General features: G+C 52.9%; 2 protein-coding genes across 4 annotated transcripts; both read right to left on the bottom strand.

Moving 5' to 3' along the window:
• Window positions 1–12,901: 12,901 nt before the first annotated feature.
• On the bottom strand, window positions 12,902–16,931 carry HSPB8 (heat shock protein family B (small) member 8). Its single transcript, XM_009566591.2, has 3 exons — window positions 16,061–16,931; window positions 14,846–14,909; window positions 12,902–13,632 (listed from the first exon to the last, which is right to left on the bottom strand). Exons 1-3 carry the CDS (start codon window positions 16,437–16,439, stop codon window positions 13,473–13,475), a joined length of 603 nt encoding a protein of 200 aa, XP_009564886.1. The 5' UTR covers window positions 16,440–16,931; the 3' UTR covers window positions 12,902–13,472.
• Window positions 16,932–25,102: 8,171 nt separating this feature from the next.
• SRRM4 (serine/arginine repetitive matrix 4) lies at window positions 25,103–68,371 on the bottom strand. Of its 3 annotated transcripts, none has more exons than XM_054082647.1 (13): window positions 68,200–68,371; window positions 48,954–49,097; window positions 46,511–46,594; window positions 45,543–45,614; window positions 43,894–43,920; window positions 43,125–43,175; window positions 40,562–40,660; window positions 39,427–39,589; window positions 30,414–30,751; window positions 28,601–28,822; window positions 28,227–28,337; window positions 26,467–26,610; window positions 25,103–25,870 (listed from the first exon to the last, which is right to left on the bottom strand). In XM_054082647.1, exons 1-13 carry the CDS (start codon window positions 68,328–68,330, stop codon window positions 25,606–25,608), a joined length of 1,851 nt encoding a protein of 616 aa, XP_053938622.1. In that variant the 5' UTR covers window positions 68,331–68,371; the 3' UTR covers window positions 25,103–25,605. The 3 variants fall into 3 exon arrangements, with proteins under 3 accessions (XP_053938622.1, XP_053938624.1, XP_053938623.1); XM_054082649.1 differs by having other exon boundaries at window positions 28,601–28,798; XM_054082648.1 differs by having other exon boundaries at window positions 39,427–39,583.
• Between the last annotated feature and the right edge of the window lie 1,601 nt (window positions 68,372–69,972).

Here is a 69,972-nt window from a genome sequence, read left to right as displayed (position 1 = left end):
TATCAGCAGTAGCCAGGAGATGCTCTACAGGGGGAAGATGGCCAGCAACGCAACTTACAGGCACAGAGGCCTTGAACTTTCTTCAGTTCAGCTTCCAGCGTGTTACTGGGACAGTGAGGATTAGCTGCCAAGTGGAGGCATTTGGAAATCCTCCCAGCTCATTCTCAAAGTGGAGAGGTGGCAGCTTTGCCCACGCCAGGCCCAGTTACTCCAGCCCGTGTAAGGCTCCCTGAGGGACTGGCTGGGAGGGGGAACCTGGGTGCCCCACAGAACCTCACCGCAGCTGGTCATGATGGGGACAGTGACTTTGCACAACACTGTGTGACAGTGACTCGTGACACCACTCCACCCCAGGCAGCTGCCAGAGGCTCACTAGGAGCAGATCACAGCCTGGGTATTATTAGAAGCGATGGGTTTATTTCTGAGGGCAGCACTTTGGCTGAAGTTCAGCTGGGGCAGTTTGAGCTCTGACACTGTGGTGGGTGCTGGATGAGTCTTGTCCCACCAGAAATACTCTGACTGTTCGGTGCCAAGGGTCAGAGTTGCTCAGCCTGGACAAACGTTACCACGTCCTGTGCATGCCACCATCACACCACACACCTTCCCGTAGCCATGCATTTCATAATCCTCCTTTTGTTATCACTAAAGAAAAGAGAAGCAATGACAATGAATGAACCTAAGCCAGGGCACACAGGGTTCTGGGTTGCGTAGCACCAGCTTTGCCAGATCACATAACCCTCCTTGTTTTGCATTCCCCAAGGAAACTTCCTCCCTGTTTGCAGTGCTTGAGCTCTCAGAAATCTCTCCTTGCTATTACCCTACTTAGAGGGGGGAGGAAAACAAATATGAAATAAGAGCCTGTAGAACATCTGAATCAAGCTGCATCACGTTCCTCTTCTCTGGTGTCACATAGCATCTCCCCCAGCAATGGCTTGCAGAGCAGGAGGGTTGAGGAGAGAAGCAGGGCCAGGGCTTGGCATGGGACAGTAGCTGTCCTCCGCAGTTGGAGGGGGCAAAACAGGCACTACTGTCAGCCTAGGGAGCAGGGGGAATCCCTCCATGCCATCCCAGCATCTGTGGGATGACGGTTGCTTTTCCAAATCCCTGAGCAGTGATTCCGAGCACACACACAGCCAGCTCCTCAGAGCTTGTCAAAACTTCAAGTGCAGCACTGAGCCTGCGCTCCTGGCTGCAGCTTGTTAGAATAAATTGAAACACAGGGGGAAAGTCATTAAGATCTTTCATTAACACCATTTCTCAGAGGCCCAGAAAAGCTGAGGTTTAGTGAGATCACGTTATCAACACGGCTTCACCGTTTCCGAACCCTGAAGGGATTCTTCCAAAAAATCACAGCCACCCCCTCGCCTGCTCCCCTTTCAATCTCCAGCTATTTTTATTTCACTCCTTTATCTAAAAGTATGTGTACGTGGGAGGTATTTACACACAAGAAAATATAGATGCACATAAAAATAACTTGATGATTTGACAGTAACCTTTTGCTTCTGCAGAGCCTTCCATTTCCTACTCCTTTATACAAAGGATACGCTCATGTTGTCATTGCGCAGGGGGATTTTGCAATGGCTCTTGCAGATGCAGTGAGCGCCCTTCTGCTCACAGCAGGCTCTGCTTATGCATAGGTTCTGAAGTCCCCAGTGGACAGGGTGTCAGCTGGGGCAAGCACCGAGTTAGTGCTGAAATTCCTCAAGAGAGGAAATCAGAGATTTTTGTATACCTGGAAAATTTATGGCTCACTGTGGGACAAATACAGTGGAGATAAATTCCTACAGAAACCTCCTACCCCTGTTATGTTAATGATACATATCCAGACTCATGACTACCAATCTTTGTGTTGCTTTTAATTTGAAATATCTTCTTTTAGCGAAAAGAGGGAGAAAGAGGAGTGCCCAGTACCACCAGCCACAAGCTGATGTTGCGTAGGAGCTTGGCTGTGCTCAGGCACCAGGAGGATGCAGCATCTGCCCATCCCACAGATGAACACCGAGGGCCTCACACGTTCACTACTGCTCCTGCACATCCTATGGGATGGATTTAGCATCCACCAACTCCAACAGAAGTTTGGGGTCCGTTGGGTAAGAACAGCCTCTAAGTATCATATGGATTTGGGAGGGCACAGGCTTATGCAGCAAAGCAAGGGCACAATCAGCCCCAAACCAAGACAACTCATGAACATGAGACCCAAGTCAGCATTGTCAATGTCCCTGCAAGCCAGAGCACATGGGGACATTGCCACTGCTCTGCCAGGGAGCCCCTGCACCAGCCAACCCGGCATAGCTCTGCAGTACAGAACATCCTCACTGGCTCTGGCGTGGGGGGAAACACAACCGTGCTCGCAGAGCCCCAGCCGTGACAGCAATGTACGAGCGCTGGCTGCTGCCAGCCTTGTTTTGACTCTCTTTTTAACAGGCTGCCACACACAGCATTCTTGGTGACAAGTGACAGCCTTGTTGCATTAACAGCATTCCACCAAATGGTATTACTATTATTATCTGTTTTCACAAGTATAATAGATAATATGACTACCCCCCTCCAGAATAACCTGGTGTTTGAAGGAAAGAGCCAGATTATTTCCTGAGCATCTCAAGCTGTGATAAAATGAGACGGTACCATCTCGTACCAGAAAGTGTTGCTGTACGTTACACACACACCATACCTGCAGGAAGATCCTAACCTTAAACCACAGGATAGCTGTCGCTGAATCATTCTGTAATTGCAGGAAGAGATAACAAGAAAAGTCAGCACCCTGTCAAAGCCTTCTTGGCCAACATTGTTTAAAAATACCTCGCCCCAGCCCTCGTGGCTTTCTGCAGCGCTGCTGGGTATCGGGAAGCCCAGCTGCTGGTGAGCAGGTGCTCTCTGCGGGCTCAGTCTATCAAAATAAACATTGGAATCTCAGCCAGGATCTCTTCTTCCAAAACTGATACCATTCAGAGAGTGCCCTGCTACACTGGAAAAAAACCACAGCAACGAGACCCACCAGTGATCTCCATTCTGTGCTAAGCACAAAGCCACCTCACCACCCATCAGGGGCATCACCCTGCCCGCTGGGCGGACCCATCTGCTCTCATGAATCTGACAACACTGGAAATAATTTTAAGATGTGTATGCAAAAAAAGCCTGCCCGGAGGTGGGCTGAAGGGCAGCTGACCCCATGGTCCAGGCTTGGAAGCAACAGTTTACAACTCAGCAGAACCTAGGTGCACAGCCCTGCCCAGGCTTTGAGGCTGCTCACCCCATCCGTGTTCACCAACATGAGTGGGGAGAGAGGTAGAGATGGTGGAAAGGCTTCCTGAGAGCACCGGTGCTGCTCTCCTGTCCTCCCCAGCACGTTCTCCTGGGAAGCAATACAACCAAGGGTTGCGTATTTGCTGCCATTGCTCACAGTCTCCCCTGACCACCTCAGCCCACCCCAGGGAAGCGAGACCCGTCAGGGGAGACAAACCTGCCTGCACAGGTTTCTTCTGCCATGACTAACAGCTTAAGTAAACAACAGGGTAAACACGCTAATTTTACTTTCAAAACAAAACCGAAAAGCCGCAAAGCCCAGCTCTTCCTTGAGTAAAGATGAATGCATAACTATTGGCATTTGTCCTCTCAGTACTTTTGCAAGTTGCCAGTGTTTTAAAACCTGGCAGCCACTACAAGACAAAGTGACATATTTAGCTCAAGAGCAAAAATGCTCCTCACTTAAGAATGCCAAAGAGGGAGAAACAGAAAAAAAACCATGCAAGGGAAGTCTTTGCTGCCCCTCACAGTGATGCTGGGGAGGGTCCACAGCATTGTCTTGAAGCCAAGGGCATGTCCCCAAAGCAGCCCAGCTCTGGAGACGGCTGGCACTAGGGTGATTTATAGTCAAATGCTCCATTCTTGCATTTGAGGGTCTGTGTATCTTCTGGCAGGTGGCTTTCCAAGGAGAAATGCAGCTCCAGCCACTGCATCTTGCTTTTGCTGCAAACCTCGAGGCTGAGCCCTGATACCTGGGATTTGCCTGCAGCTCCTTCTCTTTGCTTAGTAATAGCTTTGGGCAAACCCCTCTTCAGAAGTCCTAGCCCTGAGAGCCACCTTCCTGGGGAGAGAGCGGGGAGATTTGTAGCATGAGAGTTGCCTGCATTCACCTGGGCTCTGGTTTTATGGCATGGCTTATGCTGGTGCTGGCTCTGAGGAGCCAGATCTCACCCACAGCCCCAGAACTGTTTTTCCATGGGGTCCAATGGCCTCTCCCCATTGCTCCAGACTCATACAATGGTCATGCAAAGGCCCCAAGGAACCCAAATTCTGCAACCCAACCTCCATGGAGGAGCAGGAGAGGAGCCCAGACCTGACCCTGCCAGGTTCAGGATGTCTTGATCTTCATTGACCTCAGATGCAGGACTGAGACGTGGCCGTTTCCTAAGCAGTGCACCCCAAGGACCTCACTTGCTCTGCTTGAGGACTCTTGTGTCATTTTGGTAGCAGGTGGTAGAAGGAGGGGGACAACCTATAAAGTGTTTAGCATCCCTTTAGCTTCAATTTATCTGAGGAAAATTCAAACAGCACAATTTCCCCCTGCCATCTGGGTGCTACTTTAAAAGACATTTTCTCATATCATTGCAATTTCAGAAAATCTTGTTGTATAGCTATGGAAATGCAAGATGCTTCCCCTAAATTGTGTGTCAGCGTGAAGCTTTTTAAACCTCAACTATAATTTATAGTATATCTTGACATCTCACAGACAGCTCTCAAGAGACTCTCCTAGTTCCAACATCACCAGCTTGGGTGCCATGGTCCCACAAGGCAAAGCCTTCTGCTTGATTTTGCCTTGTTTTGCTTTGGTGATGAGAAGAAGAATTTCCTTGCAGGGCTTTGAAGCCGCTTGCCTAAACATGGAAACCCACAGCTATTGCATACGGGTGCACACAGGTGTGCGCGTCCATGACCTATGCTTCTGGTGCACCCCAAAGCAGCTTTAAAACACATTGAGCTACTCCAAAAGCTTAGAGAAATCTCAAAGGTTCTTATAAAGTCCTGCAAGTGGGCAGCCTAGAAGAGAAGGGCTCTAGTGACATTCCTACTATAATCAGCCAATCAGCCCAGATATTAATGATTTTTCTCCCGTGCTCCTGCGTGGCAGAAGGGAGCTGCCACAGCTCCACTGGCAAAGCTGGAAACAACGCTGAGCCAAGCTCCTGGCGTAGAAGGGAGAAGCTTTTGTCAAACACTCCCAGACCGCGAGGGGTTTGGCACCTAAACTCAGAGGCTGAACTATGGTTCAGTAAACCCAGGACTACACCTGGAAAATCAGGTCTGGATATGGCCAACCCATGACCCTACCGCCCTGTGTGGTCCTAGAGCAAGAAGCCCAATCTCAAGAAATCCCCACTGTGCACTATTCAGAGAATTCAGGGACATTTCCAGGGGACAAGCCGGTGTCCCCAAGGGACCAAGTATCCGTTTAAGGGCTGAGGCTCAGCCTTGCTGCTCCACAATGTTGCTTCATGGCAGCCTCGGTTTCCCCAAGGTACAGAGCAGCATATTTTCAGTCCTTGAAATGCAGGATATATCTTCCAGGTTTGCACTGATACCATCAGAAACCAGCCCTGGGAACTTGGGTGGTTGCTGGTTCCCTAGTGTTCTTCCCAAAGCTGGTTCCTGCCGGATGGAGCATCTCACAGCTCGCTGGGGAGGAGTTGAAATGCCAAGCACGCTTTCCCAGTGTTCACCCTGATTTTCTGAAATTGCAGTAAATCAGTATTGCTGCAAATTGCCCTCTTTTTTTGGCTCTAGCTTGATGTAAAAAGGAAAACAAATGGGGTTTAAAAATGCAGCTAATCAAGGAGTTAAAGAGAGGTTAATCCTAATGGATTAATCAACTTGCAGAGGAATGGGAAGGAGGCACGGACAGGGAGGAGCAGAGAAGCAGCCAAGCCTGGTTGCTTCTCCCAGGGGTGATGGCAAGTTTCAGAGAGAGTTTGAAGACAGTGGCAATTCTTCCTCTTCCACCCGTTCACATCCAGTGTGGGGATCACACGGGTTAGATCAAGCAGTAACAGGTAAGTTCCAGGCATAAGTAGACCTTAGAGGAAACACCTAATCCTCAATACAGCCTTTATCACCCCCGAGGAAGACTAGTGAGCAATGTGTGACTTCATCTCCCTCACCTACTGTTCATCATCTCCCTTTGGGCAACAATAAAACAAAACTGGTGATAATACACAAGATGTAGAGTGGCCCTGGCTTGTGTTAAACTCACTGCAAAACTCAGGAGATGACTGGGAAAGGGACTACGAATAGAGTGGAGCTGCCTTGAGGCTTTCCAATGCCTACAGAAGGCAGCACCTGCTGCTCTGACCACCTCGTGGGATCCAGCCTGTGTCTCCTTCAGCCAAATCCAAGCATCCTCCTGCCCAGTAACTGAAGACATCCACATCTGCCTCTCCTGGCACAGCCACACATTCTTCTTGGGGTAAAGCCTCTTTATTGGCAGCTAATTAGGCTTAGGCATAAGAAGGGTTTGAACATAATTAGCGATAGTGAAAGCAAGGAGGTTTAAAGAAGGTTATTAATGATATACACCGCTGTATACAACAGCATAATCACCAAAAAAATATTAGATCCATTAAGAACCATTATCAAGGCCTGGAGCTAATCATTTAAGCTTAATAAAATGAATAAATTTCTCCAGTACTGGTAGTAGTGTTCATCTCTTGGAGGAAAGCAGCAGACAGGAAGATTCAAGCAATGGTGTCTCAGCAGCTTTGCCCTGGCTGTGGCACCAGCACCAGTGCTGGCTCTGGGCTCCACATCCCCAAAAGCTGAGCCAAATTCCAGGTGTTTTCAGGAACAACTGCTCATTTCAGCAGGAAAGGTTTTGCTTTGGCATTTCAAAGACCTTATGATCAATGATGTCTTACGTGAGCATTTCACACTTTGCAAAGGCTTTCCCCAGCACCTCGCTGGCAGTGAGCCCCATTGTCCTCACCATTCAGGCTGGTGTGGCTGATATTTGCACCCTGGGACCTTTGGTTCAAGCGTTAGTGTCATTGAGGAGGGCAGCAGGATCTCCCAAAGCTCTCTGAGCTGATGCAGGTAAGGGGTCCAAGGCGTTTCCGAGGTGTGCCCCTCCAGCACCCATCTTCAGGGCTGCCTGGGCACAGGTAGGGCACCCATCCCACTACCTCCCCATCCCCACCTCCCTCCTCCCCCTTGTTTTGAGCAGCTCTTTGGAGACCAGAGGACAAATAAGACTCCGAGCCAAGACGGCCCCGATGATCTCATTGCTAATTATGCAGAGAGCTCATTTAGCTGTGGCTGTGTCTGATGAAATGATATGATGGAGAGGAATAAAACACCACAACCACTTTTGTGCATCGCGTCTTAAAGAGAAAGAACCCCAAATGAGCAAACCCAACCACCCTGGCCTGTGCCTGCCCCTGCGAGCCACTGCAGGTGCTGCACTACCCCAAAACCCACTGTAATTAGGAACCTGTAGCTTAGTTTGGGGAACAACTAAAAATCCCAGTAGCTGTTTTCCTCACACCTTTGTCCGAATCCATTTTCTGCCTTAGTCCCAGCGGCGGGATCATCACTGCAGTAGGACTCACCATCACTTTAAAAAGGAGCCTGGGATTAGCACTGGCCTTATTAAAAACACTCACTCACACCTCATTTTACCTTCATGCTGGAGATGATTTAGCTTGATTTATTCTAATTAGTTGTAATTTATTGTTTTAATGAGCTCTTCTGCAGGCTTTTTGTGCTTCATAACCACCCTCCTCAGCTGCTAGAATACATTTCAAGGAGATCTTTTAATATGGAGAGGTTTCCAAGGCTGCCTCGGATAAGCAGCTTTTTGTTGCTATATGAAAGAAGAAAATTAAGGTGAAATTTGCCTCTCCAGGATAGGTTTGCTGTGGAGCATCTGGCTGGGAGCAGGGGGCTGCCCTTCAGCATATCACCCTAATGGTAAGGCAGCCCTTAATTACCAGCAGTGTTTGCAATTGGGTTTAAAGACTGACAAAAGAAAACAAGTCAGAGAAAAATCTCTTTTCCCCCCCTGCTACGGCTCATTATTGGATGGAGGAATTTGTGGCTGTGAGGTGTTGTAGTGCACAGAGAGAGCTGTGGCTCCAGGAAGGGGTTAGTGATAGTCAACACTGTGGTCACAGGCGCAGCCCGGGCGGGAGGGTCTGTGCTGCTGCGAGGCGTCACTGGGCTTGAGCCTCAAAGCACACCCAGTCCCTCCCAAGGTGGATATGGGCAGAAGCATCCAAAACAATGCCATAATTCCACACTGGCATTGCTTTATCTATAGAGATTTCTCCTGCCTTTCTCTCTGCTGGGAATGACAAAGCTTCAGGAATTCTTGGGCTGCTCTTAGGGGCAGCCGTGCCGATTCACAGCCAGGAGATCCTGCTGAATTTCCTGGTCTTTGATTTAAAAGAAACAGAAAGGCCATCTGGTCAGCCAGGGCAGGTTATTTCTGTGATAACGGGGTCTTTCATTAGAGAAAAAGAAAGTTCCCCCCCCCTTTTCTCTGTCCTCACAGCCATCATGTGGCAAAGTCTTCTCTTTGGAGACATCCAAACTAAAGATTTGCTTTGCTAGTAGAGACCAAAACCACAACAAAGCAATATATTCAATAGCAGAGAAACATGAAAACTCCCCAAAGGCCTCAGCTTTAGCAGAGAAATACCTGCTTGGTTATAGGATATTCTTGTGGGGGAAGCAGATTGCATAGTCCTCAAGGGGCTCAGGTTTATGTGAGAAACCTGTGGGGAGCAGGGGATGCTCTAGAGGGCTCCGAGGAGGCAAAAAACCACACAGAAGTATTGTATCAGCTCCCCTGTGCAAATCCAGATAGATAATCTGCAGGAATAAGAACCAGCAGCCAAACTAGTGCCTGGAGAACTGCGCATTGCCTGGAGGGGCCAAGGGGAGGACTGCAGCGCAGGGGGCGGATGGAGAAGATGCTGGAGGAAAACAGCCTGAGGTCCTGTACACCCACAGCACACATGGGGCGCAGAGCTGTGCAGAAAGGCTCCCAGAGCGGCCGGAAAGCACAAACATCGCCATCGGCCAACAAAAGAGTCTCGGTAGCCAACAGAGGACCCCACAGCACAATCTATCTGTGCGCTGGGAACAAGCAAGGGACATTAAGCACATCTCACATGAGCCAGCAAGCATGTCCTAAGCCATGGGCATGATGGATGCAAGAGCAATGCTTGCCCAGAGCAGAGCCAGACACAGTTTTTTGACCTGCCGTGCTTGGCTCTTGGCCGTGGCTGTGCCCAGGCACGAGCTGTTTCATGCCACGGGACCTGCGGATGCAGAAAATGAAACCAACCCAATCCTTCTAGGAGAAGAAACTGAGCCTCCGAAGATGCCTGGTGGATCTGGACAGCTCTGGAGCTTCTTGTGGATTATTTACCCTGCTCTGCACACTGCCAACCAAAATAAATCAATTCAGCTTTTACTTCCTTTTTAGGGAAATAAATCCTCTGGGATAGACTGGGAGCTGGTGACCTCAGGGAGGAACACACTCGCCCACCCTGGTGAGGTGTAAACCAGTGCTCAGAAATTGCTCGGCCATGCCAGCCCATGTCCTTGCCTTGCCAAGGGCTGGCAGACATCCTGTGACTTCCAAGAGGTTTATTCAGCCTCCCACAAACCAAGCCTCCTGCCGCTGAGCTCTCCCAGGGCTTTGGTGACCTTATCCTTATCTTTTCCCACCCCTCCCGAGGACAGTTTCCCATGATGCAGCCCCCTTATCTCCACTGCGTTCCCAGCCCTGAGCCCTCCCATCAGCCCCATCCCAGCTCTGTGTCCTCAGCACCGGGAATCGCCAGCTTCTCCCGCAGGAGCGATTGCCACTACAAAGAAGCTAGAAGAGCCTTTCCTGAAACAAGAAAGCCACATGAACCATCTGCATTTCCCTCCAGCTGCCCAGGAGGGCTTTGCCAGGGCTTAGAGCCAAACTCGCAGGCTCGTGCTCCTGAGGTGCACTGAGGTGCTGCTGGATTTCCGAGCTCAGCCCCGACCCCAGCATCTCCTCTCCCTGGAGCAGATGTGCTCCTTGTGCTCTTTGCTCCGGCTGCTGAAGCCACACCAGTGGCAACAAAGAGCCTAATGCAAATCGCCCAGCATCCGGCTGCTTAATCACACAGCCCCTCTGGGGTGCGACTCTATTTTATCAGAACAGATTTCTTAGAAAGCCAAAAATAAAGCCTTCCAAACATCTGCTTCTCTCCCCTCCCTGCCAGGGGCACTGCCCCGTGACAGCAGCGTCAGAATCACTCAGAGCACCATTTGAAGGGTCCAATTCAAGCGGCTCCTTCAGTGGGAACAACGCGGGTACCAATAAATCTAACACGGGTCCAGAAGGAGAAATAAGGGAGCACCAGCTTCCTGGGGCACTGGGAGCAGGGCAGGGGAGAGGTGCTCTGTGCAAGATGGATTGCTGCTAAACGCAATCCTGGCCCTTCTCCTGGGCGTGAGAAGGACCCCAACACACACAGGGTCTCGGTCGCTGTGGACCCCCCTGGCCAGCCCCAGGGAGGGGCTCGGACGAAGCTCCCTCCTCCCTGCCTGAAGGATGCTTGCCTGCAGCCGCGTCCTGCACACGGTGTCGCCCTGTTAGAGCCGATATTAAGCTATAAACTGTAATGTGTTATGATACCACCCGATGCGGTGTAATTGCTATAAACCCATGAAATGTAATGCAATCTGCAGAGCAGCCATTACAGCGTTGTGTTACGGGTCTAACGGTCTCGCGTCATTATCTCACACACAGGCTGAGAACAAGCCAAAGGCTCCCACCCGCTACTGGCCCTGCGCCCCCCACTACCCCAGCAACGCACATTCCCAGCCCCGTCCTCCCCAGGCACAGAGGATGATGATGCAGTTTCCAAACTTATTTTTCCCTTTGCTGAGACACCAGCAGAGATCACTTTTTCTGAAGCCTCCTTCACTTCAATAGTCAGATCATACTTAAAAAAAAAATAACAGCTCTCCACTTACAATTATTTCATTAATATGTGATAACCCAGACGATGGAATGGCTCGAGAAGCCGCTGCCGCGCAGGCCCAAGCTCACTGCCTCTGGAAGAGGTGCTCAGTGCTAATTGCCAATACCAGCCTCAGCCATTAGGAGATTATCGCTAATGCATCCTACAACAGCCTTTATAGAACGTTATTAAGGGATTCATCAGAAAGCAGAACCAAATAAACCAGAAAGTGATTAAAGAAAAAAATATCTTTCCTCAAAACTGCAGGATCAGCAGGAGAGAAAGCTGTGAACCATCATCCAACTGCAGCAGCACCAAAATGACCCTGAGACGCTGCAACCTGGGCCCCTCCCCATATACCCTGGGGTGGGAGAGCAGCTCAGCTGTGGCCAATTCCCCCACAGCTCATCCCCTGCACCTGCTGCCCTCACCCCCCACTCGGGAGGAGTCACCAGCTCTGGAAGTGTTCAGAAACACTGTAGAGGTGACACTCCGGGACATGGTTTAGGAGGTACAGTGGTGGTGTGTTGAGGGTTGGACTTGATGACCTTAGAAGTCTCTCCCAACCTTAACGGTTCTTTGATTGTGGGTTCATAGTCAGGGTTCCTGCGGGAGGGGTTCCTGCGGGGCCACATCCACCTTCTCACACTGGAGAGCTGGAGCCTGAAGTTGCCACAAGGACACACGGGCTTCCTCCGGCATCCTGCTCGTGACGAGTGCATCGAGGGATGGGGCACTGCGGGCAAATGCGGTGTTGGTCGTGGGGAGCCTGTGGGGCTGGGGACATTGTTTGCAAAAGACCAAAGAGAATAATTCTTTTGAGGGGTGAGAAGGAGGAGGGACACCTTGTGCTGGAGAGGTGTCACCCACAGGCCGTGATGGTTCCAAGTGGCACAAGGACACAGGGTTGAAGCTGTGACTTGTGGCTTCTTTTCCTTCCCACCCTGGTGTCAGCATTACTTTTCAAGCATTATAGTTTATGAATAAAAGTTGCTGTGCCCACAGCCGCCCCGGGCAGAGCTGCCGGGGCTGAGCTGGGGGCTCCCGCTGCTGGGGTGGGGGGGCTGTGCACTGCCGGTGGGTTCAGTGCCTTTAGCAACCATTCAAGATTAAATACAATACCTAAAAGCAGGGTGAGAGCGCATGGTTTCCCCTCCATGACCTGGAGCGTTTGTATCGTGCCGGCGCTGAGCACGGGCCAGGGTTTACAGCACATGATGGGCTGTTGTTGGTAACCACATCCTGAAAGAGCCGGAACGGAGCACGTGAGGTTGTATTTTTAACTCCGAGGTCCCGGTGACATGGAAAACCGAGTGCTTGGTCCAGGTGAGGCACAGATTGATGGAAAAAGTCCTGCTGCCCCTTGGCAGCTTTGCTTTGCCAGCCCCAGGCACTGCAGTGTGGTAACAAACCTAACCCGGTGGAATGGTTCTAAGGCTCTGCCCGGAGCTCAGCAGAAGCCGTTTGCTGGTACCTCTGCTGGGGAATTAGCTGGGAAGTGTGTCCTGGCAGAGCTGCCAGGCAGGGGGAGATGGAAATGAGGATGGTGCAAACCCAGCTTTCCCTGCTCAAAGGCTGATTTTGAATCCCCAAGCAAGAAAAAACTTTTGCGATCCCTCAAGAGGATAAGGAAAGGATGAGCCCATGCTTCTGGCCAGGCTTGGTGCCTCCCCAGCTCCGTGTTAGCTGGGACTTGGCATCCACAGACTGCAGAAAAGGTTCGAGCAAGTGCTTCAGCTGCCCATCAGTGCAAACATCCCTTTAAATCTCTCTTCTCCTTCTCCCTGTGGGGAGGATGCCATGCTGGGTGAGGAGATGGCACACGGTGACATCCCCCCTCTTCCCACTGTCCTCCCGCAGCCCCACACCCACCCGGCCGGGTTCAGCCAAGACAAGTGGAGGCTAAGAACATCGACTAGGTTTTATTCCTCAGATTTAACAAGTAAAAGCACAAGTTCTCTTTGGAAAAAAAGGAAGAAAAAATCCAAAAACCAATGTTCAAAACATGCGGACGGTTTGTGTTTCTCAGGACGGAGGCAGTGCCATCAAGCTCCACCGCCGGATGTGTGTCCTTTGCAGAGAGGTGGTTAAAACCCCAACCCACTAACGGGATTCCACAACATTTTTAGAGAAAAAAAAGGGCCCTTTTTTGCTATTATAAATATCTCATCCGAGCGACTCTGAGCAAAAAATAACTGTAACGAGGGCATCCGTTCTGCTCGGCTCCATGGCCACAAAATCTCTACCGTCACCTCAGACCACTACAAGCCCACAGGAACGGTGGCCTGGCACCCGGCACGCGTGCTCCGGCTCTCAGCTGGTCCCCCCGTGGGGTGACGGGTGCTGCTGTCCCTGCGAGCGGCACCCGTCACCCTTGCCAGAGGCTGTCAGGATGCTGCATCACAGGGGACCGGGGGTCCAGGGGAGGAGGGAGAGGGGAGGAGGGATGCCGGGGCGCAGGAGGGGTGCGGGTCAGGCGCAGGTGGCCTCCTGGCTCTCAACAGGGATCTCACTGCTGCAGCTGCCCTCGCCGTATGGCTGGTAGGGAGGAATCTGGGGAGCCTCGATGATCAGCAGCCCCTCCGGTGACAAGGAAGCGAAGACCGTGATGGGGTCCACCTCGTAGGGCAGCCTGCAGGAGGGAAGGAAAGATGGGATGGTTTAGGAGCTGGGGGGCTGGGGCGGCTGCCAGCTCATAGCAATGCCACCTCTCTGGTGGATGTAAACCCCTGGAAAAGCCACAGAGGACCCGCACCCATGGGAACCATCGATGCTGAGCCAGCAGCCCCAGCCCAGGACTCAGCAGAGCCCCTGTCATTAATGTAGCATCTGGGAATGTGCTGGGGATATTTGAAGTGGCCTCTCAGCCAGTCTGGCCCCTATGGGCGCTCTGTTTAATCTCCCCGGCAGATGTGTTTGACAGGATGTCACCCGCCACTCGCGCCGCCCTGGCTTCTGCCAAGCAGGAGTGGATCATGGCCGTGCGCAGCCCGCGTCAGCCGCAAGCCTTGCCCGTAAAAGGAGCCGCCGCGGCTGCCGAGTGCTGAGCAGGAGGGAGTGTGGTGCTCACCCCAGCTTTCCCGTGGGAGTTTGGGATGCACGGGGCTCCTTTGGGGTGGAAAAGCAAAGCTGAGCAGCCGCCAGCAGAGGAAACCCTTGCCATGCCCCAGGCTTTGCTGATTCTCCCTGTTAACCCCGCGAGCCCTCGGGCCAGGGGTCTGTCCTGGCACGGGCCAAGCGCCACAGTCGGGGCTTGCCTGCCTCCGGATTCGCCTCTCCTCCCTGCCCTTTGCTGTTGTTGTTGTTGCCAAAGTGAGCCGTCGCGGTGAGTCAACGCGATAGCGATCTAACTGACATCATCCAGATAGAGAGATACACAGATACACATTCGCACAGAGGGATGTATTTTGGGGATGATGATGGTGTGGGCCCATCACGCTCTGCTGAACCCCACAGCTCCTTCCGCCCCTTCTCCTCCTGGCGCCCATGCCGGCTCCAAACACAGCCCTGGGCCTGGAGGGGACTGACAAAGCACCCAGAAAGAGACCGCCTCCTCTTTTTTGTCCCTCCAGAAATCACCGTGTGGCCCGAGGCAATCAGGCACATGCCGCAAAAGGGAAGATTCTGGGGGGAAACGAGGCGCAGGACTCCCGGCGTACGTGAGGTGGGGTCAGGGACTGGCAAAGCTCAGCTCTTTGCTGCCGGTGGCATCCCCGTGCTGCCTGCGCGCCGCCTGTGCCGCAGGGACGCGGTTCTACAGCGATATTTGGGTGGTGGTCGAGGGGACGTGGCAGCGCCCCAAGCTCCTTTGGTGAGGGGACACCCCGGGACCAGCTGGTACCTACTGGATTTTCTTGGTGAAGTTCTTGGAGACGATCCCTCCTTCCACCTGCTGCTCCTCGTGTTTGCCTGCAGGGAAGGGCAACACCCACATCACCACCTCACCGGGAGATTATTTTTTCCCAACAAACAACAACAAAACCCAACAGGAAATTCTTCAAAGGAACTGTTTCTCTTCTCCAGTGCAAACCTTCCCCTCTGGGGAGGGCTCAGGGAGCCTCTCCGGTGTGGAGAAGGAGATGATGGACCCAGCACAATCATTTTTCCAGTAAGAGCCTGGGGTCTTGCAGGCTGTCAAGAGCTGGGGCTTAAGATAAACCCCCCATATGTGATAAAAGCTTCAGAGATGACAGCATCCTCCTCTTTTCCTCTCCCCAGACCAGGCTCCCCTACGCTGCTGTCAGGTTGGGGGTTCCCATGCCTGGAGCACCTCTGAAGTTAAAACCATACCAGTGGCAGCCTGGACCCCCCTGACCTCTGGTTTTCCTGCTGTGATGCTGTGAGTCCCAAATAAACACCCAGAGCCGCGCTGCACAACAGCCTCCAGCCCCTCCCTGGAGACCTTGGCCAGGGGCGCTCGAGGGCAATGCAGGATGCTGGCGCGGGGCTGAAGGGATGCTCGGGACGGGGTACCCATGGGCACCCCCGGTGTGCACTCTGCACTCAATGTCCCCACCATTAATTGCATTTTTAGGGACGTGCTTCTGTCTGGCTCGTCCCAAATCTGGGGTGTCTTGGGACTGGGTTGAGTGGGCGCTGCAGGAGGGCTGCCCTCCACTTCCCAGCACTGGAGCTGCCTCTCCCTCGGCCCCTTTAAAGGGAATCTCCCTCCGCGCCAGCCTCACCCTGGCTATAATTAACCCAGCCAAGCTGGGGCCCCTCTTGGCAGCCTGCTGGAGGGTGCTACTGACCGCGGCGGTGCCTCGCTGGCTGCCGGGCTGGAAAGCAGGGACACTGACCCCAAAGGAGGCTCATCCTTTTCTCCTTTGCAGCAAATCATCATAGCTTGTGAGTCAGGTCCCCCTGTGCACCCCCAAACTGCCCATGGGGCTGCCCCAAAGCCCTTTTGCAGCCTTGGCCCTGCTCCCAAGCATGGAGCTGCCACTGCTAGAATAAAATAAAGGCAATTTTGCATGTCACGGCAGTTTCTTGAGCTGGCATGGGCAGGACAAGACCGACTGCTTCTCATGCCCCATCCTCCTCTTCCCCAGTGCTCTCACCTGACACCTCAACGTAGCCATCCTTGGTTTTGACCGTCAGCTCCTCAGGTTTGAAGCTGTGCACGTTGACGCACACCTTCCAGGGCTCGCGGGGGAAGGGCACGGGGCTGCGGTTCTCGGGGTACCCCGCGAAGCGGGTGCCGTAGCCGGGGGCCATGGTGGAGGCACGGGCCATGCCGGTGCGCAGCGGACCCGGCCAGGTGGTGGTGAGCCGGGGCCGAGCCCAGTCGGGCCAGTCCGCTGTCAGGTCCCCAGGGAAGGGCGACATGCCGAAATCATCGTCCAGCAGACGCGAGGTCAAGCCGGGCTCCCGGAAAGGGTCGCGGATGCTGCGCCTGCCGGGGTAATGGCAGGAGAAGGGCATCTGGCTGTCGGCCATGGCTTCCTCACGAAGGGTCTGAGCGTGTTCCTGGGGCTCTTCCGCAGAGCCTCAGCCTCTGCACGGCCGCTCCTGGCTGCAAACTTCCCCAGAGAGCCCGTCCCGGAGGAGACGCATCCACCCCGGGTGGGACGCAGGCGTGCGGCTGAGGATGGGTGCTGCGGGGATGGTCCCCTCCTTCCCCAGCACCAGGTGATGGATGACGGAGAAAATCAATTCAGGGCTGAATCACTGGAGGAGCGCAGGAAGGACGGAGAGAGCTCTGTGGCCAAGAGAAAATGCTTCCTGTCTGGCTGTGATCCCAGGGAGAGGAAAATAAAACTTCTCGTTGGGAGAGGGGAAAAAAAATTAATAAAACCAAATATCCTGAGATTAAAAAGCTTATCTCTGCCCTCTCGCTCTCCAGCACTTTATGTGCGACTTTCCCTTCCGCCCCTGGGAGAGAGCGGCAATAAGTGCCTGAACTCGCAGCCGAGAAACTTCTCTAACCTTCCAGCTGCCGGGCGAGTGCTATTTATACGGATTTGGGAGGAGGGGGTGTGTGTTTTGCAATTCCTGCCCTGTCAGCCGAGTATTTTGGAGAGGATGAAACAGCCGTGGAGAATCTGGGCTGCGGCATCTGACCTCTCCTGCTGGCCGGAGGATCCCGGCTGCCGCGGGCCGTGGCGTTTCAGCAGCTGCCCTGGCCCCCGCCGCCCCTCCTGCCGCCCAAAATAGCCCCCGAGCTCAGGACCGGCTGCTTTCACCCCAGTGTCACCCGTTAAAAATACCCCGTCGGTGGGTCCGGGTGAGGCTGCTCCCCTCACTGTAAAGCCACGTGTCCCTGTCCCCAGCAGCCCACTGTATGGGAAATGGGTCACGGATGGCACCGGCCACGGGGCACCGCGAGGGAGGGGGACCCCAGCCGTGAGCGTCCGGGGATGGAGGGGCGCAGGACAGACCCCTTCTGCGGCAAACACCGCGCAGCAGCGTGGGCACCCGGGGCTGCCCTGGGTGTGAGCGGGACTGCGGGTCGCAGGAGGAAAGAAGTGCTCCAATGGACGTCCATCTCCGGCCTTGCTTTCTGGGACACGTTCCTTGGTCAGGCCTGGAGGAACGTCCACTAACCGCGGGAGGGAGAGGGACCCCAGGCAGCAGGTGGGCACCTTGTGGTGCTGCTCAGCACCTTCATAGACATCACAGAGTGGTTTGGGCTGTAAGGAACCTCAAAGCCCATCCAGTTCCACCCCCTGCCATGGGCAGGGACACCTCCCACTGGATCAGGGGCTCCAAGCCCCATCCAACCTGGCCTGGAACCCCTCCAGGGATGGGGCAGCCACAGCTTCCCTGGACAACCTGGGCCAGGGCCTCACCACACACACAGTAAAAAATTTCTTCCTAATATGTAATCTGAATGTTCCCTCTTCCCGTTCAAACCCGTTCCCCATCATCCCATCCCTGCACTCCCTGATCAAGAGCCCCTCCACAGCTTTCTCAGAGCCCCTTTCGGTACTGGAGGCTGCTCTAAGGTTTCCCTGGAGCGTTCTCTTCTCCAGACTGAACAAACCCAACTCTCTCAGCTATTCCTTGTATGGGAGACGAGACCTTCCTCCTCCTCCTCCTCGCCCCACTGCGTGCCGCGGGCGGGCAGGGCGAGGCGGTAATCACAGCCGCGCGGCGGTGGGGTAATTACAGGGCAGCAGTGGGGAGCGGGCAGCGCGCCGTGGGAAGAGGCGCGGCGCTGGTGGCGAGTGAGCTCCCGGCGAGCATCCACCTGAGTGACACGGCCCCACCGTGCAAGCAGGGAGTACCTGTTGGGAGCAAGGGGCTCCCCGGGGAGGTGGTTCCGGCACAGCCTGGGCAGGCAGCGGGATGCGCTGAAGGATGAGACCCCATCAATGAGGCTCAGACTGGGTATGGAATCACTTCCTCATGCTGCATCCTCCCTCCTGGCTCTGCCTCATACTCTTTCTCTCCAGCATCTGCAATTTTTCTAATAGACTTGATGGAAATAATTACAGCAGGAAGACGTTAATGCAGCAGAGGCCGCACAGCCATTCAGCCACGGGTCACTCCAGCAGCATTAATCACGCTGCACGGACACAGCCTCGCTGGGGGAGGGAGCTGCGTCCCCCTGGTGCGGGGCAGGGTGCTCATCCGTGCTCAGTCCCTTCACCCCTCTGTGCGTGGGGACAGCCAGGCATTGTTGGGGTCTCCCGTGGACCAAGGAGAATGCCCGGGGAGGACCCCAGGGTGCAGGAAGGCACCCCCCTCTGTCCCCTTATCCCACCTGGCTTCCCTTGCCTGGCGCGGGGCTCCTGCTGCCGGGGGGGACAGCAGAGTATCCTGGGGGACATCACCAAACACTCAGCCTGAGCTCGGGAGGGCATCTCTCATCCTGGCTGAGGACGGATCACCGCAGCGCCCGGCTCTGCACCTGCTCGAGCAAACCCACGAGCAGAGCGGGGTGAGCCATGAGGGAGGTTTCAGGCAGCCCCACGATCCTGCCATGTTTCCAGGTGCCTCCCAACATCTCCAACCCCGTGTTTCCCAGTGTAGCTCTGGGCCATCCTCCCACCCGGGCCAGGAATCCTCCCTGTCGCCTTGTTTATCCTGATTAGTCACACGTCCCCTCTTGAGGGTTCTTGTCCTCTCTGGGCCGTCTCAATTTAGCTCCTGTTGTCACTCCAAATCTCCCGGCTGCCTCTTGCTGCCAAGCTGGTCCCACAACATCAGTTCTGAGGAGCGTGGAGTGGCCTCACAGCCTCCCTTCTCTTCCAAGTGACCTGGGAATGCTGCAGCCAGACCCCTCCTGGGTGCCCATTCTGGTCTCATTTGGAACAGCACAGGGACAGCCCAGTGCTTCGCTCCCCTGCGGGGCTTCCAGCGAGTCCAGGGGAGCACCGCAGGCTGAGAGGCACCGCCTGAGCGCGGGAGAGCCCCCACTGCCCCGCTGCTCACGGAGGAGCACCCGCTGAGGTGCGGATTGCAGCGGGACCCTGTGGCGTGGGAGCACCGTGCAGGGCTCGGAGCGAGGGCTGCGCAGGCAGGGAAGGGCACGGCCCAAAGAGACCACCCCTGAGCCCAAAAAGTGCCCTCCACGGGGAGCTGGCGTGTTTCTGCCATGGGCAACCAGTGCCCGAGCAGGGTGGGGAGATCCAAAGCGCCTGGCAAAGGGCAGAGAAAGCCTGGCCCGGCAGGGAAGGGACAGCTGCCAGAAATACTAGCCCACAACTTTTTTTGCTCCAGCCGGTGCCCCGAGGAGCCGGTGCTCGGCAGCTGGGAGCGCAGGGACATGCCCTTCCCTGCAGAGCAGCTGAAACAGCCTAAAATATCCCACCGCGCACAGTCAGTCCAAAAGGATCATGACAAACAGGGCTGCAATGAGATGGAAATACTGTCCAAACCTTTATTGGAACCCTTTTTCTAACCAGGCTAACAACTCAAATACCCCAAGAAGACTAAAGAATACAGTTATGCTTTTCAATGGAGAGCAAAGGGAGTTTTACAATGGAGTCAAACGAACGGAAGCGCCGGTGTCATTTGGTGAGGAATTGACCAACAGGAGAGAAAACAGAGACAACGTTTCCCTTGCAGCTTTTCTCACATCTTGGCTTTTGTTCTAAATCTCATTCCCTGGGTTTTGAAGGCAAAGAGCTGCCCCCGGCCAGTGAGGCTCCGGCAATAGCCCCAAAGCTGGGATGCTCGACCACGAAGCTGTTGCTACAACAGCAGATGTGCAGTGCCTCAGAGACCCCCCCGGTCATGTGCAAACTTCCAGGTAGCAGCAAACTCATGAGAATTATTTGTTCTTTTGTAAAGAGGTAATAAAACCCCACTGGACACTAATGGGAAAAGTCTACACTCAGGCACCTGTATCCAGTCTTTTTCTCAAACAAATATCTGCTAGCCCCAAGGCTGAGCCCCTGCAGCTCTTGGCTAACTCGGTGGGAACAGCCCAGCGCGGGCACGTGCCTGCTGACACCAGAGCCACATCCACCCTCCAGCAGCCCCGGCAGCTCTGCCCATGGACCACAAACACCTCCCACTCGGGTGATGAGAACAACAGCCGTGATGTCGGCACAGCAACACTGGGGCAGGTCCTGATGTTTTAACACATCCCAAGATGTTTTCAGAGCAAGGGTAGATGCCTGCAGCAAATTCCAGCTTGTGTCGGAGATGACAGGAAAGACCTCCCCAGTCCTGTCCTGGCCACATTTCCCGAGCTCGCGTCTGGGCAAAGCTACTGGTTCTGGCACAGAGCTCAGGGAAGGGGGCAGAGTAACACATGACATGGAGATGAGGGTCTCAGGATGGGACAGGGTGGACATCCTTGCTTCCTGGTAGAGAACACGGCATGTCACTTCAGCCCTACCCCTTTCCTATCATCAATGAAAGGGCAACAAGACCCCTCTCCCCTCAATAACCACTGAGGGCCAAGAGAGAGTCCGTGGTGGGAGATCAGAGATCTCTGGTGGTCTCTGGTGATCCAAGCAGCCCCGTGCAGCTCGGCAGAGGAAGAGCAGGGTTATTCCTCCCTCACAAGCTGTTGCCTCCAAACTTCCAGCACCTTTCCAGGGAGTTGTGATTTGTCGATAGAAGCTGGTCCAAGGAGATGAAGGATTTTCCCCTGCCTTCCTTATCTCCGTCCAAGTAAGGTTCCTCCCTAAATCACTGGTGGTTGGGCTCCAAATGAGCCTAATCTGTCTGCCAGATGTTTCAAAGCCGGCAGGTGACAGCCTCAGTAATTCACCTCTCCAATAACCTTGCTCCAATGTATATGGCAACACCTCAAAGGCTCCTACCATCACAGACCCAACAGCAAGACCCAAATAGCTTTTTAAAAGTAATGCTCAATAAATAGAAGAAATAAATATTAAATAGAGGCCAAGTCCTCTCAGCCTGTTCAATATATGTACAATGCATAGCAAAATAACAGTGATTGGCTGTTACAGACAAGTTTGGTACAAGTTCACTCCCCCAAAGTAACAAAAACACTGAGAGAAATTGCAGTCAACATAAAACAAAGCTCAGCCGAGTGCTGTAACCCATGAAGTGAAGAAAGAACACAACAGTGCTTTGAACTATCCCTTATCTTTGCTTTCCAGCAAAGCTGCTGAGATTGTGTAGGGTTTTTGGAAGCCCTGGCCCAAAACTGGGGTTGGGAGAGGTGGGATGAGCCCCACTCAATGCGACAAACCCAGAGCCAAGGCTGGTCCAGGGAGTGGAGAAAGGCGACATCACGAGTCTGGGGTGAGGGGGACATCTGGGAGCGGTGATGTGATGTGCGCTCCGCTGGGGAAAGGCAACCAGCATGCTTGGGGGATGGAAACAAAAGCGTGGGAGCCAAAGAGCCTCTGTGTTTAAGAAAAGCAAACCCCTCTGAGATAGGGCCTCTAAAAAATAGCTGAGATGTTTTCCTGAAGCTTTGCTGCTCTGGGCGAGGCCACGGGCAGCCCTGGGGCACCCGTCTTGCGGCCAGCCCCAGTCAAGCAACTATTCACCTGCAAGGAAATGACCAAGCGTCCTTTCCACCAGGTGAACACTGCTCTTTTCTGAGAGCACCAGCAGGAATCTGGACGTGGAACAAAAATCCATAGAAGCAGTGAATGAATGAAATAACAACAAAAAAAAAGCGCTGGCAAAGGCACAGAGACAGAAAAGCTCATGGGCTTCTCGCAAACCAAGAGAAAACCCAGTTGTCCACCGACAGGGAAGGTGATGATCCAGGTTGTACTAAAAGTCTAAAATAACTTAAAAATAAATACCACCACTGAGGGAAACTCCTAAGTATATGCACATGTGCACATACACACCTAGACACACGCATACGTACACATACGCACACAGACTTGTTTAGGTCCTGTCACCAGAGGCCGGGTTTTGCAAGCATCTTCAGCGCAAATCACTCTGTCACGGTTTCATTTCTTTAGTTTTTCCATGGGTGGGTCATCGCGCAGCAATAAACACAGTAGGGGAGTCCTAGCGACGGCATCCTCCCAGGGAAACCAGTGGTGCCTGAGCAGAGCAGCTCGGTTTCGGGATGTGCGCTGACTGTGGAGCCAAGGGAAACAGCAGCAGCAGCCAGCTGGCACCTGGCCGGCGTGAGACTTCCCACCGCAGGGCTGCAAACCGGCCTTCGTTCGGCCAGCCAGTGAGCAGACCCTTGCCACCACCTCCAAGATGTCCTAAACCCATTTCTCCAGTGACATTCATTGCATTCCTGAACAAATCTACTCAGAAACCCTAGGTTTTAACATGAAAAGAGACAAACAGCTCTGCCCTGCATCCCTCTGGCCTTTCCGCCCTGCTCCAGAGAGCACAGCCACAGGGACACAGCAGCAGGAGTGACCACCACTCCGCCAGCCACCTCGCCGAGAGGGGCCAGTGCTGTAAACCTTTACACGAGAACAGTGGCATGGATACATTCAAACAAACAAACAGATAAAAAATAACTTATCGTTTAAAAAAAAGAATAATAAATAAATACCGGTAACAGTGACCACCTGCATCCATTCTGACGTACAATTAAAAATTGAATAATAATAATAATAGTAATAAATAAATAAATAAATAATTTAAGAGGTTTACTCCAATGCAAGTCTGCTCGGGAAACCCCAGGTGCGTTTAGCTGCCATGGACTGTACAAGCAGAGGCAGTCCTCGAAGCGTGGATCAGCCGGACGGGTACGAGAGCCACCATCAGCCTCGTGCAACCCTCAGAGTCATCTCCTGCCCCATGGGCGGTGGTGCTTCTGCCCTGATGCAGTGGGTCCCCATCATCTGTCCCCAGCCACAGGGAACTCAAGTCAATGTTGTGTTTTGATATTTACACCGAATGCACAAAGCCCCTCTCCTTTCCTTGTTTTTAACCTCCTGACTTGCTTCTTCCCTGCTGCAGATGCACACACGTATTAGTGGGTGCTAAGGGGCACGAGGCTACTCTTGAAATCTTGGTAGATCTGGTGTTCGGGCTTCCATCACTGCATTCGGGTCTTCCTGGGGAGCAGACGGATGGGGCATTTCAGCATTAAACTGGGAGAGACTCTTTGGGGAAGAAGTGTGAGGTTTCCAGCCCTTTGCAAGATGGGAGTTCATGGCAGAAGACGGCCAAAAGGCTGCTGGCAGGGCAGGGCAGGAGGGAAGGCAGCGGCACCCTGCTTGTCACCCTGCTGCAAGAACACCGCAGCTTTGATTCTTTGATCGCAGCCCTAAATGGTTTGCCCAGCCCTACCAGGAACATTCTTCTGTGTCCTAGAAAGTGGCCTCCCAGGAGATGGACATACGTTCCCTCCAAGCTACCAGCCCCACCGATGCTCAGATGTCTGCCTCAGCCACACTCATCCTCAAATTATTTTCAGAGAGAGAGGCAGAGGAAGGGGGACTGAGAGGGGCTTTGGGGCTGGAAGGCACAGGGCAAGGGGGACCAGCAGTAGGAAGGATACTGGGAAAAAAAGGACCCTTGGCATAAAACTTCCCTTTGTACCAAACAAATACAGCCCAAGCTGCCATACCTTCCAACAGATAACAGGGTTACGTGCTTGGTAAGGTGACTGCCCAGCTCCAACACCACACCACGGGGCACTTGGCCTTCCTCTGCTCGCAGCTTTGCCGCTTCACCCGCTGCCAGGAGAACTGGGGGTGGTAGGTAACCCTATGGCTGCGAGGGGGATTGCATTTCTCTATACCCTCTCTCCTCCTCCAGCAGATGCTGCCTCCACTTAGCCCTTTTCTTTGACACTTGAATGACACACCTTCTTGACTCATTAAGCCCAAACTCGTTAATAATCATGCAGCATGGAAGGGGAGGGGATGGAAAAAAGGAGGGAGGGAAGTCTTAAGCCCAAATTAGCGTCTCTAAGCACCCAGGTGTTGTAAGAGAAAGAAACTTCTCAGCACCAGCTCAGCCTGTGCTGGGAGAAGCCTTTGTTACCCTGCAACACACAGTAATTGCGCAGCCAGCTGGGCTGGCAGGCCCGGCCGGGAGACCGAACCCCTGGGCTCTCCCGCCACTGCCTGTGGGGCCCCTTTCTGCCCCTGTGCTGCTCTGCCCTCCCAGCAACAAACTGGGGCACGAGCGCGTCTGCTCCAGCTCAGCGAGAGCCCTGCGCTGGGGCTGCTGGGGAGCCTCGTCCTGCCTCAGGGGGACCAGCAAGAAGAAATGATTTCCTGAAATCCCCCGGGGAACGCTCAAAGTCACTGCCTGCTAAGAGGAAGGGGAACGGGGTCCCGTGGCTCACATAATGCCAATTCACCCCTTTCGCTAAAGCCCACAGCTAAGCCATCTCCTTAGAGTCCCACCAGCACTGCGCTCCCAGGGCAAGGCTCCCTTTAGGAAAACCTAAACCCAAACTACAAGAGGGTTACTCCAAGAAAGGAACTCCATGGCCCTCACCTCCCACGCCATGCCCTGACCCTCGGAGCGCAGCCAGCTCTCCCCTCTCCTCCTCGTACCCCACTGAACCCATGTCTGCTTCAGGCCTCAGCAGTTCATAAGCACATCACAGTGCTGGGGGGAATAATATAACCCTGAAAGGATGCTGCATACCCGCTAGGAAAGGGCAGGAGAAAGGGTTGGAATGGCCTTTTTGTCCCCAGGAATTACATCACGAGGGATTTCTAGCCTTCTATTTATAGCAGGGACTGGCAATAAATAAAGATTCTCTCATGAAAGAGGCCTGCTGCAGAGTGGGCAGAAACTCTGGAGGAAAGACTCAAGGGACCCAATATTTGTCTTGGTGGGTTCAAATATTGTCCTCCTTCCACTCATCACCAAAGCTTAAAATGGGTCTCTCCCTCCAACAGAAATTAATGTGCTGGATCCTAGTTTGGCCGAAGAGCAAGGAGCTGAATTATTTCCTTTGGACCAGCTGGTAGTGCTTCGGAGAGCGGCACCGATGGGGAGACGGGGACATCAGGGAGGATGGAGCAGGTCTGTTGTGGCAGATCCTCCGTAAAGCACCGACCCTTCTTCCAGCCCTGGCCTGGGGAGCTGGGATGAAGCCACCTGCTCCGTGCGGCAGCCAAGGGGCTGTGCCGGGGGCACGAGGCTCTTGCTCTGAACCAGGGAAGGGGAGCCCAGCAGTGTCACCGCATCGGTATCGGGGATGATTGCTATCGATGGGCAGGTAGGTGGGAAGGAAGCAGAGAATGCCAGGAATTTGGAGGTGACGTGGGGGCGGCACTCCCTAGCGACGCAGGCTGTCAGAGCTGCCTCCTGAGTCACAGCTCCTGCTCCTGCTGCGGCTGCTCCTGGGGCATGAACTCCGGCTGCGGCTCCTGCCCTCAGCACTGCTGCTGCTCCAGCTTCGGCTCCGGCTCGTCCGGTAGCTGGAGTAGCTCCGGCTTCTGCTCAGGGAACGACTAAAGCTGCTGTACCAGGAGGAATAGCTGCTGGCGCTGCTGGATGAGGAGGGACTGGGACGGTAGTAGGGGATGGGGCGTTTGCGGGCACTGTAGGGACAGAGAGATGTGGGTTACCAGCAGCACAATGATGGATTTACTGCCAAAATCTCTAAAAAGCACTGTTTACTCTGCACAACATTCCCCAAAAGAGTGACTGTGTTTCTTTAAAAGGAAAAAAAAAAAAAGAGATTAGGTAGTTGACAGGCCCTGGCATTGAAACCACCCACCCCAGGGGCCCTGCGGAATGCCCCAAGCAGCTGGGCTCTGCCTGATGCTGTGTCAAAGAGCCCTCAGTGTGAAGGTTAGAGTCAATAGCTGACACTCTTTACAGTGCGGGACATCTACCACAGGAGAGGGTGAAACAAAAAACCAGTGGGGGGATGCTCCTGGAACCTGCCAGGTGAGTCCCTGCTCTGACATCATCAACCTTTGTTTTTGTTGTAAATGACATCCCACTGTCCCCTGCTCCCTCTGCCACTAGCTGGAAATCCCCACGCTCTATGAGGTGCAGAAGGTCCTGCTGATCAGGCTCAGGCGAACTGCTCTCCTCCTGCAGCAAGGGATGGGACCCAGGAACTGCCAACCTTCTCTCCAGGGAGCACCAGCTGAGCCTGTCTCCAAATGATGGCACTGAGTCCCCTTACCTTGTGATGCGCCGAGCTTCAAGGTGGCTGGGAGAGTCTCTCCTGCGTTTCCTCAGGGGGGAATAGGACCACCGCCGCCGCCGGTCGCGCTCCCTGTGCGACTCCTTCTCACTGGAGCCATACTTGTGCTCTCGCTCACGGTCTCTGGGGAAGGCACAGATAGGAAACTGTCACTGCTGGGGTTTTGTGGGTGGGTTTTGGATGTTTTGGATGACCCATGAAGGCACAAACAGACACTCCTCTGGCTGGACAGACGGTCACCCACTAATTGTATCTAGAGGTTTCAGCACTGTCTTCTGATTGTCCCGTGCTGCCCAGCTAAGATGGTGCTCATGTTCCTCTGTCTCTGGATGCACTCTGTATTTAGCTCTACTAAAACTGCTCTCACCGGCCGTGCTGCAGCAGCAGGCTAGAACAACCCTGCCAGTAGGCCCGCGTGAGCAGAGGGCCCCCCAGTATCCCTGCAGGGCTGTGCAGCTCTGCGCAGCTTGCCAGAAGAAGTGCCAGTGTTGCTATGGTTTTCTCTTTTGTTAAATTCCTGTACACGTCAGCACAGGCCCTTCCATGGAGCATAGCTGACTTCATACACCCGGCCCAGTGCCATCTGCAAAGCGACGTGTTACAGGTCAAGGGCCTGAGTCTTGCAGCCAGGAAATATTCTCCCATACCAGTGCAGGGATTGTCACAGCCTGTGAGAATCAGACCCTGGCAATGTAACATTTCAAGGGTGCAAAACATTCAAAGCATCAGAGATGTTACCAGGAAAAACTGCCTAAAGGCATCTCTAGGACTGAGCTACGAGCTGTGTCTTTTCCATGGGGAGTGGGGGGAGCAGAGTTTCCTGAACTGCGTTTCTGCCTGCAAGGCTGTGTGAGCGCCAGCACGAGGGTACCTGGCATCTGCCTACACAGCAGGGGCACTTCCCAGGGCCTGACACCTCTTTGGCAGAGCAAGGACAGAGTCTGTCTTCAGGAAAGATACTGAAAAGCAGAGTGTCTTTCCCTGCTGCAATAAGATCCCTCTCCGAAAAGGGCTGCAGCCATGGTGCAGGGGCTGCTGGCTGGCACGGGCTCTTTGGGTGATGAAAAATGTGGGCAGACCCAACTGGAACCTAACGCTCTGCCCACCATTCACACATCTGCTGGGCCCCCAGCACAACAGAGAGGGGCACTCCCTGGGTTTTCCTATGACGCATCTCCCATGCGGATGAGACCCTGGCAAACACCACCGAGCAGCCATCTGTGCACTTCCAGTGCCATAGCGTGTTCCCTTGCAACAGCTCAGAGTGGAGGAGCAGTCGCTTCACCTGCCGCGCATCCCCAAGTGTGACATACCATTATGCTTCAAAGCCAGAAATAAATCAGGTCTCCCTCCCGATAACCTACCCCCAAAAGTGCTTTATGAGAAATTCCCTGAATCAACGCAGGGCAGTCCTTTGGCTGCAACAAATCTGTTTTTCCCATAGAAAGTGAAAGGCTCATCTCTGGGCTTTTCCCTCTGCAACAAGCACAAGCTCTGGGGCAATAAATGGTGAGAAACTCCCAGTGGTCTGAAGGCCAACAAAACACACTGCTATGTGCCTTACTCCATGTCCCCCTGCTCACTCTCAGCCCAGCACTGAGGACTAAAACACCCAGTGAGGAAGCTGAGGGAGCAGTTTGAGGCTGGTGGGAGCCAGCAAGCACGCTGGAGCCCAAACAAGTGATGGAGACAGTGGGAAGGTGTGAGACAGCAGATTTCACATAAGGAGACAGCTGTACCTGCTAGGGCTGTAGCGGGAGTAACTGGGGCTCCGACGAGGCCTTGAACTCCTGCTCTCAGGACTTTTTTTGCAGGATTTGGAGGAATAGCTGGGGGAACGTGAAGAAGACCTGTGCATAGGCAAGAACCGTAAGAATTAAAGACACGGGAGGGCGAGGCTGTACCAGACTCCTCTGAATCCAGGCTTATAGGGGGAACAGATATCCCATATTTCATGGTCTCAGATCAGCGCTGTGTGGACAGATCACCCCAAGCCACGTGGATCCCTAGGCACCACCCAAATTCTTATACCTCCTCCTGCAAGGAGCCTGCCAGCCTGCAAGAGCTAGACATCGCCCAGGCTAATGGAAACAGCCGTTCTGGCTGGCCTTACCTCTTTCCTGAAGAGCAGGACCTGCTTCGGGAGTACCTGGGAGAGGCTTTGTGGTGTGAGGAGCGGGAGCGACTGGAGCATTTGGAGCTGGGGGAGGATCTGCCCGTGCTGGTGTAGGACTCGCTGGGGGAGCAGGGCCTCAGCGGGGAGCTGCGGGTTGGGGACACGAGGAAGTTTCGCTTCTCCTCCTCTGAACAGCTGAGACACAAGGACAGGCACATTCTGTGAACATATATTTGGACAGTCATTGAAGCTGTGGCTGAACTGGGACTGGTCCCTGGCTGAGGGGAGCACTACGCTCCAGCCAACAAGTACTCCCATCCTCCCATTCCCCAGCTGGGGATAAAAACATCCCAGCTGCTCAGGCTGCTGTCGCAGGAGACCCTGTGCACACGGGTCAGAGCTCAGGAGCTCACGCTCCAGGTAGACCCAGGGAAGGGCTGTGGAAGAGGTCTCAGGTGGAGAGGGGCAGCTCTTCTGCCCCATGCCAAGCACACCAGAGGTGTCTGGTTGGCAGAGCCTGGATCAGGCCAGTGAGCAGTGCAGATCCTGGGGAGGCAGTGAGGTGAGAAGTGCTGGACCAAGGGAAAACCAGAGCATGGCAGGGCAAGGGCCTAAGCTCCAGCCTGGCTGTGGAGCAGCACCAGCAGGTATGTCCTGTTGCCTTTGGACAGAGCTGCATGAATTCCTCCGCTTCCAGATGTGCCTTTGGGTATGAAGTAGGGTCAGAGCCCAGTGGTGAGTGCCTCCCAACAGGCAGGGCCAGCTGCAATCCCAGCTCAACCCATGTGAAGGCAGAGTTATCCCACTGGAGTCACAAAGTGAAAAGCACAGCCCTAAAATTTTATCCTCTGACTGAAAATCAAGGGCATGTTCTTCCCATCCCCAATTCCCCTGGCTCCCTCTGCTCTCTCATTCGGTGCCCCCACCCTCAGACCACATCCTGTCTCTGACTGTCAGCATTTAAGACCCGAGGGCCTGAGCTGAAGGAGCTCCCAAAGAGCACCAACAGAGCACAGCGTTGGGTATCAGCCACTGCGCTTCAGTGCCTTCATCCCCAACACCAACTGGCAAACCCCCAGGAATGGGAGGCGGTGAGGAGGCTGGTATCTACTTCCCTCTCCTGATGATGACCTGTGGCACTGGATTGGATGGTGGTTTGACTCCTGGTCCCATCCCTGACGCCCCATGGCCCCAGCACACAGAGCCGTGTTATCACACAACCAGCGAGGCACCGGTTCCTCCCTGTGCTCTCCACTGGCAGGAGATGCTATCTTGCTACCCAGGACTGGTCCTGAATTAGCTGGGAAAGGGCAGGCTGCATTTGGCTCATTGGACAGGTGAAAGAACAGCCCATAATGGTTTTAGCAAATATGAACCCCACTCCCCTTCTCCACAGTAAGCAAAGGAGGAGAATTAGCACGGCAACCCCTTGATGCACCTTTCCAGACTGTGCCCAGAAGAGCCAGCGCCTATTTTCTGAGACACGGCCATGTCCAGCTGAGCAGAGCTGTGCTCAGGACACGGCTAAACCCAGGGCCAAGCCCTGCATTAGCCACATTAGTGCCAGAAGGGCTGGCACAGGGGCCTGAGAGCTGGGTCTTCATCTTCTTCCTCGGGCTACAGTATTGGTCATTGCTGGGTTGCGGACTCCAGACTGGCAAGACCGTGGGTCTGATTTATATCTAACAACCTCCAGACCACAAAAACCTCCCTGCCAGCTCATCACTGCAACTGGCGAGCGGGCAGGAGATACAGAGCAACAACGTACCAGGTATTTGGCTGCCAGCAGCAGCTACTGGTAATCACTGACCTTCGGTCTTGTCCCTGGGCATCTGGAGACAGATTTTCCAAAGCTGTTCCCTTGGTCTGGGAAAAGCAACTGGTGAAGGAATTTCCTGAATCAGAGCTGTTATCGCTGTTGGCCAGTTTGGGCTTCCCGGACGAGAAGGCATGGCCAAAGCCATCATGGACTAGACTTCTTTTCTCCTGGCTGTCCTTTGACCTGGATGAGCTCGTTTGAGTGGAGGGAGGGGAGGAAGTATCGTTTCCTGAGTCATATTCATGATACTCTCCATTGTGGCTGGCTAGGTTGCCAGGCGGGCTGTCTGTTTTGGTAAAGAGGCCAGCAGAAGACCCTGACTGAGAGATCTGAAAGTAAAAAAGCCATTTGGCATTGTTTGAACGTTTCTTTGCGGGGAGGGGGTGTTTTTGGTATTACTTTGCTTTTTTTTTTTTTTTAATAAACCCAGAAATTTTACCATCATGATGCACTGAAACCAAAGGAAAGGAAAGAAACAAAGTAAGAAAGAAGAAAGAAAGAAAAAGAAGAAAGAGGAGAAGAAAACAAAAGCACATAACCCTGAAAGAAATCCACAGTAAGAAGAAACTTCTTTTCCCCCTGCTATGATAACGGGAAGATTTAGAGATCATGCAAAGAGTATCAGCATGCGATTCATGTTAAACAAAAGAGTTCAACAACATAAACGGGCAACCAAAGAATCAAAATAATTAACTAAATAAAAAAGCTATAACAGAGGACAAAGCCCTTTAACTTCAAAGAGGGGGAGGAAAAAAAAAAAAAGGAATGGGAATATGCATATAAACCCCCTACATAATCCTTGGAAAGAAAATAAAAATGAAACAAACTCTTAAATTTTAAGCTTCTTTAATGAAGAGGCTGAATGATCATCACTAAAATAAGCAAAGAATAATCAAATCAAATCAAGGGCTTCTGTAAAAAGTAAAAACTGGCAAATAATCAAGCTTATCCCTCTGAAACAAAAAAAAACAAAGAAAGAAAAAAGGAGGGGGAGGGGAAAAAAGAAAAATCCCTCTGGAAATAAAAGGTATACAGATAGTTCTTTGTGTGCTTTTTTCCCCCTGAAGAAGATATAGCTAATGCGCTTGAGTGACCTCTAATAAATTCCCTGGTGTCTTGCGGATAGCATCCACTTACCCATCAAGAACTCCTCCTTTAGTAGGTAAGGTGTAAGAAAAAAGGAAGAGCGGGCAACGTAAGTCCATCATTAGAGTCTCAAATTACATGAAAAAAAACATAAACCCTCTCTTCAATCCACACTGCCAACTGTTCGCTCACCTCCTCTATGCAAATGTCATGACTGCTTTATTTCTGCGTGCTTGTCTTGCTTATAATCCATTTTTATTTCCTTCGGCTTTAATTTAGGCCATCCAGCCCTTTCCTGAGGGCTGATCGCTTTGGCTGGAAAGTTGCAGCTCACACTAAATCCCCTTGGATGTCATGGAAGTGGCAAAGGGAACCCAAGTGAGGGAAGAAGTTAAAAAAAAAAAACAAAACGGGGGAGGAAATATATCCCCCCGTGCTGCGTTTGAGACCTACGGGGAAGGGGATGACAGCCCCGCTCCTGCCAGCCTCCGCGCGGGGTTCGACCATGCCCCGATTGGTTTTGGGGGGTTGCTGAACCCAACAGGGTCAGCAAGGACCCCCAAACCCCCACGGGCTGTCCTGGGCACGGCTTCTGTCTGGGACCCTGAGCACCACCAAGGGGACTGACGTCATTTGAGTATTTTAGAGCTGAGTTTTAACTCCAGTGGCATTTCCCTGAGCCAGTGCAGGAGCGCAGCGGCACTGGGAGCGAGGCTATGCTGGTACTAACGTCTGCCCTCACAGCGGGGTGAGAACTATGTGGATCCAGCACACCTGCATGCTTGGGTGGGCTCTCCTCTTTGACTCAGATGCTCTGCTCTACTCATTCCCACCCATGAGATTTGGTCCAGGCTCCTTAGAGTGTGGACAGAGGTTTGGTTCCTCCTGCTCAGGACAGTCCTCCAACATCATCCCAGCAAGCCGTGCTCCCTCATACACCTACACGTGTCCTCACGCCGTGTTCTGGGGCACACAACGCCCTCCCTCTGTGCCATGCTCTCCACACCTGGGCCATGCCCTCACAAATCTGGGGTATTCTGCCCAGAGAAAACCACACTGCAATGTCACTAACATCTCAGGGCGCAGAGGTGACCCGGGTCAGCTGTCACACGGCAGGGACGGAGACAGCCTGGACTGGCTGGCACGGGGACAGCACTCGCTCTCATCCTACAGATCCTGTCACTGTTTAAGCAGAGCTCCTCCATCCCATCAGATGGTGCCTTCACATCCTCCTTCCTGCCACTGGCACACAATCTGTGTCCCTGGGGCAGGGGGTGCTCTCAACCTAGTTTGAGAGGTTCTAACGGGGACAGGGACAGCTGACTCAGACTCATGTGCTGAACCAGCAGCAACTGAAGCCAGAGAGGAGCTGCCAACACAGAGCAGCTCTCAGCACAGTTCATGGAATGACGGCTGCCCACAACATCCTCATGCTCTGAAAACACCTGGAGTTGGAGGATCTCCAAGTACTTCCTATGTTGCCAGAGAGAGAGGCATTACTGCTTCTGAGATAAGGGAAAGAGGGACAGGAATTAGTTCATCCCAGCAAATCCACACGGTAGGTGGAGACTCACCCATCCCTACCCCATACAGGCTGAGAGAGTTGGTCCTGTTCAGCCTGGAGAAGAGAAGGCTCAGAGGAGACCTTATTGCGACCTTCCAGTACCTGAAGGGGTTGCAGGAAAACTGTGGGGGGGCTGTTCGTAAAAGCTTGTGGGGAGAGGACGAGGGGGAACGGGTATAAACTGGAGAGGGGCAGATTTAGACTGGACATTAGGAAGAATCTCTTCACTATGAGAGTGGTGAGGCCCTGGCCCAGGCTACCCAGGGAGGTTGTGGCTGCCCCATCCCTGGAGGGGTTCAAGGCCAGGTTGGATGGGCCTTGGGCAGCCTGAGCCAGTGGTTCCATCCAGTGGGATGGAACTGGATGATCTTTAAGAGCCCTTCTATACTATGATACAAACTTCTAGCCAACATGCATCTTTAATGCAGAAACCCTGGACAGAGCAGAAACATTGCTCAAATATTCCCAACTAGGAATGAGTGGAGGCACACGTTGCAAATTCTCATTTCTGTATCTGGTACTGTTCCTTGCTACTTCTCAGCTCTAGCTGGGTCTCTAGCAATCCTTGCTTGCTCCAGTACAAACTGGAATGTTAAAGCACCGTAAGAGAGCCAGCTATCCATCTCTTCTCTATTTTTCACCCATTCTTTCTGAAACCCTGACACCAAATCCAGAGTCCTGAGTGAACTGACCTCCTTGCTACAAATCACGGAATCATTTAGCTTGGAAACAACTCTTAAGATCAAGTCCAGCTGTAAACCTAACACTGCCAAGTCCACCACTAAACCACGTCCCTCCCCACTGTGTCAGAGCACTGTGCTCTCCCTAACCACATCCCAGCAGAGACAGGACTGCAATTTCACATATGGCACTAGATCTTAAAAAGACGCCTTATGGTTTGCATTAGATCAGCACCCTAACCAAGAGACAACCAACCTTGCACTTAGAGGCATAAAACCATCATGTGAGATACTGCCTGGCTACAGAGGTGGGAAAGGTCTGGAGCGAGCACTGGGCTGCTCCAAGGGACACTGAGCCCAGCACTGCATGTGCAAACGCTACCAATTCTGTTCCCTCCCCATTCAAACAAGAAGGCCTTTATTTCTGCCAAGAAATCCAGCAGTTTCTTGGCATTTCTAAAACAGGTCTCAAGACTGCCGCTGGGATCTGGGATGCATGTTCTTGCTTTGCCTTTGCTGAAGTCTACCTTCAAAGTAGCAACTGCTGTCAGCACATCACAACATCTGCCAAACGACGGGGGGATCAACAAGCTCCTCTGTAGCTCAGCATCTGTGGTAGCAGCACTCTGGGGAGAGGCAACACGTGGATACCAGTGAAATACAGATCCCACAGCCCTTCTGAGGGCTGCATGGTCTGGCCTGGGCCAGGCAGGTGCCGAGGGGAGGGACAGCAGCTTCCCAGCCCCACCACCTCGCGGCACCAGGCTGTAGCCAGTGGCTTCCTGCAGGCTCCAAGGCAGATTAGTGTCCTGTGGCAAGAGGCACGACACGCCTCATGACGCTTGACTCACTCGTCTGCTTGGGGACAAATTCCCCATCTGATGACCTTGGCTTTGCTTCTGGTGTCATTGTTCTAAAAGGTACACCAGTCACATCAGTCGGGAACCAAGCACCACAACTGAAAACACTGTGCAGAACTCAACTGAATTCTAATGGCTTTTTATTTTTTTTTTTGAAGCGTCCTAAGAAGAGTCTGCTCTTTCATGGATCTAATTTTCTCTATGTGAACATTTTGATTCTTTTCTCCCCTCTCTAATAAGTAATTAAATAATCTCAGTGAACTTTGCTTCCTCCAGCTTTCAGCAGGGGACCTACCGCTGCCCTCAAGGGAACCCAAGATATATTTTTATTGGATTTTTTGTATCAAATCATTATTTAATCAAGATGAAGGGGGGGGTCAAAATGAGGCCTTCACTCATACTTCCAGACTGTAATTTTGAGTGCAATCCTAGACCAAGAGGCAGTGTGGTCTAATAGGTTACAAAAATATAACCGTTCCTTGTCTTCCAATTAAACCGAACAAGTCCATTTACTGTGCTGCAAACAGCCCTGAGCTGAGAGATGACTTTACATTCTCTCAGTCATAAGGGGACTGAGACCCATCAACGAGCAGCGTGGCACAGCCTCGCTTATAGTCAGTGGGTTTCTTACTTGGGTCTTTTTTCTCTTATTTTGTAACTCACTTCAGAGCAGAGTTAATCTCTTTCAGAGGTGCATAATGTCTCCCACGATCTCTTTTTCTGTCCATTGGAGCAATGAAAGGAATAAAGAACTTGCACCAATGACCCCGGTGAGCCTCTGCCAGAGCAGCGGCCAGGGGGAAGAAGCCCTTCATCTGGGGAAAACAGGCTCGTTTCTGCTGACAATTTGCCCCAGCTGAAAAGCCAACCTCTTATTGAGTATAAAACACAGCAGTGCGGTAGGAATAAAAAACGAATCTTTTTTTGCATAACTCTGAATATCTGACTCAAAGAAAATAGAGTGAAAAACATCCTTATTCAAGCTAGATAGCCTCCTGCTGAAGTCCAGGAGCATGGAGGCAACAGTACCACTCTCTCTGCAGGGTCAGAGCCTGGGTTACGTCTGGGGCTGGACTGTGCTTGCTTACAGATCCAATGCTGGGGGCAAGTTCCTGAGAAGTAAAGCCTTACTCCTTTGCAAATATCTTTTCAGCCCATTGGAGCGCAGCCAGTGTCTCTTGACACAGGTTGGCACTACTCTGGAGCAAGGGTTTGCCACGTGCCACCTCCTTTTATCCCTGGCGTGCAGCTTGCTGCCCCCGTGGCCGCAGGCATCCCTCCCTCAGGCCAGGCTGCCGGCCTCCCCGCGGCCCCAGCGCCGCGCTGCAAACGCACTGGACAATACCAGCGGTGACCTCAGGCCCCTGCTGCGAGGGGAGAAAGGGAAAGCAACAATAGAACAACTTCCACATTAATGGAAGGCTTTGCCTTTCTGCTCTTTAAGGACCTGTTAGTTGTCAGAAACACACTGCCCAGCAGTTAAAAGAATAGATTTTCCTCTGTAAGCCAAAATCAAAGCTAGAAATCAGCGAGCAAAAGCAAGCCAATACACAGGTCTGCTACGGGTTTTTCCGAGCCCTCCTGTACACGCATCTCCCCACTCCTACCTTTCTGCAGACACACGAGCACAAAGACAAACAGCATCATTTGAACCATACCCCACTGAGCCTCACTGAAAACCTGGCTCACGCCTATGTTAATTTGTGATACCATAAACGAGTTTCTGTGGAAGTGAAGGAGCTGGCAAGGAAAGTGTATGCAGTGTGCAGTTGTCTTCATCAGGTACAGAGGCAATTAAATTCATACCCTGCAGATATTTACATTGCACTGCTCAACAGAAAGCACAGTGGCATGTAATACATCTGTATCAGTGTGGAATAAAATGTCTGCAGCAGGTTAGGGGTATTCTGTTTAAAAATAGCTGCTGTATATTACCCACAGTTTCTCTGCATGCCAAGGCACAGACCCACAATCTTGCTCTCAGCAGGTGGCTGTTGCGGTTGCATGGGATTAAAGGAAAAATGAGAAGGAGAAGCTTGGAAAGTCACTGGCAAAAACAAAAGTAGCAAGGAACTTTGTGTTTCTGCATGTGTACATGCGTGAGCGTGCATCAACTTACGCATAAAGGCAGGAGGGAAAGAAGCAGCAAGGTAGCTGCATGGGCAGGGCATTCTTGTGTATGCTTTATCCCTCATAAATTACAGGTAGACGTAGTAAGAAAACGTGGCTGTTCCAGTAGAAAGGAAGGAAAACAAACTAGAGGGGGCGCGGGGTGTTATGCTGTGGGTGCATGGCAGAATTTACAACAAAATATCTCCACTTTTCAGAAGAAAAAAGAATACAGAATAAAAACTGGCTTAAAACCCAAAATCTTTGATTTGGAAATGCTACAGCATTACCTCATGGGAATTTGTGCATTGTCTCTCTGGGTCTCCTTTCCACGTTGGGACCCTCCCTGGACAATCCCTTTCCTCTGGAGATATGACAGCACATCTCCCCAGGTCAGGATGCTCCAGCTCGGGAGCCCAGGCCCACAGGGAAGGGCGGTGAGTTTGGCACGTCAGCCTCCACAGAGGACTGAAGCATGGCATTTTCAAACCCCAGTTCTGGAGTTTTCCACAAAACCTGTTCTTTTCCAGTAATTTATTCTTGATAAGTGATCAAGATTTTCTGCAAGAGCGTATTTTCACTGCATAACAAATCCAGGCTGCTCTCAGAGTAGTTTCTGACGGAACTGAGCTTGGTTATAGAGCAATCATTTAACTCACAAAAGGAGAGGCATTAGAGAATTATGTATAGTCGTTAATAAATGAGACTAAAAGTTCCCATTTCATTTTTCCCTTGCCAGTTTTTAGTACATGATATTTAATGACCTTATTCAGAAAAATTTCAGGGACAGCACTTAACCAGGGGCTTCAATTTAAACAAGTGCTTAAATGTGCTCTTGAATGATGCCCCAGGAGAGCATACTAGTTTGGGGAACAAAAGGACAGGACAGTAGTGGGTTGCATAGTGAAGGTATCGATGGCTTTTAGTCATTGAAATAGTTGCCTGTTTTATTAACCCTTACTAGAAAGGGTGCAGTAGGGGTTTGATGACTTTTTGCTTTGCATTCATTCCCTGCATCTGTAACCATAAAGCTCTGATTTTCCCTGCCCTGCAGCTTGTGTGCTCATTTACCCCAAGTGAAGCAAGTGGAAAGGGCAGTGCAGCATGCTTGAGTTTAGCTCATTGGAAAGGTTTTACAATTTTAAATTAGAGTTTACTCTTGCTCTGGGAACAGAACAGCTGGCAGTCGGCCTCACAGGACTCAGGGAGCCTGGCTTCAGAGAGAGGAAACCTAGTACCAATTAAAAACCAGGCTTAGACTTCAAAACATTCATGTAAAATATGAAGCTTGAACAAAAAAAACCCCAAACCCTGCTGACATGATGCAGTCTCAGGCTAGTTGCTTTTTTGGAAGTAGTTCTTAACTCATTCCTACTTTTGCAAGTTGACAGAGGGCAACACCCCAGGCTCAAGGCAATAAAACCTTCATACCTTGTTTCTTTGCACGTGTGCACACACGCACACAGCCAAGTGTGGTGTGCAGGTTCTGCTATTCACTCTACCTTATATGGTTTTAGAAGCAGTGACTCACATGTGCACCACGTACTCAGTAGGTATATGCAACGAGAGCAAATATACACATCTATAATGTTGAGAGACAGCTTGTGCCTGTCTGTACCCACGTATAATCTCCGTGTATTTTGATCAGAATGCTGTCTGTGTGGGTGAGCGGATAACGTCTCTCCTCTTGTTGGCACGATCTATCTCCTATCTGATGTAGCTACCGCGTACGGCTGAGCTATTTCCAATTGATGACTGGGCCTAAAGCAGATGATCAGTCCCTCACTGCATTCCGCGTTGAGGTTTGGAGGACTCTGTACTCGAGACACCTCTAACCTTACCTATCCACACGCGTGAGTACCAGCTTCTGCTCTACCTTGAGTCCTATGTAACAATTTCTCTCTCCAGAAGGCCTATCAGATCCTGACACCACGATCAGAGAGCATCAATACCTCTGCTTTGCAGCTACCAGGAACAATGGGGAAACATGCCATGGAAAAGGAAGACTTCCTATCCATCTGTATCTGCTATTTCTCTCCGTCTCTTGCTCCCTCAGTGCTAAGGCATGCATTATATCATCTCTTTTCATGTATATGGAAAAACATCCCAAGGCACTGAGCCTGATTTTACCCTCAGCTGCACATGCAGTTCCCATTAGCATCAACGAGAGCTCCTCATACGTTCCAAATTTGGCTCCTGGGCTTGTCAGTCCAGAGCAACCGTGATCCTAGAAGGATCCTGATAGTCAGAAAACATCCACTGCCAATAATCACCAACTCATTAAATGTAAATGTTTCTTTTATATATATTTGATTCTCTTTCTTCCCCTGAAGGACTTATACTTTCGGACACAAAGACCAGTGAATTCAGTTCACATCCAGCTGAGCAAAGACTGCATAACAAACACTTCCCTGTAAAATATCATTGCTGGAGGCCACTTTTTTTGGTTAAATGTCCTCAATTCATTATTCATAGGCTAGAGCCTCTGCCAGTTTTTCCCCTCTCCAGCCCCACCCTTGCTGTGAAAGTGCTGAAGGAAGGAACGACTTTAAATAAATCGGAGAACAGCACCATTAATAAATAATACAGTATTAACCAACTTTGTCTAACATCACTGTAATTGAGTTATAAAAATTTCATATCAGATTCCTTGCCCAGATTCCCGTGGCTAGTTCAAGCAAAGAAGCACAGCGTGTAATACTTACTACTTCCTTAGGAGACAGGAAGCTGTAGAGCGGGAGGGTTTGGCTGGCTTTTTGGCTGGCCTGAACCTCTGCAGAGGAGCTTTGCTTTGCTGTGATCTTTGAACGGTGCCGGCAGTGTCTTCGCCGTGTTTTGCGCCCTTCCTCGCGAGACCTGGCTCTGTGCCTCCAGAAGACATGAACAGCCAAAACATTATTCCTCGGTATTGCAGCAGTGCCCATTACCTGCTCCATACAAACCCTGCTAGGCCACTGTGTGCGGGAGAAGCTCTTCCACATGACTGCTCTGTGGAGTCACGATGGACAGAAAAGGGGTATTTTGCTGTTCTACCTTTTAAAAAAAAATATTTTGCATCCAGGCTTTGGACCTTATCCTCAAATTTCAGCTCCAATTCACAATCTCATGGTGGCTCGAGGCAAACCGTACTTTCACACAGCCTTGAACGTCCCTATGGTAATACACCTCCGAGACACGACGTGCTCTGCTCTCGCATGAGCACCCCTCCACTTACTGACTGCATTCCTCCCCGCACTGATCACGGGTTTTTCATAACAAAATTCCCAGTAGTTAGGAGTGAAGTGGGAGAATGGGGGTGGTTTGTTCCAGTGCTTTCAGAAAATGTGAAACATGAACTCACGATGTGTATAAACTACACAACTTGCCGTTGCAGTGATGCCAGCCCTAGCACCAGCATCCACTTAGCTGGCCCCAGGATGCATCTGTCATCCACAGGACAGAGATTTTAATCAGGTCAGAGGCAGTGGCTATAAATTGCCACGGGCAAATATATTTCCATTGCTAGGATCATGTTTATGGGTTTCTTGGGACATCAGCAGTACAGGGCCCTTGGGCTGGGGAAGGAAGACTAGGCAGGAATCAGCTGTCACGGGCTGATCATCAGCCATGGGGATTAGAAGTGACTGCCAGACCAAAAAGCTGCAGCCACTGCTCCTCGAGGCAAAACCCTTCTATGGCCGAGATCACAAGAAACTCAACCTCCAGTATGTGACATAGCTGCTACCAGCATTGGATGTGGCTCTGCAGAGACTTTGAGGGTCACACAGGTTATTGCAATCATGTCCTTGAGCCCACTGGGAAGTGTTGCAGGACACTCAGCTCAGGGAGGGGTGGCGTTACCTGCTTCGGCAGCCGGGAGAGTGGGAGTCAGAGCTCTCTGAGCGAGAATGGCAGTGGCGGTGACGATGGCGATGAGATTTCCGGGTGCGCCCACGAGAGCTTTAAGAAGCAGAGGGGAAAACTATTGTTAGGCTAATAGACCGGGGTGGATGCAAGAGCCAGCAGCCGGGCTGCAGTCAGCAACATTCCAATCAGAAAGGAGAGCCGAGTTTTAAACCAAAGAGACTGGTGTATGAAACGGTGTGCAGGACACCAAGGCATGAGAAATTCTCCAGCCTTTCACAGCCACCCTGACATTAAGGCAAGGCATTTTACTGAGATCTATGCTACTGTTTTAACTACACGCTATTAGGTTGGCTCTGTAGCCTGCTGGGGGAGGATCTATGGAATAGGATGCAGAAGCACAGCAGACAGCACCAATCCTTTCTGCTTTCAAGACTTTAAAGAGCTATGTGCTTGCCTGCTCTACTTGCCCTTCATCCTGCACCCTACCCTAAGACAGCCAGGAAACACCCCAGGGGACCTTCCAATCGCTGACCCTATTGGGGGAGCAGTGTCCCTCCAGGTAAGCCATTTCAAAGCTCCAACTTTCACATTTATTGCTCCAACCCTCTCTGTAGTGCAGATTCCTTGTTAAAAAGAGGATGCAGAAGGGCAGCCTCCAAATAACACAGTGCACTCGAGGACAGCCAGCCCTCCCCACGCTCTCCGCGGAGGGTGTGACCAGTCCTATGGGCAGTTCTTACAGTCGCTCTACAAACATAAAGTACCTCTTCCCTAACCGCAGCCTGCCCTACGCAGAGCTCCCACGCGAGAGGCAGGACCACTTTACCCGGCTTTGTAGAGGTGTCTCGTCACTGCTGCTCCCTTTTCTGACAGAGCCACAGGACAGCGACCAGCCAACCTTGCCCAGGTTAGCGCCCTGTGCTGCCCTGTGTCCCATCCGGCTGTGACTGATGGACTACCTGGCCCCGTTACTGAAGGGCTGTCGCTGCCCGTGCCGGCAGCTGAAGTCCAGCATGCAGAGAGCAGGGTGATGTGGTGATGGGTACATCACCGTGCCCATTCCCGCTTGTCGTGCCCGCCACAGCAGTTATTTCAGATCTGGAAGCACAGCCATCTGCTCATGCTGGCGTCGCTGTGCCAGCGGGCAAAGCTAAGGATGCGTTAGCTGGTGGGAACAGTCTGGCTTCAGAGCCACCCCACCCCACTCACTGGCTGCGCTAATATGACCTGCTTGTCAGCATTTAGCAATTTGCCGCTATAAAAACTCAGCAAATCAAAGGCTTGAGAACAGCAGCTCCTTTAAGACAAAAGGGCACCCTCCAGGGCAATTGCTTCAGCTCCACCTTGTGGTTTTCTCTGAAGCTTTTCACGCTCTATGATCACATTTTTTTTTAATCTTCACATTGTGGGATCCTTCCTTATTTCCATACAGCTGAAATGAGCAACAGTAAACATCCCTCCCTCACGTGGTGGACTTGTGTGAAAATCTCCATGTTTGTTCTTCACAGCCTGCATCAGTCCCTCCAGTTTAAGAGTTTTCCCTTTCTGCAGGAAGAAAAACCAGTCCTGTGTGATATAGACAACCAGTTGCTCAACACAAAGATAAGCCAAAGCAGTGTGATTATACAGAAATCCTGATCCGAGATGGCTCATGGGATCCATCTGATCCACACCCGGGAGCAGTAAGAAGGTTTGCAGAAACTGGGAGTGGTTCAGCTCTGATTTGTGAGCTGAAATGCTGAAAATGGCTAAAATGCCTCGGCTGGATTATTCCAAAGAGCAGTAGATACCAGCAGGGCATCTCACCCTTTTTAACCATCATCGTTAGGCTACTGCATACCGGCCAGTGCTACATTGGGTTGGGGAGATGTCCGCTTTTACTGATACCCAGGAAGCCTCAGTTTTACCACTGAGATTTCCAGGTGCACAGCGGCACAGTTTGAGGGGAAAAACGTGGCTGCACTACCGAACATGCAGAAATCAGAGAAAAGGAGATAGAGCTTTCTGTGTTTAATAGAGAACGACTGTGCGGGCAGTACAACATGCGCTGCATCTCACAGATTCCCAGTCTCGTCAGTCCCAGTGTGTATTGGGGTGACATTGGCAGTGTCAGGGGCTATTGTCCCTCTGTCTCCTTTCTGCTTAAGAGCTAAAGGTTGTGTTGGGAAGAATTAAAGGGCATGTCCTACTAATACCACATCAGCAGATTTCCATCTGCTAGCTCAGATTCTGTCTCTAGTAGGTTATCCCAGGTTCCAGCAAAGCCAACCAGGGGTTTGGTGCTCAGGACTGCATGAACAAGAAAGACACCCTGCCAGATACAAAAAGTATTGAATGAAACGCTACAAAAGAGAGGGAGATTTCCTCTCCCTCTACAAGCCTTTACAAGGCTTTTTCAATTCCAGCAAAACAAGAATTGATGGTTTTAGAAATAATTCCAAGAACTGCTTCGGGCTGTGCAGCCAGTGTTAACTCCAGGGGACCCACCACATCAAGCACTTTCTAGCCCCACAGCTCTCTGCAGGTAGGGCAGAAAACACCATGAATCACTACTTACTGTTTTTTGTGTTTTCTTTCTTCCTTTCTCTTACTTTTGGGGCTTGAAGAACTAAATAAGAAATGGCTAATTAATTTGGAGATTTCTGTTCTGATAAAAAGCTGCACAATCACACATCAATGTTACAGCTAGATTGCCCAAGAGCGTGCAATAAAAATGAAAGGGATTAATGATTCTACCGCAGCACAGGGGGTCTGAGTGCCTGCTTACAAATCTGGCTTGTGGGCTTGGCAAAAAAGGATCCTCAAAGGGATCAGCCATCCTGGTAGCTTTGCATTTTCCCACAGAAAAAAAAATGAATAATTATCAGTACAGTACAAACACGTACTGGAATTAGGAGAGTTGTTCTTCCAGTACACATGCGGAAACCCACTGACTCTGAACGTTTCAAAGATGGGCGCTGTCAGGGGATGCCATACTGTTTGCAAATAAAATCATAAGAGAAATGAAGACTTGAGATGCAGGACAGATGCAACAGGGATGAAGTTGCCAGGGGCTAGTTTATACCAAGAGGTCCTTTCCAGTTTTGTGCTTGATTGCACAGGCGGGCTGGAGACCCAATTCCTGTGGGCTTGAGGAACGCATAAGGCTGAACAGGCAGAAGGTAGCTCCAGACCCACAGGAATGGGGGGAGCCAAGGGGATTTGACAAGGAGACAAAACAAAAAAAATCTTCTGCCCCTACAAAGCTAACATCAGCCTTGTGAGATCTTAGAGAGACCATTAAAACCACATTTCTAAGGGAGCTCCCACACTTGCTCAACTCTTACCTGTGCCTCCTCTTCTTTGAGGTTAACCTGCAAGACACAAATACGTACACTGAATACAGGGTCTCACGAAACTGCAGTGAGAGAAAATGTGTTTATGCCTAGCATCAAACATTGTTGTGAGGCTGGGCAGGATGGCCTCGTCTCTCCTTCAGCCAGCCTGCAAGGCAGTAGCTGAGAAATCCTAGTGTGGTGGACGTGACCATCACAGTCTACAAATAACGGAGAACACGATCCTCAGAATAACAAGGCTATAGAGATCAAATATATCTCCTGTTCCTGATGGATTCCTCTTCTTTGCTGCTGCCTCCAGTCCTGCACTGCGTTTAGCTTGAGGGAACAGAGGTACATCCAGTCCCTGGTTTTCTGTGTGAAGGACCAAATAGCAGGCAAATAAGAATCCTTTCTGTGTAACTCCAGAGCAGCCTCACAGCCAAACCAGCATCATTACAGGAGGTCTTCCCTCCTGGAGCATCCCTGGGATGACACAGGAGCCACTGTGCTGATGGTCCTCGTAGAAAACCCTGGGAGCATGGAGGATACTCTTCCTTGCAGCAAGGCTTGGCCGCAGGCCACTGCACTGCTGGCTGTGTCCCACCTCACCTTGGAGCACCACATCCTGCGGAAGGCATGGCCTGAGTCCTGCCCCGAGGGGCCGTGACACTGCCTGTGGCGAGGGCAGTTGGGATCTGTAGCTGAAGTGGTACCAGGTATCCGGAAACAACCTCCACTGGTCACTAATGCTTTAATCATGCTGCCTTTTGGGACCAGCTACAACTTATCCTTGGCTTCCGGGGCAGAAATAGGCACTAAACATTCAAAGCCGAGGAACATCGCACCCAGGACTGCTGTCAGTAGGGGGCATCCATAAAAGAGCATAAGAATCACTCCTTGGGAAGGAAGTATTTTAAAAGAGTCTCTATATCATTGTCTGTTCTCCTCCAGCCCTTTTCTTTAAGATTAAAGATCAGCTTTTCACCTCGTTGTCCATTTCTGGTAGCTTCTTTCTTTGGTTCAATACATTACAAATACATGAACTTTAAGGGAGCCGACATCCACTGTTCTCTTCAAATATTGGTTTAACAGTTGAGAGAAAACTGAAATATGTGCAACTTTAAAATTTAACTGTGCTCTTTAAATTAAAAATGGGCTTCAGAAGGGGAACACGGAGTCAGTCACCCAGGGTGGGAGGGAAGGCTGAGACGTAGACCTGTGGAGCTCGGCTGAGCCTTCTCCTAGCCCAAACACTGACCCTTTGCACAGCTGGCGGAGAGAAGAAACAGACTGGCACAAGCCCTGAGTGCTGATCCCGTCAGTATCCCAGCGGATGGGAGTCACGTGAAACAGGACAGCAAGGACAGCAGGCAGAGGTTCTGCAGATCTGCTGGTTTGGCTTGTCTGTCCCTTCTCCAGCACACCCACAGCTCCTATTTATCTCTTTGCCGCCCTGGGGGGCACCTGCTCTGTGCCCTCCTCGCCTGGAGGGACGCAGGCTCTGCACTTCCTCGGCTCTCAGGAGTTTGACATCTCTCTACTCCACTGGTGTGGGGCTTGACCCGCAGCCTGACAGCAGTGATGTTCCCCACCTCTTGTCCAACCCTGCTCCAACAGCTCCTGCCAACAGGGAATTACATTTTTCAAGGGGAAAATACCTGTGTCGTTTTCGTTTCTTGGAGCTTTTCTTCTTTTTCTTCTTCACAGGTGAGGGGCTGTAGGAAGGAGACCTGAGGAGGCAGAAGAGCCTTAGAGAGGCAGGGCTCCGCGCAGCCCTCCCCAGCCACCCCAACCCTGACCCCACCGCTCCCCAGGGCAGCATTCCCTGGGGAGGGGACAAAATGGGACCCCAAGGATGGGCTGTGGGGTGAGCCCCAGCCTGGCCTCTGTACCCCGAGAAGAAGCTGGTGGCACCTCCCTGGGCCTGTGCAACTCACCACTGCCTCACACCTCTCGGCAGGGCACCCAGCCTCCATCCCGCACCCTCTTGCTTCCCTCCTCTCGGAGCACCCAGCCTCCATCCCGCACCCTCTTGCTTCCCTCCCCTCGGAGCACCCAGCCTCCATCCCGCACCCTCTTGCTTCCCTCCCCTCGGAGCACCCAGCCTCCATCCCGCACCCTCTTGCTTCCCTCCTCTCGGAGCACCCAGCCTCCATCCCGCACCCTCTTGCTTCTCTCCCCTCGGAGCACCCAGCCTCCATCCCGCACCCTCTTGCTTCCCACCCCTCGGAGCACCCAGCCTCCATCCCGCACCCTCTTGCTTCCCACCCCTCAGAGCACCCAGCCTCCATCCCGCACCCTCTTGCTTCCCTCCTCTCGGAGCACCCAGCCTCCATCCCGCACCCTCTTGCTTCCCACCCCTCGGAGCACCCAGCCTCCATCCCGCACCCTCTTGCTTCCCTCCTCTCGGAGCACCCAGCCTCCATCCCGCACCCTCTTGCTTCCCACCCCTCGGAGCACCCAGCCTCCATCCCGCACCCTCTTGCTTCTCTCCCCTCGGAGCACCCAGCCTCCATCCCGCACCCTCTTGCTTCTCTCCCCTCGGAGCACCCAGCCTCCATCCCGCACCCTCTCGCTCACACGCAGCTGAGGGCTCCCTGGCCCCTCCTGCCACATCCACCCTCACCTCCTTCGCTTCTTGCGGCCCGACTTCTTCTTCTTCTTCTTCCCGCGGGCCGGCAGTGGCGCAGGCTCCTCGTCACATGAGGGGCTGAGGGGGGGAAAACAACAAAAATTAAAGTAATAAAGTAAATAAATGAAAGTAAGAAAAAACACCGTCTGAATCAGCTCAGACAGGACTGCTTTCAGCCCCGTTTTCTGCCATCCCCACCTCAGGAGCGTCCAGGGCAGGGAGATCAGTTTTCTCGTTGGACCCGGGGTGCTAGTGAGCACCTAATTACCCTCTAACGAATAATTTGGTCACAGTTTAAATGAAGTGTCTCCTCCCTGGGTTTAATGGAGCTATAATGAGACAGCTACTGTACACCACGGTGGTTATTTAAAACGTGTTTGCTGAGGTTAACGACTCTGTAACAGATTTATAGGTTTTGTTGCTCTTTGTAAATATGCTTTAAATAATTAATTGGCATTTAATTTGCATACAATAATTATTGCAACCAGATGCATCTAATGATGATAAAAGGCTTGACATATGTTAAATAGCAATTGATTAGAAATAAATATATATATTTATTGAGACTATGGTAATTCGATGAGATATGCATCTCTTACATGCTTGTTAAACCCTTGGAAAAAAAGTCTCCTGTAAATTAATTTCTTTTTTAAACATATGATGCTGAATTTGCATTCCGCTTCAATAAAAAGCAAATATCGCGGATAAATTAATTCAGAGCATTGGGCTAAAAGCATGACGTACATTCTATGGCAACTCATTAACCAAAGCAAATGGTCATATAGATGGTGGCAGCCTGTCAATCGCAAGGAGAATCCCCAGATCAGCCCGTGGATCACCTAAATGATCATCAGATCTGAATGGTGCCCCAAGTGGATCCAGGCGTGAGGTTTAGGAGGCTACGGTTGGATCCCCAGGAGCTCTCAAAATCACTGCTAGAATTGAGGGTGTTAGGTTTGTGCCTCAGTTTCCCCACTTCTCATGCTGCCAGTGGGGGAACGTGCAAAGGCAGCGCGTTTGGAAAATGCCATGGGAACATTGCAGCAGAAACTGGCTAAAAATTGAGCTGTTTCTGCAGAAAGGACAAACATTATCGAGTCCTAACGCAAAGCAAATGTCACAGCACATTGAGCTGCTGGAGATGGTGACAGGGGGACACAGCAAGGGGACTCAGCCTCCGCTGCCTGACACTTGCTCACTTGGGGCTTGAATTACTGCCAAAATGACACTGTCATAAAAAGCCAATTGCTTAGTGCTTTGGGTACTCTTTTCTTCAATTCCTCTGCAAAATGCAACTGTACGCTAATGCTTCAGTGCTGAACTGTGAATTGCTGAGCAACAATCGCTTCTGGTGCAGTAAATCTGAGACGCAACCAGGCTGTGGCCCCGAGGAGCACCCAAATACTTCTCTCTCCTCCTCCCAAAGATTTCCCGGACTGGCAGAAGCGTTGCCAAGTAGATATGGCACACCTTGGCCTCGTGTGTCTTCTGTCTGCCTTAAGGTAGAAGAAATGTGTTTTCCAAGCTCAGCCATCTGCCCAAGGACACCCGAAGGGTCTGCTCCAGACCAGGGACCTGAGCACCCATCTCAGCCTCCCAGTCGTCAGGATGCTAAGCCCCAGCTTCCACGCGCTTTCCTCTAGCACAGGTTTGGGCTCCCAGCAAACAGGTCTGGGTGCGTCTCCTCTACCCCTTGCCTCGGGCCACGGCCAAAGGAGAGCTGGGAGCAACCTCTGACCATGCAGTGTGGCCACCGGCAGTTTCTGTATGGAGCCCTTCTCCCTCTCCCAAGATAAAGCCTTTTGTCTTTGATGGGGAAGCTTTCTCCCTGCACTGATCTGACTTTAATTGTTTCTCCGTGATTGTAATCAAAGTCTAATTAAAAATACGCTTTAGGTTATTGTTCTGGTTAGCCTGAAATCTGAAGATAGGAAATGTGCTTTCTTGCTCTTTCTTTCCAGTGTCTTTAACCAAAGAAGGAGGCTTTAATCGCAGAGACAGTTTAGCAGGCAGGGTTCAGAGACCCTAGCTGCTTAATTTACCATTAATTTTTCCCCTCTCTCAAGTTGTTGGAGCCAGTGCTGATCTACACATGGGTAAAGGGGGATTGTAGAGAGCGGTGCCCAGACAGGGATACCCTGCAGACCCGGTAGCACACAGGGATGCTGGCAGACCTCCTTGTCTTCCAGCCAGGCCAGCTTGCAAAGCAGCTGTAAAAGGAAGATGTGGAATGAAAGCGAACTACAGGTTTGCGGATTTCTCTCTGCAAACCGGGACAGAGATTTCATACAATGGCATACATTTGCTGCATGCTTACATAGTCCTTTAAGCCATCCCCAGCTCTCACAGCCCCCAGGGAGGCTGAGCGAACAGTCACAGATGCCTCCTCTACCACCCCCCTGCTTCAGGGTGAGCCTGCTCACAGCCTGGCTCCTACCTGTATGACCTACGGCGAGCATGGTCTCGTCTCTCCTTCCCTTTCGCACAGCCGTTGGTGGTGGAGGCCTCCTTGACCACACGGCCACTCAGCTTTTCAGGACGTCTGTCCTCCGCAGTGTACGGCAGGCAGCCGAGCGTCCCGCTGCAGGAGGAAGAGAGGAGAAAAAGAACGATAAGCAAGTGTCTGTTCAGTAAGGGTCATTGGCTGAGGGTTTCCTGTCTCCTGGGGAATCCTCTTTCCTTTCTGCAGGACCTGTGCTGCTGCCAAGGAAAGCTGCAGGTTGCTCTCAGGCCTCCTGAGCCCACGACACTCATCCCTGCCGTGGGAAATGCTCCTGCAAGGCTCCAGGAACACCCCATTTCCCAGCCAAGCTGTGACCCAGCGTGGGCATACAGTGCTCAGCCTTCAAGCCACAAGCACCGTGCAGCTGAGGAGCAGGTGGAGACCCCCACGCTGCGGGGACAGCCCAGGGTCTAGAGCCAACGCAGCAGCAAGGGACAACAGCAGCTAATCAGACCAGGGCACCTTCCTCTGAGCTGCAGGTTTTAGCTCTGGTCTTGCACTCTAGCAGAAAAAAAAGGGTTGCATTTCAAATGCCATTCCCAAACCTGCTGTTGTATTACCAATACCTCGCCACGCATCCTCACCCTCCTTTCCAGCACTCAAGTAGAAGCAGACTTTTGGCATCCAGGAAACAGCCCTTCTTCCCACTTCTGCAAACGGGAACACACCTGTTCCTGCTGAAAGCCCCAACTGGAGAACCTGGGACAGCCCAGAAGAACTAAGGGGAACCACCTGAGCCAGGCAGGTGCCTGCAAGAGCCCGGAGGAGACCACGGGCGCTGGCAAGAAGCAGAGCCAGGGCAGGGCAAGCCTGGGGTGAAAGATTTTCAAGAAACACTAGGGCTCGGGCAGGGCAAGCTCCAATAGAGACAAGAAGCCAAGTGGAGAAAACAAACCCAAATGAGCCAGGGCTCAGACACATGGGAGGATGGTAAATAGGTTTCCAGGCCAGGCAGATGTTTATTTCAAAGAACAGAAAGATTAATGGAAAGCTACAAACCATACCCAGCAGGGGCCCTGAGAATGCTGTAGTTTTGGTGTCATTCAGAGAATTATTTGAATAAATAAGCAAGTATTGGCATGCCCAAGCCCAACCTGGCTGTGGGGTGGTACTGATGGTAGGCTGGGCTCAGCTGGCAGGGAAAGTTTCTTCCCATTATCATTTCGAAGTCAATCACAGGAAGGGGCTGTGGGTGCACCCTTGGGGTTTAGACACCCCCAGATCAGCTCTGCAAGGTCCCACGACTGCATTTGCCACTCGACCTACCTCCTCCCTTCAGAAAGCAGCAGACTGAAGCTCCCGGGCCACGTGAGCACCACCGGAGCCAGAGGGGGCTGGGATGTGCCCCTGCCAGCCCCACAGCCACCGCGGCTCAGGGGCGCTGGGAGGGTGCCCCGCCTGCAGAGACCATCACACACGGGCTGTGGGGTCAGGAACACGGCGCAGGGCCAGGTGCATGCTGCACATCTGGAGGGTTCAATGGGGCCAACAGCGTGCTTAAAGAGCAACGTGATGCTAAACCAGCATGTTAGCCCAAGGTAAGCATGGCCAGAGGCTTATATGTCCCAGGGAACATCCTGATGCCCCAGCCATGAGTAATGCTCTTCAGGGCTGGAGTTAGCACAGAAGCACCTGCAGAAGCAAAGCCACCCCTCTCTTTCCACTGTGTTTTCCCTCTCAACAGACCCTCACTTTCTCCAAGAGCTGACTCTTTCTTGGAGCCTAGTTTGTAATCCCTGGATATTTAAGGATGTGCATTGGCAAAATGCAAGCGACAGCGGTCAGTGGGGGGAAGCCAGGTGAAATATTTCCAGTCTAGGACATGCAGCAGGTGACACTGGCTGACCCCATGGTCCCTCTGGCTTTAAAAATCTATTACTTTACTTGTAATAAATCCCTCAGTCACTTCCCAACATCTATGTTATTTTTAACAATCCGGGAAGCTACATGGTTAATTGCTTTCTTTGAGAGCTAATTAGCTGCTGGCCTTTCCAGAGCCCCTTTTAAGAACACTCTTCTGAGGCTCAATCATTAGGATCCATTAAAAATGTCCCCAAATTAATGACCTGTGCAAAGTCTGGTCTGGATCAGCTCCAGCAGTGGAGGCAGGAGGGTTCCTCCCCATGCTGACAGCACGCTGGGGCACGGCTGCCTTGCAGAAAGGACTTGGGCACAGCTGGCTATGTCCCTCTCACCCCGGCCCCTCTCCCACTAATAAGATTTTCAGGTCATGGGGTTAAAACATACTGGCTCTGAGGCAAGCAAGGACTCCTGTCCAGCAATGCACTAGGAACCATTTCTTCTGGGCTTGGAAGTCATTATTGATGGAAATAATTATTCTCCAATCCCATCAAAGGCTGGCTTCAATTCAACCAAATGTTCTCCTCTGATGAACGCTGAGAGTCACTAACACTCTAAACTGGCTGGTAATCCCCTTGCGTTAAGCTCCATAGACATTGATTGAATATATATGGAAAAACATATATTTTTTTGTTGTCTCACGTGTCTTTCATGACTGATATAAAAGTGCCTGCAGTTTGGTGTAAGCGATTACTGTGGCCTCCAAGGAGAAGATTATCACACCTTCCCCCGCCAGCAGAAAGGAGAAAAGCCTCTGCGGGTGGTTTGCTGGAGCTGCCCCAGGAGGGCAGTGAGGACCCTCGGGGCAATGCAGCTGGATGTACTGGGTTCCCCTAACACGCGGGACGTGCTGCTCATGGAGACGTGTGCCAGATGAGGCAGGAAGGTCACCCCAGGGTTTGCCTGCATACCCATACTCTGGGCATCCAACACTACTTTGCCCTCAGAGCGAGGACTGCAGCCTCTCTACCAATGTACGGGTCTCATGTTTGTCCCCAAAGACGCACTCCTGGCCATGACAAGGCAGTGTCACCCATCCCGCCTGCTCTCCAAATTTCTCTATTTCCATTAGACAATTATTTGCACCCTTTTTTTTTTCCCTTTCTGTCTCCTGTGCAGAAATCCAGCCCATCCATCATGCCTGCCCAAAAGCAGCACCCCTGCTCCCGAAAGAGAGACCCCAGGCAGCAGGGCACCCACCAGGCTCTCCACCGCCAGCTCAGCACAAAAGGTACCCTCTGCGACCTCCCTCTGCAGGCAGCTCACCTTGTCCCTTCACTTTGCAGCAGTCTCTGGTCCAAGAGAGATTTTTGGGACTCGTAATAATTTTTGCCAACTTTTTCAGTGGCTGGGAAGGAAGCAGCAGGCACATGGGGCTCTTACCTCTTCCACCAGACCAATCCTTTCACCACTTGTCACAACGCAACAAGCCCACCTCCTGTGCTGGTATCAGATTTAGGTTCTTCCATGTCTTCCTCCCTGAGAGATTGTGTTGGCAGAGGGAAATGATCTATTGCTACCCTAGCAGAAACGATGCAGAAAAGATCACCGGTAGGAAAGAACCTTCCTGAGTTGAAGCAGGGTGAAAACCCCACAGAACGCTGGGGCTGTTTGGAGGAGAACAGGCCTCAGTGAGACGAGCCAACTCCCAACCCATCCCCGCTCCTCCATCCCAGGCTGCCGCGCTCGGTGCCATGGCCAAGCGCCATCTCATCAGGCCATGAAATGTGGCACTTGGTGACGCACGCTTCACCGGGAGCTGAGCCCAACGACACCCGTCCCCTCCGGCCCGGCAGTGACGTGCAGTCAGTGCAGGTTTGGTGCGCACTTGAAATCCCTGTAAGCTGGCATCTCAGCGCTGCCGGGCCGGCAGCTGCCCTCCCCTGCCCGCAGGCTCCCGCGTCCCAGGCGAGCTCCTCTGCCTGGCCCTGCAGCAGTCTCCTGCCACAAAGCTTTCATCAATCATCCTTTCCCCCACAGTAACTCAGCTCCTCTTCTTGAGAGGAAAGAAAAGCAAGAAAATTGCCTTCCTAGTGACCTCCCAGCTGCCAGACCCTGCCACAGGGCCACCTCTCCAACCTCAGCAGCATCGCTCCTTGGCTCTGCGGAAGGGGCTCCAGCAGTCCCAGCCCTCGGTGGCCCGGCCGCAGATCCGCTGCCCTTCCCGGCTGCTTTGCAAGCAGCAGCGTACGCACATTGGGCCTGGATCATGCTAAGCCTTTGCTTTTTATCATTTATTCTCCCCTGCGCATGCAGCTGGATTGGCTGTTGGATGCACAGCCCACGCCGGAACGTGGTACTGCGGGGCAGGATGGAGTCCCTGAGCACTGACTGCTCTTGGCACACCTGCGCTCACAGCGTTTCCAAGCTCAGGACAGGGTATTTGGGAAAGCCAATACAGAGACTTTACTACCGTGCCCTTTTCAGCCCTGGCTGGCTCCACGTTCCCATCATCTCTACAGCTCCCAGTGGGCAGGAGCGGCCACAGCCAACCGGAGCCCCGAAAACGAAAAAGGTTAAAGCATCTCTGATGAGCCTATTAGTTGTGAATGTTTCACTGGCATTAAACTAATGATGGATATCTCGCCTGGGCACTGGGAAGCTCAGCCTGAGAAAGCACACAGGCGGCCGTGGCAGGCACACCGCTCCTGCACCAGGGATGCTCTCGCTGCTTCTCCTAAATAGCACACCAAAAGCGTGTGGACACAGGATTGAATACCTTATCTTTCCTCTCCTTTCCCTACCTGGAGGGTTTGGCTGCACGGGAGGGGGAAGGCGATGGGCTGGAGTCCCCACTTTCCCTCATCGCTGCAGATCTTTGCCACAGCCACCTCCGATGGGCCTTTGCTCCGGGCTCCTGGCCCTGGCGAGGGCGGCGGAGCTGCTCACTGCATTTCTAAAACCCACCACTTTGGGCCAAGAAGCCTCTTGGCTCTGGCAAAACCACCCTTTTATTTCCCTCTTGCCCTCTAGCTTTTGCTCATCCGATTGAAAAAGAAAATGGTCGAACCATTCCTTTGTCCTGGGAGAGGGAGGGGCAGAAAAGAAGGCTGTAAAGACATTTCCAAGCACAAACTCCGGCAGATGTGTTTACGTAAAGCTCTTTGAAATACGCACTAAAAATACCTCTTCAAAATTAGGAGATGGGGAAAATTGTAAGTGCTTCCCACAAACACACACACACACAAACACCCCACGGCAGGTTCTTTCCCCACCGCATTCAAACCATTATTAGTGCAGCAGGAGCCCTGCAGTTTGTTATTGAAAATTATAATAGCAAATCACCGAGATATTTTCCCTGATTACACAGACTCCAAGCCAGTTCAATTTTAATCTTCTCCCCGCTATTTTTTCCGTGCATCAGCAGAGGCACCAGCTGCAGAAAAGCGCGTGGTTTTCTTGAGGCAGTTTAGAAGAGAAATACAATTCTGTAACATACATTTTTCATCCAATTTTTCCCCGCCGTGACTCGTCTCTCCCTCCTGCCCCGGGAACCCTGCGTCCTGCTGCAAGCCCAAATGCAGCAGTGGCTCCTTTTGCTTCTTGGACTCTAGAAACGTTTAACGATCATTCTTCTTATCACATCCTGGGCCAAAAGAAGCAGCTTGGCTCTTTATTTTCCAGCAGTTGATTTGCTATGCGTGGTTGAATAAGAACAGAGGAGCTTCCCTGCTGGAAGAGGGAAGCTGCTAGCGTTGTGGGGTCAGTGCCAGATGCTTTGGGGATATTGTGCGGTCACAGCCCGTGGGGACGACTCCGTCCCACGTACCAGCTGGCAGCAGTGGTGGCTCCCACCGCGCAGCACAGGATGGAAGACTTTACCTCCAGAGCATCAAACTCCACAGAGGAAAGCGATGCTCACATGGACCACCTTTCTTAGGCAGGGTCGGGCACAAGGGTGAGCACAGCCTCTCCTTGCTCCACACGACTAGACCTCCTCCTCCTCCTCTCTGGGGGCACCTTCCTGAGGACACCTCCCTTCCTTCCTGAGCACCCAGACGCCTTAGAGGGCTCAGCATCACCTTGCCTCTCTGCCAGCAATCCCTGATGGCTCTGTAGACTGCCTGCCTGTGACAGCAGAGATAAATCTGAGGAATATAGCATACGGTCATACTGTTTCTAAAGGAAACCTGGACTGCTGCCCCGTCTCGGCATCTTGTACCTCCCACGCTGCCAGCTCGGAGGTCCCTGCAGCGCTTCATGCTCGTCAGCACCTGCACGCCGCCAGGCCAAGCTAGCTCTTGGGAGAACAATCCTGTGCCTTTCCTATCCTCAAATCCTCCTCCTTAGACAAATACCCTGCAGGTTCACATGTCTGTAAAGGAGCCAGTTTTCTCTACAGTCAGGGAATAGGAAAGGAGGAGCCTTGGCTTCTCCCCGATGCCTGTAGACACAGCCCAAAATACTGGCATTACCCTGAGCAGCATCACAGCACACCGTTCCTGCACAGCCGACCGCTGTTTTGGGGGACTCTGGGCATGGCAGGGACTGCGGCTGAGAGCTCACGCTAAACCTTCCCATAGACCCATGGCCGTTCTCCTGCCAGTCGGCCTCCAACTTCCCTCCCAGACCCCATCCCTGCCATCATCCCGCAGGCAGCCTGGAACTGCCGTGGCGGAATTGCTCCCCTGTGAAGGGGGAAGAGCTGACAGCAGACACGGGGACAACCCTAAGCAGCCTTTGCAGAATTTGCCATTAACAAAAGCCTGGATCTGAGCTCAGGTTTCTCATTAATTGCTCTCCCGCAAGCAGCACGGAGTGAAGGAACCTTTGCCGGGCAAAGGGTAGGCTGTGGGCAGCATAGGGGAGCCCGGCAGCTGCGGCTGAGCACTTCCCAGCACAACACTGGAAGCTGAGGAGCACCAGGAGATAACACTTAATGTTTTAAGAGGGTTTTAACCAAAAAACAAACCTGCCTGTGGAGATCACTACCCTCCCAGCAGGCCGGGGCTCACTCTTTAGCGAGGAACCCACCCTGCGTGCTGCCCCGGTGCTCGGTCACTACGGGTGCTCTCTGCGAGGCACCGATTCCCTCCTCTGTCGAAAACCCCACACTGTTCAGCAATGGTGAAGAGCAGCGAAGTAGTGTATTTGCCAATAACATAGCTCATTAAATTTTAATCAAATAGGGGATTGTAAGCAACGCTCCTGGGAGTGCTGAGAGATCACTTTAGAAATGAATTAGTAATAAGGCGTGTTGGAGACAGGAAAGAGAAGGCGACTGGAGAAGATCCACTTGGAGCAGCAATGCTCCCTTTGCCACTCACATAAAGCTTTTTCCTCCTCTCCCTTTATTTGCTTTCTTTGAATTGCCACTGGAAGAAGAGGGGAAAACACATTGGAAGTCCCAACACTCAGATAACTCCAAATAAACAACCTGTTCAGGCAGCTGCTGCCTGCCTGCGGAGCTGCCCTGGGAATGACTGTTGTTGATGGGGAGAGCGTGGAGCAGACAGCTACTCCATCCAGGTAGGGACAGGAATACTTAGTTCATCGCACCCCATTAATAAACAACTCCCTGAGCCACCCCACGTGCCAGCACGCGCACCTGCCTGCAGCTAATGGCCAAATATCCCAAGGGCTCCGCTTGAAACTGCTTGGGGGGTCTGGTGTGACAGGGGCCCCTACACCTCCCACCATTTGGGACTCATCTCCTGAGCATCCATCCTGCCACGACACCCAGGGTGATGCTGCCTGGGCAACGCGGGGCCAGGAGGGCTCAGTGTCACCGTGAGGAGCAGAAGTCCCAGCATGGGGATGTGTGGGCACAATTAGCTCCTGCCATAAGGAATTAAGCAACAGATTCCTCCTGCTGGAAAGACAAGCCTATAGCATTCCCAGTCAGGAAGGGGGGTGACAAGCAGCCTTTCTCCTCCCTAGCCCTTTGCCTCCCTAGATCACCTATCCTGTGTCAGCTAAGCTGGGAAATTCCCGAATTGCAGCTTCAGTGGGAGAGTTTGGTGTGACTCCAATCCTCCTTCCCTTTAACATCCCCTGGTCCCATGGAAAACACCTCAGTGGTCTTGCCAGTTGCCCAGGAAAGCCCGGTGAGGAGGGGATTTTAAGCTAAGGAGAGTTTCTGGGATGAAAGACGGGGCCTTTTCTCCTCCCGCTGTGCTCCAAGGAGGGAGACGCTGGTATGGCCATGCCCACCCTACCACACAGCAGGCACCGGCGCACTCGGTGCTGCAGCACCCACGGTGGTTTTGGGGTCAGAGCCAGAAAGAAACGTCCATTTCCACTCCCAGGTCTTGCCCCCAGCAACCACACCACCCTGCAACTCTGAACATTGTTTTAAATCATCCCAAAAAAGAAAGAGGAGGATATTTATTGACTTGATGCTCCCTAGGGGGAAGGTTTGGAGGAGATTCCTCAGGTTCCTGGGGCCCATGGCAGACCCTGCTAAGAGGGGCTGGAGAGGATCGTTTCACTTTTCAGCACATCCATCTTTAATCGGGTGTGATAATAATTTTATTGCTTGCTGGGCTTTGTGAGGCTGAACTAATATTTGTAAAATGCTTTACTATCCTTAGCTGAAAGGCATCTAGAACAGCAAAGCCCTGGTGTTATTCACATTTGGATAATCCAGAATTATTCATAAACAAAATCAAGATTATGCAAATATATTCATTAGTTCTCCGAATACCTCCTGGAAAATAGAGGAATTAGTCTTGTTAACAATTATATTTTATGTAAATGTGTGTCTAAGCATGCACAGACCCGCACTCTATCAGTGCGGCGGCACGTTTACCTGGGACTTATCCCAGGATTTCAGAGTGCTGAAGAACAAGGGCTCAGCCTGCGCAAAGGAAGCATCCCAATTTTAGGATATCCCAATGCCCTACAGTGTCATAGAACCCAGCACAGACCCCTGCACCCTGCCTCAGGGTCCCACCGGCTGTTCTTCAGCCAGAACTGCAGAGACACCCCCAGCGCCCCCTCCACACCCATCACCGACAGCCCACGTGTGAAAACCATCACCTTATTCTAGCCAAAACAGCCTTTCTTACCCAAATGAGTATTTTTACAGTACATGCAGGGCCAGGAGGCTGTGGAGGTGGGATTTAGAAGCAGCTCCTTCGCTCAGGACCTGCTCTTTTCACCCTGCCCCAGCCTTCACCCCGATGTGAGCTCGTGCCCAGCTTGGCTTTCCGCAGTGCAATGCAACCGTCTGTTCAGGGTGTGCTGGGAAAGGAGAGATAAAGGTGCATTGAAAATACTGCACGGTTTAATTAATGCCACATGCCTTTCACTCTATAGGTTGTATGGATTGTTAATTATTTTTATAAAGAAAATAATTAGTCCCAATCAAGGCAGAAGCTCTCCAGAATTACAGCTCATTAACTGCTCTCACATTTTTCTGTTCTATAAAAAGTCATGTGGTGCTGATGAAAATTATAGACCCTTGGAATCAGCATTAAATACAAATTCAGACAGTGTTACCATCCTATTACCATCAACCGCATCGACTTGGCTTCGGTAATTGCAGCTGGAGATGAAGTGCAAGGATTTCTGCCCTATACAATCTCTGAAAACAAGCACTCTGCCCATTAGTTTGCCGGAAACAATGTGACACCAAGCCCTGACTCGGCTAAGCACGTCCCAGAGGAGATGACAGCTACCAAGGAGAAAGGGGAAAGCACGGCAGCTTTGCTGGGGATGAGGGGATCAGGGCTGCTCAGGTTTGGTTCAGCTCTGGTTGGCAGCTGGGCTGCTCTTGCACAGAGCAGGGGGGACCATGCAGGTCTGGCGCTCATCTAAATTAGGAAGGCAAACCAGCTAACGACGCAACAAATCTGTCCTACGGGCTGGGGTAGCAAAACCAGCAGTTCAAGGGATAGAAAGAGCTAGGAAACGCAGATGGGACAAGGAGCTACCTTTAAGATGTGGGATTATACTCACGGGACATAGGAAATATAAGACACAGAGGGATGCTCTTGTTGGGGATGCAGGAGCGCTCTCAAACATCTCCCTCCGGACCATCCTGGTCCGAGCACCGTGCTGGGGCCAGCTCTATCGAACGCCGCAGAGGCCTCACTCAAAGCATAATTGAAAGAAATCACAGCACGTTAAAGGGAGTTCGGGTCAGATCAATACTGACGCGGTGGGGAGGGCAAGTGGGGGAGCAGGGCGGTGGCCATGCCCCAGCACGGGCTCTGCAAGCCGGGCACAGGCTGCAGCTGCGGGTTTGCCGCCTGCTTTTCTGCTGCAGAAAGACAAGGTGAGACCCGCTGTCCTCCGCTCCACACAGGACAAACCCAGTGGCAGCGCAGGGTGAGGGTTGGCAGCAGCAGCCTGCGGCGAGGAGGGGGCAGGGGAGCCGCAGGTCCTCAGGATCCTGCTTTTCAGTTTCCATTAATCAGGGCTGAACACGCTTTTGGTGGCATTCGCAGCCCAGCAGAGCCAGCAGCCAGCTCTTTGACCCACGAGCCTCCACCGCAAAGTTAACCCACCCATCCCCTCCATGGCAGCTCCTATGCTGAGCGCCTGCCTTTGAGCATCCAAACCCGCTCAGAGGGAAAAGGATGAGAAAATTGGGCCTGTGGGTGGAAAACAAACTTCTGGGAAACTCCTGGGAGCAATGGGTTGTAACTACTGCCAGGAGGCAGCAAACAGAGGGAACCAGATCTGCCCCGTGGTGCCTTTAGCTCTGTCCCTGCAGGTGCTGAGATGTGCCACATGCACAGTGAGGGCAGGGACAGAGGCACAGCCACATGGTCCCAACACAGCCGAGGGCAGGGATGTGCCTGCAGCATGAAACAGCTGCATCTGCCAGCCTGGACTCTTCAAAACATAAAAAAGAAACCCTCTCCAAAATACCCAAAGGACATTTTTCACCTGTGCTGGCTCCTAAACCACATGTGGGAAATGTCTGGGAGAGCACAAAGACCAGTCCAAAAGCGCGTCAATGACTTCTCCAGACATCAGACAGAATGTGCAACAGAGCCTCTCTGTCTGCGGATGCCCCAGGATCCTGGGGGAGAGGCAGCCAACATGCTCCACTGCTCTCCGACAGGCTGGGCTACAAAATGCTCCTATCTCTGTGATATGACCAATGGCTCCCTTTGTTCCTCCTCCATCGGTGATGCCCACTCAGACCCCACTGCATCTTCCTCTCCCTGGCACGCGTTATCCACCCACCTTTCTGCTCCAGTAGCTGCTCACCATTGTCCTTCACTAACTCGGCATGGGCAGACAAAGGCAGGGACTGGGCAGGCAGATAAACACAGAGCCCGTCCCACGTAGCAGGGAAGGGCAGGTGAAATGTGGGCACTCTGACACTTTGAGGTTGTTTTTTTCCCCCCAACATGTTCCTCACCTTGGAGTTTTTTGGCAAATAAAGAAGCAGTGCTGAACCCGCTCGCCTTGCTTCTCCCCATCCTAATGAATCTGACTGCGCCCTGATGGAAGCAGGGGGGATTTGAAGAGGTCAAATGCGTTATAGGCAATAGATTCCTGGAGTTGAAACTACCAACCTCAGAGGGGATTACCCCCACCCCATGAGGGCTTTGGCCCTAACCACCCTCCTGCACTCTGCATTCCACACCCATAGCCGCCCCGCCGAGGAGGGCTGCTAAGGTGGCTGCAGATGATGAAGCAGCAGTGACTAAGTTATATATTTACATGTTATTATACATTGGTGTTATGTATGCACTACTTCGGCAGGTGGTTGGTTATACGGCAGCTCCAGCTGACCCACAGATTAATTCTGCAGGTGGTCTTTAACTGTGAAATCTCTCTTAATGTAAAAATATTTATCTTGCTGGGAAATAGCTAACCCTTCATCCCAACAGTAAAGTAGCTAAAAGCACAGTCTTCCACCCCGCTCTCCTCCAGTCACACCCCAACACACGCAGGCACAAGAGATAAATTCAATACAACCAGCCCATTGCCAAAGTGCTGTTGAGCTGCATCACGATGATGCAGTGCTGGATTTGGTGTCAGCAGCAAATAAACCCCCCTTCCCCAACACAGCCCATGGGCCTCAGAGCATTTTCAGCCACCTGCATGTGAGACAGGCATCTGAACCCTGAATCCAACAGCACAAAGATCCTCGCAGCCCGCACCAGCACATCGCAGCAGGAGCCCAGAGAGACCAGAGCAATTCTGCAAGCAGCAGGACCCTGCCTGCTCTGCTCCCAACCCCTCGGCCACCCAGCGCCTCTGCTCCCACCTCTGCCCCCAGCGAAGCCCCTGGCCAGCAGCAGCTGCTTCGTCTTTCATTAATGACAGAATATAAATTAAACATGAAGAGTCAAACAGGTCATCAGCAAAGCAGTTAGCCCAAACCTTGCTGCCTCCAGGCGGGGACCCAGCTCAGCTGGCCTGAAACACCAATAGAGCTTTTAATAGAAGTTTATACTTTTAATTTTTTTTTGTTTCAGCCCTTCCTGCAGTCCCTGCCGCGCTGGCAGGGAAAGCGCTCCTGCCGCGTGCGAAAAAAACTGCTATTTTTAAACTCCCGGTGTTTGTCAGTGCTTTTGGCTCAAGTGGCTGATGGAGAAGCCAGTTTTGCAACACTCTGCATCCCACAAAGGGTTGTGTGTCCTTGGCCAGGTGATGATGGCACCAAGACATGGGCACTATGGGCAGTCACGCTGCCAGAGGCCGTGGGCCAGCCCACGCATCCCCCCAGCATATGCCAAATCCGCAGCACACCAAAGCCCTGTTATGGAAGCTGTGCTGTTGGGACCTACCGCTCCTGCCAGATTTCGGGCATCACAACCTCTGTGCCTTTTCATGCACCTATTAAAAAAAAAAAATCAATAAGCTGGGCTGTAAAAGCAAATTGGCTTCTGGGGTCTGGCATCCCTTGGCCGGGAATGCCAAAGGGCTCTGATCCGGGCATCGCTCTGGATTCCCCAATTTCCAGCTGCTGGCACTGCAGGGGTAGGAGAACCCATCCAGGTGTGGGTCACCAGTGGGGCAGGGCAGGACCATGGGGTACAGTAGACCCACGCTCTCCTGAGAGCTGAAATGCAGGTGGAGTTGGCTGGCCTGGGTTGGCTTTTGCAATGATGAAGAGGTTTCAGTTACCACAGGGAGAAAAGGAGAAAAAAGGGAAAAGGAAAGTGTGGTCATGTATGAAATTATTTCATTTCAGTGATGCGCGGTTTGCAGCTGATAAGTTCATCTTATAGAAAAAGGTATGGATAGAAGGGTCCAGCTGCACGAAACGGAGGTGTGGGAAGGGAGAAGGATGGAGCTGAGCAGAGGAGGGCTCAGCTCCAGCCATGGCCCTCTGGAAGGAGAAATCCCCTGTGCTTGGAGACCCCAGGAGAGAGTGGAGACCCCCATATGCAGCAAGAGTGGGGTCTGCAGAGCGCTTTTCTGGGGGCAAGCAGCAGCAGGAGCAGCTGCAGAAAAGTGATGAGCAGCCGCAGGACCAGAAGCACCTTAGCAATCCCCTGGCACCAGGGTCACCACAGCCCTAACTATTTATTAGTCAGACTTTGAGGGAGGGATGTGAACACTTGCACGGGAACACAAGGTTTAAGGGCCCCGCTCCCCTGCCTCTCCAGGGATGGGAGATGAGCAGTGCCAGAGGTTGGCTGGAGCTGCTACAGGGGCATCTGCCAGCTCTCCCTGAACCAGGCACGGATGGACCCTGGCCCCACAAGACCCTAAACTGCCACATTTTGCGCGCTCTGCACTCTGATACGGCACCCAAGCTCTAGAATGGTGCTGAGCCCAGCATGGACAGGACCCCCACGGCCAGTGCAGCCCCGTGAAATGCCAGGCTCCAATCGGGCTGCCCTCACAAACCTGGCATCCACGGCTGAGCCCCTGCAGCATCTGCAGACGCGGAGACTCTCGGGCAGCTGGGAGAGCATCCGCAGGCAGCTTTGTTCAAGGGTGAAATCAAGTATTTCTACAAAACAACTCCCCAGCCAGCCAGCAGACTTTTTCCCCTATTTTGCTTTCTTCCACCTGATTTCATTCCTTGTCTGAAAAGAAGGATGAGGAAAAGAGATGGAATATGGCGCTTCTCCTGGCACTGCATGGGCACCACAGACTCCCCTTCCCCCAGAGATGGCCCAGATTCAGGGAGAGCTGCACCCCGCATTTCCCCACAAGATGCTGTGGACCTCCACTCTCAACAGCAAGGCCAGGTTCTGCCCACGTTCTTGCTGGGAAGCTCGGGAATTAGAGCCACGGGGCCAGATTTGGGCCCTGAGCAGAGCTCAGAAAAGCTCTCAAGTGAACTTTCACAGGTCAGAAATCGCCTGTCCTCAAAACCACAGTTCCTGCTGCCATGCGGTTTCCAGTCCCTGCAGTGCTGCTCTGGGGACAACCCTCAGCCCCACGGCTGCTCTTGGAAGCTTTTAGTCAAAGGTGACAAAACACCATGTGGTGACCACAGTGGGGTGAGGTGGTACTTTTGTGGGTACCTCAGTGGCTCTAAGAAAGACCCATCCATGAGACTGGGGTTCCTACAGAGACTTCCAAAGGCCCTTTCCCTAAATCCTTGGGTGCTTGTACACCTCCCCATGCTGTGGCTCAGCATGCCTGGCTAAGGCACCCACAGGTTCTGAGCCCACCCTTGTCACTGGGCACTCGCTGCATCCCACGCGACCCTGGCCGAAGCATCCATCCCCTGACGTGCTGGTGGGGCCACCGCCGTGGGGACAGAAGCGTTCCCCACTCCACCAGGGAGGCCAACAGGGACATGGCCCCCAGCATCAGTTCCGTGGAGAGGCAGATGGATGCAGCTGGGGTGAAGGAGGAAGATGAAGGCTCTGTGAGCAGCAGGGAGGGGGTTCCGTGGGTATCCTCAGGTCTTCCCCACTTTCAACTCCTGAGCTGCCTAATTAGCTCTCCCTCCTTCCACGCTATCCAGCTGGAGCTGGAGGGCAGGAGCAGACAAAAGCCTTCCTATTGACAGCCCCTGCCAGGAGGGTGCTTTTCTTCTCCCTCTCTGCTTTCCTTTTCAAGCCCCTCTCCCCCCTGCCTGGGTTGGGGCCATGGGCTCATTAGCGCCTGGGCTCATTGGGAGCGAGAGGGAGCAGATGGCAGCCAGGCGGCTGGCGCGGCCTGCCCTGCCACCGCCTCCTCCCGCAGAGCAGATGCCGGACTAACAGGGGGGAGGATTAACAAAAGCGGGGGGCCATGGGCACAGAGAGGCTGTCAGCGGGGCTCCCTCCCGAGCAGCACACTCCAGTGCTGGGGGGCTGCCAGCCCGCTGGGGACAAGACGGGGTTGGGGCTACCAAAAAGGCAGAGGTCAGAATGGGAGAGAGCTGGTCCCCAGCTCTCTGCTGCGCCCAGAGTCATCGTAAAGGCCACAGGGAAATTACAGCTGCCTCTGCCCTATCTGCGGGTACGTGCACCCCCAGATGCCGTCACCTCCCAGCACCGCTGAGCCGCAGCAGCTCCTGCCCAGCCGGGGAGACACACAACACCCGGAGCCATCTCGGAGAACGCCCACAATGGTAAATCAGGCAGCAAAACTGAACTTAATCCCACTTCAGCAACACAGCCCTCCTTCCCTCTCTGAGCACAGCACATCCCGGGGGATTAAGGGTTAAAGCACAAATCCACTGCACTGCCCTGATGTGACCCACTTAGGCCATCTGGCAGGGAGGGATGCAGGAGCCTGCTTTCACCCAGCACCACCGGCTTCCCCAGGAGCCAACACCAGCACCCCCAGCTCCCAGCCTCAGCAGTGCCCTTGCTTCCCATGTAGCAGTGGATTTCAGCTGATTTTGGGGTGCCGGACAGCCTGTGCCACACTGCCATGGCTGGTGGTATGGGAGCAGGGAACCCAAACACGCCCAAAAGCATCCCGTGAGCCCCCAGACTGCCACCAGCTCCAGGTCCCAGGGGGACCCTGGCTGTCCCTGGCACCCGCGGGCTCCCTGGCAGACGGATGAGAATAAAATACTCGGCAGCACCGGGATAAGTCAGACTGCCAAGCGTAAAGGGGGTCCCAGCTGTCCCCACAGCTGAGGTCGTGGCCAGGGAAGAGATGCAGGCAAAAGCCCTGGTAAGAGGAAGGAAATCGGGTCCTGCATATCTGTGGGTCGCAGCACGATACCCGTCCCCAGGGCTGGGATGACATTGGTGGCACCTTTAGCACAGGAGGTTTAGAGATTTTCAGTTCATGAGAGCCAAAGCCCCTCACAGCTGCCATCGGGTGGGCACCGCAGCGCCCTTACACCGGAGAGAGGGAGCGAGGGCACCTTGGCTCACAGGAGGGCACCTGGGGCAGGGTGGGTGTCCCTAACCCCGAGCCCAACCCTCTCAGCACGGAAGTCCCACAAAGCACCCCAGGATTTTCCATGAGCTGGAGCAACTCCCTGGCAAAGCGTGGGGCAGCCCCAGCGCTGCCCAGCCTCCCCCCACCGCTGGGTCACTCACCCCCAACCACTAAAGCACAGCATCAGGCTGCACAGCAAAACCCCGCTGGGCCCTACACGGAGAAATGTTAATTGCAAAAGCCCCTTTCCCCATCACCTCGTATTCTCCTTTCACACTGCAAACTGGTCAATAATCCATTTGCTTTGGCAGAACCCTGCTCCGGGCACAGAGCTGCATGGGGGCCAGAGTAGCCAGCCCCCAGCCCAGGCGAATGGGAGGGAACAGATTAATGTATTCTTTTGTTCCAGGATGAACCCTGGGTTTAGCACAGCTTTAACCCGCTGAACCTTCTGGGGAATTTAGATGAAAGAGGCTTTATCTTTGGGACCAGAAGCAGGATGATGGCGTGGGATGGGGTGCAAGGAAGGGTCGTCTGGAAGGAAGAAAAGCTAAAAAAAAAAAAATATATATATATATCACCTTCTGCACCAGGAAGCTCAATGATGCCCCACAAGGACACAGGACTGAGCCCCTCGCTGTGGGGATGGATCTGGGCTCTGCCCACCGTGGGGACTCCTGGCAGGACACCCACACCACAGCTGAACCGCTTGTCGCACCACAAGGGCACCGGCTTGGCCCACAAAACTGATGGGGAGATGGACAGCACTGGCCCAGAAACCATGCTGTCGCCTCCACCGCTGCGGGAAGTGCGGGGCTGGATCCAGGGCTGGGATCCGTGGTATTTGCAGAGGAGCAGCTGTCAAGTGTGGGAGAAAACAGAAATCCAGATGGTCATCTTAATTTTTCATTTGGCTAACCGGTCTCCCCGTCTCCTCTCTTGTGCACTCCGATCGCTGGCACTGCAGTCATTTGCTCTTAAATTAGCCAGGAGCATCATCAGAGAAGAGAGACCGATCTGAGCAGCGGCGCAGCGAAACCTTCAGGAAAAACAAACCCAGACTGGAGCCGGGCACGGAGACAGCGGCAAGAGGAGCTGCCGCAAGCCCTATGGCTGTTCTGGGAGCAGAAGCCTGGCTCTGGCTCTCGCTGGGCTACAAACCTAGCACCGGCTCAGGGTGCTGGGGACACTGCCTGATGGGGACCCATTTCAAGTCCCCTGGGAATGCGAGATCTTACATCCCACGGGTGCAATCCTGCCAAGACAACAGCGTCAGGCTCCCAGCAGAGCCCCAGGTGATGCAAGCCAAGTTCGCAACCCTTAGTAGAAGAGCCACAGACTGCGGTCCTCCTGCTCCCTCAGCCTTCATCTTCAGCTCCTCGGGCAGCACAGCTCCTTCTGGAGCACAGGGGTGAACACAAATACCTCACAGACCCCAGGGAGAGCCCCGTCAGGCTGACCCCACTCCACACCTGTAGCGAGGGCGGCAGCGCAGATGGCTGCACCGCAGGGAATATCCCGGGTCCCAGCCGGTGGCACACGCTGCGAGGAGACAAAAGGAGCTGGGCTACACTGTTGTGGGGAGCCAGCAGCATCGTAGCTGGCTGTGCAGAGTATATCCCAGCTTGAGGACCCTTTCGCACAGGATCTGCTGGTGCCACGGTACAAAACGCAGCAAAGCTGAGCTGGCGGGTCCATTTTTGCCCTGCGGAGACAGTTCCCTTCCTGCCAGAATTGGCATCCCCAGCAAAACAGAGGCGCATGCATTTGTTAACTTTTTAATGGAGCTGCAAACACTTCCAGCCGCAGTCCTCAGCTCAACTGGGATGTCCACAGCAATGCAAATCGCTCAGAGCTGTGCATTGCCCCTGGTACTCGGGCTTGCTGTATTTCCCCAATGTCCTAATTTGTTGCTGTATTACACCTCTGACTGTGAGACATTTAAGCAGCACGGCTCACTCGGGCACATTCACGGAGGAGAAAGTGAGTGTGAATCTCCACTCAGCCACTGATGGTCCCCTTGGGTGCCAACCGTAGCCCAGTGGAGCAGAAAAGAAAGCCACGGTGGTTCCTCTCGCTCACAAGGGCTGGAGCCCTGCAAATGCTGCCCATGGAAACTAGGTTTGCTCTTCTTTGAAAGCCTAAGCTGTGCCTTTCCCAATTACCTGCCCCGATTGACAGCAACTGCACGGATCAAAAAAATTCATGCTCGGGCGACTGGGCTGCAGTGGCAGAAGTGAAGCCCCATTGCAGGAGCAGCAGGACCCCCGTCCCCGTCACTGCTGCGGGTCACAGCCTCCGCTGGCATGGGCAGCGCCCGAAACAACTCGCTCCCTGCGAGCTCTCTGCTCTTTAGGACAGGCTGAGCCCCTGACACCCAGCCCGCTACCGACCAAGCCCCTCTCATCTACCCATCCATCACCTTCATGAAACTTTGGGTTGCTCCTCACACAGGTAGGAAGCAGCCAGCAGTGGAAATACAGAGCAGAGAGAGGGGAGAACCAGCAAAAGCCTCCTTTCCTTACAAAAACAGTGCAAAGAGGATATTTTTAACCAATATTGAGACAGTCAGCAAAACAAAACCGGTCTAAATTGGAGACTTTGTCGTTACGAGGAAGCCACGCTGATCCTCGTCCATGCGACAGCGCAGCTGAGCAGCTCGGGGGGTACGAGCAGCCCCCGCCAGGGGCTTTGACCCTCACTCTGCCACTGGCGGACATGAGGGGCACTGGAGGAGCACAATTCTGAGCTGAATCGGATGCCCTTCTAAAAAGTCAGAACATCTAACAAAAGCCGCGGGTATATAGACTAGTTTTAGACAAAGAACCAGATAAATCAGCAAAGAATGGTCTTTTTTTTTTCCTTTTTTTTTTTCTTTATTATCCAACCAAGCCCGGAGTCTCCCTTCAGGCTCTCTCCTACAGCAGCTGCCCCTCACAAGACAACCAAACACATCGATAAATCCTCACAGCCCTCAGACAGGTCCTCTCTTAACCTAAAACAGCTGCACCTCACGAGACGGGTTTATATGATGAGATAATTAAACAGATAAACGGGCTGCAGCAAAACTTACTGATGAACTCCCGGGGGGACGGCGGGGCGCCCCGAGCCCAGCGCTTACCTGGGCAGCGCTCTGCGGGCGGTGATGCTGGCGACGATGACGCTCTCGGGTCGCGGCGTGGCCACGGCTTTGAAGGTGCCTCGCCAGAACTTCTCGAAGAGCTGCTTCTCGCCCTGCTGCACGCCGGCCATCCCCGGCCCCGCCGCGCCGCATCCCCGCCCCGCGCGCCGCCGCCTCCGCGCCGCTTTTGTGCCGCTGGGGCGGGGGAAGGGGCCGGGACCCGCCGAGCTCCCGCCCCGGCACCGCCCCGCGCCGCCGGGGACCCGCGGGGGGAGCCCGGGGGATGGGGGAACAGCCCGGGGGGAACAGCCCGGGGGACGGGGGGGGGGGGGAGCCCGGGGGGAACAGCCCGGGGGACGGGGGGGACAGCCCGGGGGACGGGGGGTGCCGCTCCGCAGACCCATAGCCACGGGCGTTCCGTGCTCCATCCCCATCGTTTCCTTCCCCAGCCAAGGAGCCACTTCCAGCTCGCTCCTGGATGTCTCGGGTGGCTCCCACTCTACAGACCCATCATCGTGGTCCCTTGCACCTTCCCCAGCCGAGGAAGCACTTCCAACTTGGTCCTGGATGTCTCATGTGCCTCCCACTCTACAGACCCATCACCACAGTCTCCCAGACCCTCCATGCTGCATCCCCATCGTTTCCTTCCCCAGCCAAGGAAGCACTTCCAGCTCACTGCTGGATGTCTCAGGTGGCTCCCAATCTACAGACCCATCACCATGGTCCCCTGGACCTTCCTTGCTCCATCCCCACCACTACCTTCCCCAGCCCGTGACCCACTTCCAGCTCGTTTCTGGATGTCTCAGGTGGCTCCCACTCTACAGACCCATTGCCAGTCTCCCGGACCTGCACCAGCGAAGGAACCACTTCCAGCTCACTGCTGGATCGTGGATGCCCCAGCACCAGCCTGGGCACCTGCCAGTCCCTGAACCCCATCGCAGGCTACCAGCAGCCATTGTGTTTGCCACTCCCAACTGTTCACCTGACACAGGTAAAGAGAGTCCAGAGTCACCAGCTCAGACGGTCCATGGAGAAAGCAGCAGGAGGCTGTGGAGATCACTCTGTATCTGGTCCATACTGGGACTTTCTATGAGGAGGAGATTTTCAAAGAGATGCTCCTTTTTTTCCCCTCTTCTCATTTTACAGGTGCTGGTGGAGTTGCAAGGACAGGGCATGTTGCCTCTTGACCCCAGTGATGGGGTCCTAACCAGCTCAGAAAAGAAGACCTTGCCTTCCAGGGCAGGATTTGACCCCCCATGACCAGGCACAGGGAGAGGGGGAAGGAAGGGCTGGGGTGGCACAAGTGCAGCGGGGCTATTGCCTTTAGCCTCTGCACTGAGGACAATAAAAACGTCTTTAGGAGAAAATGCTTCTTCTACCAGATGCTTTGAAGCGCAAGTAAAAGCTGGTGACCTTGGATGGATGAGTCGCTCTCCATTGTGCCTTGGAAACCCACATGATACATTTATGTAAGCGATGGGGGGATAATGGAGCCAGGAACAATAGGCAGTGGGAACAGAGAAAGAATGAAAATCACAGAGAAACTTGATCGGTTTCTTGCAATAAATACAAAATTGTCCCCTTTTTTCTTTGTGCTCCCTGGTGCCAGGGCTCTGCCCCACCAGTTCTGGGGACGGGTGGCTGTGAGCCATGTCCCCATGCTGCGAGCTGCAAAGCGAGCGCCGCGGTGGCACGCGCCGGCCGGCAGCAGCGGGCTTTGTGCTGCGAGGCCAGGGGTGGATGCTGGCGAAACAGCAGCGGTGGAAGCAGGCA

The sequence above is a fragment of the Cuculus canorus genome, chromosome 17, assembly GCF_017976375.1.
Source record: "Cuculus canorus isolate bCucCan1 chromosome 17, bCucCan1.pri, whole genome shotgun sequence".
NCBI classification, from domain to species: domain Eukaryota; kingdom Metazoa; phylum Chordata; class Aves; order Cuculiformes; family Cuculidae; genus Cuculus; species Cuculus canorus.
The sequence above is the reverse complement of the archived record's forward strand: the minus strand, read 5'-3'. Positions and strand labels throughout refer to the sequence as shown.

Bases quoted from the DNA above. Each gene is read 5' to 3' on its own strand.
- SRRM4 (XM_054082647.1), bottom strand. From the start codon at position 68,330: ATGGCCGGCGTGCAGCAGGGCGAGAAGCAGCTCTTCGAGAAGTTCTGG. The intron at 30,752-39,426 runs GTAAGTATTACA...TTTTACTTTCAG, and splicing joins TCCTGTCTCCTAAGGAAGTA to ATCTCTCAGTCAGGGTCTTC. The intron at 26,611-28,226 runs GTACAGCTGTCT...TGCCTTCCCCAG, and splicing joins TCCCGCTACAGCCCTAGCAG to AGACCGTGAGCGAGAGCACA.
- HSPB8 (XM_009566591.2), bottom strand. From the start codon at position 16,439: ATGGCCGACAGCCAGATGCCCTTCTCCTGCCATTACCCCGGCAGGCGC. The intron at 14,910-16,060 runs GTGAGAGCACTG...CCTTCCCTGCAG, and splicing joins TGGCTACGTTGAGGTGTCAG to GCAAACACGAGGAGCAGCAG. The intron at 13,633-14,845 runs GTAGGTACCAGC...TCCCTCCTGCAG, and splicing joins AACTTCACCAAGAAAATCCA to GCTGCCCTACGAGGTGGACC.